Source organism: Megalobrama amblycephala, linkage group LG15, assembly GCF_018812025.1.
Source record: "Megalobrama amblycephala isolate DHTTF-2021 linkage group LG15, ASM1881202v1, whole genome shotgun sequence".
In the NCBI taxonomy this organism is placed as follows: Eukaryota; Metazoa; Chordata; class Actinopteri; order Cypriniformes; family Xenocyprididae; genus Megalobrama; species Megalobrama amblycephala.
The window spans coordinates 21,839,969-21,906,213 of NC_063058.1; the positions used below are offsets into that span (position 1 = coordinate 21,839,969).

The 66,245-nt window shown below is 37.7% G+C and overlaps 6 protein-coding genes, 1 long non-coding RNA gene and 2 pseudogenes across 13 annotated transcripts; 8 read left to right on the top strand and 1 right to left on the bottom strand.

Moving 5' to 3' along the window:
- Positions 1-5,224: 5,224 nt before the first annotated feature.
- LOC125247146 (UDP-glucuronosyltransferase 2C1-like) lies at positions 5,225-15,040 on the top strand. Its single transcript, XM_048158355.1, has 2 exons — positions 5,225-5,353; positions 13,028-15,040. The coding sequence occupies exon 2, from the start codon at positions 13,035-13,037 to the stop codon at positions 14,613-14,615; it is 1,581 nt and encodes a 526-aa protein (XP_048014312.1). The 5' UTR covers positions 5,225-5,353; positions 13,028-13,034; the 3' UTR covers positions 14,616-15,040.
- ugt5a2 (UDP glucuronosyltransferase 5 family, polypeptide A2) lies at positions 5,228-12,681 on the top strand. The gene is given in 4 exon segments (XM_048158354.1): positions 5,228-5,353; positions 10,660-10,793; positions 10,796-11,290; positions 11,293-12,681. Coding segments are annotated over 3 exon segments (1,575 nt in total). The 5' UTR covers positions 5,228-5,353; positions 10,660-10,666; the 3' UTR covers positions 12,246-12,681.
- ugt5a1 (UDP glucuronosyltransferase 5 family, polypeptide A1) lies at positions 5,232-9,066 on the top strand. 2 transcript variants are annotated; one of them, XM_048158346.1, is made up of 2 exons: positions 5,232-5,353; positions 7,299-9,066. In XM_048158346.1, the coding sequence occupies exons 1-2, from the start codon at positions 5,295-5,297 to the stop codon at positions 8,887-8,889; spliced, it is 1,650 nt and encodes a 549-aa protein (XP_048014303.1). In that variant the 5' UTR covers positions 5,232-5,294; the 3' UTR covers positions 8,890-9,066. The 2 variants fall into 2 exon arrangements, with proteins under 2 accessions (XP_048014303.1, XP_048014304.1); XM_048158347.1 differs by lacking the exon at positions 5,232-5,353 and adding an exon at positions 5,398-5,823.
- On the top strand, positions 5,256-45,384 carry LOC125247143 (UDP-glucuronosyltransferase 2C1-like). Of its 5 annotated transcripts, XM_048158352.1 has the most exons (3): positions 42,330-42,446; positions 43,585-44,245; positions 44,342-45,384. In XM_048158352.1, the coding sequence occupies exons 2-3, from the start codon at positions 43,592-43,594 to the stop codon at positions 45,173-45,175; spliced, it is 1,488 nt and encodes a 495-aa protein (XP_048014309.1). In that variant the 5' UTR covers positions 42,330-42,446; positions 43,585-43,591; the 3' UTR covers positions 45,176-45,384. The 5 variants fall into 5 exon arrangements, with proteins under 5 accessions (XP_048014307.1, XP_048014308.1, XP_048014309.1 ...); XM_048158350.1 differs by lacking the exon at positions 42,330-42,446 and adding an exon at positions 5,256-5,353 and having other exon boundaries at positions 43,585-45,384; XM_048158351.1 differs by lacking the exon at positions 42,330-42,446 and adding an exon at positions 39,747-39,842 and having other exon boundaries at positions 43,585-45,384.
- Positions 5,337-18,076, top strand: LOC125247145 (annotated as a pseudogene).
- Positions 27,175-31,564, bottom strand: LOC125247152. The gene is made up of 3 exons (XR_007180022.1): positions 30,613-31,564; positions 29,836-29,968; positions 27,175-27,787 (listed from the first exon to the last, which is right to left on the bottom strand). It is a non-coding gene; the product is annotated as an uncharacterized LOC125247152 (long non-coding RNA).
- Positions 31,701-34,442, top strand: LOC125247148 (UDP-glucuronosyltransferase 2A2-like). Its single transcript, XM_048158356.1, has 2 exons — positions 31,701-31,949; positions 32,048-34,442. The coding sequence occupies exon 2, from the start codon at positions 32,061-32,063 to the stop codon at positions 33,630-33,632; it is 1,572 nt and encodes a 523-aa protein (XP_048014313.1). The 5' UTR covers positions 31,701-31,949; positions 32,048-32,060; the 3' UTR covers positions 33,633-34,442.
- LOC125247150 lies at positions 40,120-41,343 on the top strand (annotated as a pseudogene).
- A 7,642-nt stretch (positions 45,385-53,026) lies between the features above and the next one.
- On the top strand, positions 53,027-57,138 carry LOC125247607 (UDP-glucuronosyltransferase 2C1-like). Of its 2 annotated transcripts, none has more exons than XM_048159003.1 (2): positions 53,027-54,197; positions 55,345-57,138. In XM_048159003.1, exon 2 carries the CDS (start codon positions 55,352-55,354, stop codon positions 56,930-56,932), a length of 1,581 nt encoding a protein of 526 aa, XP_048014960.1. In that variant the 5' UTR covers positions 53,027-54,197; positions 55,345-55,351; the 3' UTR covers positions 56,933-57,138. The 2 variants fall into 2 exon arrangements, with proteins under 2 accessions (XP_048014960.1, XP_048014959.1); XM_048159002.1 differs by having other exon boundaries at positions 53,029-53,239.
- Positions 57,139-66,245: the final 9,107 nt, after the last annotated feature.

Sequence of the window (66,245 nt, forward strand, 5' to 3'; positions counted from 1 at the left end):
ATAATAAAAACAGCAATGTAAAATGTCCCAAGGCTCTAGGCCCCGCCCTGCTTCATACCACAGTAATGTTAATCAAACTAATACATTAGCTCATCCATGAACATGATTTCAGTCCCATCGGATTGCTTTCCATGGGCTGTGGAGGTTAAGATGACACCTCCCATGATTCTACGCTCATTCACGGCGTCATCAAGCTACACCTTTGTTATTGTTCTGGTTGCTTCAGATTTGAAGTGTGTTCGACTTAAAGAGGCGCTGTGAAGACCGATCGGTGTATGACATCAAAGTACAGCAAGAGCGATTCAAAAGCATATAGAGCTTTATTTACGGTAATTACAAAATGGTGTGAATGTAGCATTTGAATAAGTGACCTCTAGTGGAGAAACTTGCATACTGTGCCTTTAAGAAAACATCAGGGATGCCAGAATATAAAAACTAACTCTCTCTGCCTGATTTAAAAGGTTGTTTCAACTCGAAAAATTTGCGTCAACTTAATTTTTAAGTTTTGTTTTCTATTGTCTAAAGCTGTTGGATGTATACTTAACTATTTTAACTCTAGGTTGCTGGTTAAACGTTAACATGAATGACTTTCACTGATGGTTTACCACACAAAATTTCATCATCTGTGGGGTCAGGGCTGTTGCAACATGTTATGATCAGTCATTGTCAGCAGTGTAGCTTAAGACTTGTCAGCTGATTGATATCTTTTGGTATTAAGGATTTAATCAACTTTACAGTTACTGCAAGTCAGACATTTGCTTTAAACACATCACCTACAAGAATTAATACCATATTAATGAGAATTCAGTGACACTAAAAGTTATATAGCTGTGATTTTTGATGCATGCACATATTTGAGAATTGCCTGTAACCACTAAACCTTTTAATGCTTTTGATTACTATAAATCTTATCCAGTCTTTCACAGTGTAAATCTATTAATGGTATTGCTGTTTTTTAAACCATAAAATGCTAGGTATATTTGTAGTAATCTGTGAGCTATGAAAGAAAATGTACAGCAAGTTTAAACTGTGATTAAAAACTAGAGAAGTTGTAAGCGCCTTGTCAAAATGGAAGATTATATGAATTGAACTGCCACATGGTGTAGCTGTTTCCATTTTTGTACGCTTGTGGTTTCTTCTCTACAATTAACAATGAGACCAAAACCTGCTTTCTCTAGGCCTATTATAAGCTGAATTGATAATGAGGTTTGTGTTGTATTTGTATTGCAATTCACTATTTATGTTTGCTTGGGTAAGGTCACCAGAGTTGTAACTAATGCTTGAACTGAAGTCACTGGCAGTGAACTTTAGAACACTGGTACTCATACATCAATAAAACAGTCAATGAATATATCCATTTATTGCATAACTCAGCATTAAGAAAATGTAGTATGAAGGAAAATGAAAATGGGTTATTGTCCAGAAATTATTTTTTTATAAATTGTATCATATTATATACACATAGATGAGGTTTGGTGGCTTTTGAAAAGCTGAAAACTGCATTTGCACTGTTGCCATGCTGTCTTTAGATGGCAGAGTTGTCAGAGCAATCTGATAACTTATCACAAAAAAAGCTTTCAGATCAGGTTTGTAATGTTGCTTACACAGGTTGGGTTTGGTTGAAATTAGAAGTGTTTAAATTACTAAATTACTAAGGCTACATCCACACAAAGCCAGAGCTTTCCCTATCCGATCTTTTTTTTTCCTCATCTCAAGAAATGTCTGCGTACACATGAAACCACTGAAACAATTAAAAAAAAAAAAAAAGTAGTATACATGCCTGATCAGTATGTGGCGCTGTAATTCTGCAATAGAGATAAAAACAAAGAATAAGACCTGGAGCATGCGCATATACCTTGCACACTGTATACAAACTTTAGTAAAGCTTAGAAATAGGCTCTGTAGCTTCTGCAGCACAAACACAAGCATGTCGTACGCTGTTGTTGTTGTTGCTGTTTTGTGCTGTTAGCGGCGTCTGACTAGGGTCGACACATAGGGTGATGACATCATCATTTCACAAAATATATGGATTGGCTGTGCACACGAAAACACAAAGGGCGTTGTTTTCAGATTTATCCACTCTGGGACCCAGTTTCAAAAAATAGCGGTTTCACCTTCTGAAAACACCATATCCGTCTGGACGAAACGCCTATACGATAAAAATTTTTTGCACATACAGCTAAACTCGTCTTTGTGTGGGCGGGGCCTAAATTATATTTTAGGATTTTCGAAGTCGTCATCTGGTTTGTTAAATTCTACAGGGTGTCCGGGAGATGCGTGTGTCACATTCTTTAATGGCCCACCTGGAAACAAATGCTGTGAAGCCAAACCCCCTCATGGAAAAAGAATCCCATCATGTTTACAACTGTGAAAATGAGCGTTTACCAGGATCAACTAAACGCTGGATTTGCCAAAGTATGTCAAGTTCTCGCCTCCATTGTTGCAGTAAACTTGCATAACGTTCTTGAATGAATAGTTTATTAGATATACGGCGGCCTGTTATTATAGGGACATCGACTTTACATTTTCACGCCCTAAAACATGACGCGGAACAAAACAAACTGTGTTTGGTTGCGTTACATGTCAGTCAAACGTCCTCTCGGGCGGTCCTTGGCCAATAAAAGTTGCTATAGAGTCCAGACCTTCTGCCATCAGTCTGAAGATCTGGCTATGTGAGACTACTCAAAATGTATTATACTGGTTCTCTGTAGTGTTACCCCTCAAAACAAATGCATTAGTTATTTGCATAAGTCATTAAATGGTTGAACTAGTCATAATGCGTCAAGTATATTTTCAATACATTTCTATTAGATTTTTTTTTTTTTTTTGTAAATGTGTCTTGAATTGATGAATTGCACAGGTGAATCTTGAACTTCACTAATGAAGGGGAATTTAAAGCATTAGAACCAGTTCTCTAAAATAGCTCAGAGATCCATGCCATGAATCTTCAATTGGAAAGCATATATAGACAAAACATGGCACAGTTTTACAATTTCTTAAAATGGAAGAACAACAAGGAAACAAACATTGTCAACAGCCGAGAAGAAGAAGGATGAGTGGTGAAAGGGTAGGGAGGCGAAACTGTGGAAGAGGTAGATAAGGCAAAGGACGAAGGCATGTTTCTGATGAAATAAGGACCATGTTGTCAATCTTGGTTACAATGGCTGCAACGGGTCGAAAGGTGCAGCCGGATGTTTGGAGAACAACCGTTTCATAAACAGGTATGCTTTTCAACAATGTGCACTGTACTCTAATACTGTATACTTCAGTTTTGGGTAAAGTTACTTTTATAAGAAATGCATTACAATCTTGTGTTACTCCCTAAAAAAGTAACTAATTGCGTTACTTAGTTACTTTTTATTAAAAGGAATCTGTTACATTACTTTTGCATTACTTTTTCTCACCTGGGCTGGGTTTGCTTGTTTGTTTTTTTAATAACTACAAAGAAGTTCTATTTTTGGCAAATGTAAAGGCCCTTTCATACCAAAAGTGAAATGAATAAGCCTCAGGCTGAAGGAAATGCATATTTACACCTGTACAGTAGAGGGTGCAGCTCAAACAAACCTGTGCTGCAATACTGGATTAAAGAAGAATAGGATACAGGAGAAGGAAGTTCAACACTCTTATTTCTAAATCTAATCTAAAGTAATTTTTGCGTGTTAGTATGGTTGAATTAGATAGTTGAAGGTCAGCAGAAGAGACATTGGTTAATAAAGTGAGATTAAATACATAAAGTATATTTGTGTAATTTAATATAGTTAATTATTACAGGTTTGTGTAAAATTCTGAGATTGCATTTCACTGTTTTTATTCATTTTGAAGAATACTGAATGTTTTCATGCAAGTCAGATGAGTAAATGCATGTTCACATTTAGTCTAGAACTACAATAACCATCATGTTCACACAACGCTTCGGCACTTACGATTTCTCTCAACATGGGGACAGGAGACCGATCAGTCAATAAATGTGAAAAAGTAACGCGTTACTTATTTGAAAAGGTAACTTGGATATTTTGTTGTAAATTGAAAAAGTAATGTTACTTTACTAGTTACTTGAAAAAGTAATCCGATTACATAACTCAAGTTACTTGTAATGCATTACCCCCAACACTGGTATGCTTACTGTAATTCACCATATTACGATCCGCTTAAGGTAGCTACAAGTATTAAATGCGGTTAAAATTTCAAAATAACTCCAATATCATACCCTACAGTTGTGTGGGGTGGGGGTAAATTAAGCGCGGTCTGCTGTGACGTCACAATCATGTTGCACTGTGGTCTATGGATCTGCCTGAAATGTACATGTTGAGTAGACTCACTCCCGCGGTCAAAATCAAGGGGTCGAAGCTCTGTCCAAAAAAACGTCCCTCGTCCACTTGATGAAGTTGAACACACTTCAAAATGGTGGTGGGGATTTCCCTGAGGGAAAGTGCTTTGGGAAGTTCAAGAGTGTATGTCTAAAAGTGCAGCCTCTGTACTCTTTCAGAAGATGAGGAATACCGCCCCCTACCAAATAACAATGAAAACGGATTGTTGGAGTATTCCATCAATGGCTGGAAAGCGTTGTCATAAATGATGGAAAATTTCATCAATGGCAGGGAAAGAGTTAAAACATGTTACATCATTGTTACACAATATCCTTGTAAAAATAGAACATTCACTGCCATAAGTCTTGCGAAATTCAGTGTTTTATTGCGCCTTAGGCACTAAAGGACTTTTTGACCATATGTGGACATGAATTACTGTTTAAGTAAAGTGTTAGGGTTTTTTCAACCTGGTGATCTGCTGACATTGCTGAAGTCTCCATAAATAGAGTCTAGTAGGTTTTTTTTTTTTTACGTTGTGTTAAACAAGAATCAGTCTAAGCAATCTCAGATTTCCTTTTATTCTTTCTGCCTGTTACACAACTGATACGAACAATATCACCTGTTTAGTTGGTTTCTTCCTGGAATGTTCTTAATGGTGGGAGTGTAACATGATAAATAGTCTTTACAAAGACATTTAATCTGAAGGATCATGTGGACTTCTAGTGTTTCTAGTGCAAAATCAAAGAATCTTCTTTTCGTTTTTTTATTGAAAGTAACATAAAAACAAATTTCTTTAATTTCCTCACGATGTTTGGCTGGTTAAAAAATTATGGTTTAAAAACAAGGTCCAGAGATCTTTGACCCTTATTATCGTGGCATTATTTAACTGCTCCGCCTCAAGGCTTTTGCTGTGCTCACTCATTCAAAGGAACCTTTCACCTAAATGCACTTGATAAGCTTATAAACGTTGCAGGATAAACGTGTTGAATGTTTTGGACGCTACACTGTGCCGAGGTGAATTTCAAGGCGTATTTGCAGATTGTCAGGTGAGGATTGAAATATTCCCAAAATATAATTCCACAGAGAAGTTCAGTCCATAAATCAGATTTCAGGTTTAAATTCTGTTCTTAGTTCATTATGTAATATCTTGGCATTTTATTGCTTGTATAGTATTTATTTTTTACTGTTAAACCAAATTCAACCACAGAACTTTTCCAGCTTTCCATCATAAGTGAAATTGTAAAAATCTAAGTATCCAGCTATTTTGTCATTTTTTGCCTTATGAAAAAAGTGTACAAAACCAAATTACATATGTTGAAGGTTTCAAAGGTGAATGCACACATTGCAAGGTATTGTTTTAGCATGTACTCTGTTTATGTGCACATGATGATGGAGCTTTTTTCAGATGTGGCAGCATGTGTAGTGAGGAATTACCTAACTTTGAGACATACTTAGGAAGCTCTCAGCAGTCGTAACACTACTAAACAAATAGCCGATTCAGATACTCGTACACAAGGTGAGACACTTTTTTTCCTACATAGACTGTGGCCCATGCCACACTTGTCCTTTACTTCAGTTGACCTGCTTTGCATTTAAGTGTTGTTACAAATGAAGTGTTTTAAGGTACAGGGTTGATGCAATGAGCGCTTCTGAGAATGAAATCATTGGAATTACCAAAGTTTGTTGGTTTGGTGGCATCAAGTATTTTAAAAATATGCAAAATTTCTAAGTGAAAACCACATGAATTTCAAATGTGCAAAAACGTGGTCAACACATGAAACCCAAAACACATGAAACCCATACTTTGCACATGAGAAAAGTGGTTTTGGAACAGTTCACTTGTGAAATCCATGTGATCACGTGGAAAAAACGTGGTTTTTACTAGACAAATATACATTTTACTGCAATATGGACCAGATGTTATTCTGTAAGTCAAAAGTCTAGCTTTACAAGACCATAACAGATACATAACAGCAAATATTAGACTTGTAGATCAGAAAGAATTTGCATCACTAATCATTGACGTCACTGGTATAAAATTGGGTAACACTTTATTTTACAGTGCCGTAGTTATACATTACTACATGTACTTACTATAGTAATACCAGTAAATTATGCATAATTACAAATAACTAACCCTAAACCAAACCCTAACCCTAACCGTAACTCTACAGTAAGTACATGTAGTTAATTAATAGTACTTAGTACTTATTTGAGTAATTACAATGTAACTACGGCACTGTAAAATAAAGTGAAACCAAAAATTTTAATTTTAACTATAAAAGATTAAAAATACAACTGTAAAAACCTGTTAATTGGTCATCAGTAAGTTCCCGTAAAAAAAAAAAACATTTTTGGAAGTAAAAAGAACAACCATAAGCTGATATTCCCACAATTCCCTGTGTGACAGCTCACATTTGATGGTTTTTAAAATTTATAATTGTTTCTTATTAGTTTTTTGTTATCAGTTATGAACATCAGGCTTTTAATTTACATCTTTTGTTGTTAAATGAATGTTTAGTGTTATTTGAGTGCCATGATGGTGTGCATGACGCTGGTGTACCTTCTTTAAATAGTATGTACATCAGCTTGTGGAAAAACTGCTTGTGATGAACTTTGATTCATCATGTGGTGTTCTCTTTACCACCAGTGTTATTATGGTGCATGTCAGTATATGTAAAAAGTACAAAACAGATTTTAGTAGCAGCATGGAAAGGGCTGTTGGATTTATTTTTTGTAAATTAGTTTTAAATTGTAAAATGTACAGGTTGATCTGTAAATATATTTTTATAAGTATTTTTTACTGTGTTTTTAAAATAATTATTCTGGCAATCACAGCTGCCAGTTTTATTTTATAAAAATTGATGGATTTTCGTTTTGTTTTGTTTTTTGTTTTGTTTTTTACAGTGTAAAATAAGCTTGCTTTTGTTTTTCCGGGTCCTTTTCTTTTCTGTTATCCATTCATTGATTTCTTCTCTTTTGTTTTTTAAGGTTGTGTAAGAAGATGCATCATTCAGCACCTCTTGTTTTGTTGTCGCTCTTATGCGTATTATTTGGAGTAGATGGTGGTAAAGTGCTAGTGTTTCCACTCGATGGAAGTCACTGGGTGAACATGAAGGTCCTGATTGAGGAACTGCATAGCCGAGGTCACAACGTGACGGTGCTTAGAGCCTCCAACAGCTGGTATATCAAGGAGGAATCTCCATTGTACAATTCCATCACCATTCCAAACACAGGAGGATTTGATGAGGAATTTTTTGGTTTATTGATCGGCCGTCTCTTGAAGATTAAAAAAGAAGGGAATTCCATTTGGAACCGCATTCAGCTGGAGTATGAAATCATCATGAAGTTTAAAAGCATGTATGAAGAAATGCAGCAAATGATGGATAGAGTATTAGGAGATGAAAAAATTATGAACTCAATCCAAGATGCTAAATATGACGTGGTGCTAGCAGACCCAGGTGCTGGAGGTGGTGCAATCCTAGCTTACAAGTTTAATATTCCTCTGGTTTTTAACGTTCGGTGGACGATTCATGGAGAGGGACATTTCGCCATTGCTCCTTCCCCCCTGTCTTATGTCCCTGTCCCAGGAGCAGAGCTAACAGACAAGATGTCATTCCTTCAACGTGTCAAGAATGTTCTGACTTACTTTTTCACCCAATTCCAAATTGCACTCGTAGCTGAACCAATCTTTTCTTCTTTTTGTCTCAAACATTTTGGCCCCAATGTTAATTATTTTTCCCTTTTCCAGGATGCAGACATCTGGCTCATGAGAAATGACTTTACCTTTGAATTTCCACGACCCACAATGCCCAATATCGTCTATATGGGCGGCTTTCAGTGTAAACCCGCCAAGCCGCTTCCAAAAGATCTTGAGGACTTTGTGCAGAGCTCAGGAGAGCATGGAGTCATTGTCATGTCTTTAGGAACCCTTATTACTCAGCTTCCACAAGACATCACCAACGACATAGCAGCGGCTTTTGCTCAGATTCCTCAAAAAGTGATTTGGAGATATACAGGTCCTCGGCCTGCGACCCTTGGTAACAATACATTACTAGTGGACTGGCTCCCCCAGAATGACCTGCTTGGACATCCCCAGATTAAAGTGTTTGTGGCACATGGAGGCACCAATGGAGTCCAGGAAGCCATCTACCATGGGGTGCCCATTTTGGGTCTACCGTTAGTGTTTGATCAGCCAGACAATCTCTTCAGAATGGAAGCAAAGGGAACAGCAAAGATTTTAGATTTGGCAACTCTGGACAGGAATGTGTTTCTAGAGGCATTAAAGGAGGTTTTGCATAACTCATCTTACAGAGAGAACATGCAGAGACTGTCCAGACTGCACCACGACCAGCCAATGAAACCTCTTGATCGTGCTGTCTTCTGGATTGAGTTTGTCATGAGGAATAGAGGAGCCCCTCATTTGCGAACACAGTCTTTCAGAATGTCCTGGATTGAGTACCACTGTATAGATGTTATTCTGACTCTAACGGCGACACTTTTCATATTTGCATTTTTGATTATATATGTGATTCGATATCTTTTTAGAGTTTTGTTTAAAAAGAAAGTAAAATGTGCATGATATATAATTACTGTATGAGATCATTGTGAAAAAATATTCTTGCTGGATTTGTAAAACATTTCAGTGAGATTCAAATTTAATTCAAAGCAAATTTAGGCATTTTGCACTGACTATTTAGAGCTGCTTTATGGTCATTAGAATCTTGAGCCTCAATAAAGGTAATTTTCATATCTGTGATTAATGCTGTCATGGGTGTGTTGATGGACTGAAGATACGACAGAATAATAAAGATCCAACACAAAGTTTAATAATAATCCACAGTGTAGGGGAATTTTACAGTTAAAGACCCAAAAGACCAGATAGGATAAATAAAGACCCGGAGTCAAAGTTTAAAACATAATAAATTGAAGAAAATTTTACTGAAGAATAGTTTGCAGTTTCATCAGCAGAAGCCAGCTTCAAGTCTCACAAGGAGTTCGTAGGCCGCTCTGAGTACATTCACATTCACAATTATACTCTAAAAGAGTCAACTAACTACGTCATTACTTCAGGTTGAATGATTCTGATTGGCTAAGAAAAATAGACAAATTTGATAATCTTCCACACATGGACAGATAGTCAGAAGCATATCTCCATTTGTCACAATGTTGCAGAGGAGACCCTGGATTTGCGTACTGGATGTCCTTTTGGGTTCATGACATGGCGTCTGCTAGTCTCAAGCAGAGTGCCAGTTGTCCACCAGTACAAAGGACCTGTACAGAACACTTAGCGCACATACACAGATACACATGATTCACAACTTCGTCAAGGCTGAAGTTGATCTGAGCTCTGCTCTGAGCAGGAAACTTTCCCAAAACGTATTGATAACATGTTCTTTTCTCTCAGTGAGAGGTACAGACAATATTCAAAATTATATTCTAGTGTTTGAAAAAGGAAAATAAATGCTTTAACATACATTGAAGAAGTCATTAAAATAATTTAACAGAAAGATAAATGTTGATTAATAACTTAAGAGATATATATATTAAAGCGGCAGTAGATTCCAGAATCCATCCCTTCAACTGAATAATCCAAACAGGTAGCAGCAAACACACATTAAACGCAAACGTAACTGCACAACCTCAAAGGGAAACCACATGAACTTATATACCAAAGACAATAAGATGCACACAGCTGAACAGAATAACTCAATCAAGGTAACCATGACAACTAAATATTGGCCGGAACTTAGAACAACATAAACTAATGAATACAAACTAAGAGTCTGTGAAACTAAAGCTGAACAACTGTGACAAATGCATGGACTAAAAACGCATTCCCTTGCAATATGATGAAGACTCTTTTTTGTGTTCACATGCAGTTTAAAAGTTTGATTTCAGTCAAACTAATTTGTCTATTTAAAATGTCATGTAAAGGCTTTAAACAGACTGAAATTGTACCCGACTGATTTTTGTAAAGTCGCAATAACAACAATGCGATTGTTGATTAGCTTTGTCCAGCATTAACCAGATAACAACTGGCTTCTGCATTGTGCTCTGAAAGAAAGATGTGATTTGCAATGTGTAGAATTATTCAGATCGATTACATGTTAGATCACGCATACTTGAAAAGACAGATGAAGACTAGCTTGACTATGATAAAACCCACTGTAAATCAATTATAACTGTGCATGTAAATGTACTTAATGAAAATGTGAATGACTTCAGTTTATGAGGCCATATAAAACTGAATAACTGTCCAATTGTACAGAATTTCTCTTTATCATTGTATTTTTGAAAAATAATTTACTATATAGCATATTAATTCAGATTATATTCCTTCTTATCAAAGGTAATCGATGAAGATGCATCACTTCAACCTTCTCGGTTTGTTCATCCTGTTATCTGCTCTGTCAAGATCTTATGCTGGTAAAGTTCTGGTCGTCCCTGTGGATGGAAGTCATTGGATCAATATGAAAGTCCTTATTTGGAGTTACATTCAAAAGGTCACAATATCACTGTGGTCCGAGGGTCTAGTACCTGGTACATTGAGGAAAAGTCTCCTCTCTACACTTCCATTACTGTGGACACTGGTGAATTTGACGATGACTTCATGGAGAAGTTTCTCCCTCAATTACTGAAAATGCAGAGACAAGGACAATCATTTTGGAATGAAATGGCACTTCTGGATGAAACTTATAGGAGGTTTACTGAAATTCATCAGCAAATTTGCAATATGACAGCTACAATGTTTGAAAATGAGACCTTGATGAATTCACTGAAAGATGCTGCATATGACATTGTTCTGACGGATCCTGCTTTCGGAGGTGGAGTGTTACTGGCACACCGTCTTGGCCTCCCTCTTGTGTTTAATGTCCGCTGGACCATGTACGGAGAAGCCCATTTTGACATAGCTCCATCTCCTCTCTCATATATACCTGTTCCAGGGTTACAGATGACCGACAAGATGACATTCAGTCAGAAGTCAAGAACGTGATGACATATATAATGGTTCTTTATAAAAGTTCCAAATACTTAGGTTCTCCTTACCAAGAATTCTCCCAGAAATATTTTGGCCCTGATGTTGATTTCTTCTCCCTCCTCCAAAATGCCGACATCTGGCTCATGAGAAACGACTTCACGTTTGAGTTTCCACGACCCACAATGCCAAATGTTGTCTACATGGGCGGCTTCCAGTGCAAACCAGCTAAGCCACTTCCAGATGACCTTGAGGAGTTTGTGCAGAGCTCAGGAGAGCATGGGGTCATCATCATGACTTTAGGAACTGTTTTTGGTCAGCTTCTGAGTGAAATCAATGATGAGATTGCTGCAGCTTTTGCTCAACTGCCTCAAAAGGTTATTTGGAGACACACAGGACCACGACCTGCCAACCTTGGTAATAACACATTGATTGTGGACTGGCTCCCTCAGAATGACCTGCTTGGACATCCTCAAACTAAAGTGTTTGTGGCACACGGAGGCACCAATGGAGTTCAGGAAGCCATCTACCATGGGGTGCCTATTGTGGGCCTTCCTTTAGCTTTTGACCAACCTGACAATCTCTCCAGGATGCAAGCAAAGGGAACAGCAAAAATTGTAGACTTTGCAACTGTGGACAGGAATGTGTTTCTAGAGGCATTAAAGGAGGTTTTGCATAACCCATCTTACAGGGAGAACATGCAGAGACTGTCCAGACTGCACCACGACCAGCCAATGAAACCTCTTGATCGTGCTGTCTTCTGGATTGAGTTTGTCATGAGGAATAGAGGAGCCCCTCATTTACGAACACAGTCTTTCAGAATGTCCTGGATTGAGTACCATTCTGTAGATGTTATTTTGGCTTTAATGGCAACAGTTCTTATATTTGCATTTGTGACTGTTTATACAATTAGATATTTTTGTCTAATTTTATTCAGAAAGAAGGTAAAACATGAATAATATTGGCTGGAAATATCAGTTCATTTGAAATGTTTCCTGATTGTTTTCTGACAGCATGTGCTTTTGTGACTCTTAAATTATTTAAAACATTTTACTAGATTTAAGAAACAATTTTTTAATCCAAAGCTTTGAAACTAAAATAATTATTCAGAACTAATTCAATATTCTCTATGTTGTTTGTTTTAAGATGCATTTTTTGCTTTTAGTGTACAACAATCTATATTATTAGGACTTGCTACAGACAAATATCATTCACATGTATCAATGACAGTACAAGGGCTAAAATTAACCACCTACATTGTAATTAATTTCACATTTTCATTTATGATTGAATCAACAGAATTGTGAATAACTTCTCTGTATAAGCTTTTGCTGAACTCTTAACTGACAAAGTTTTATGAACACAGTACAATAAAGAGGAATCTGATCATGTGTACATGATATGTTATCACTCCCTGACTTTTATATATAGTGAGACTGTGTAAAATCTGTTATTGATGAAAAACTATTGACTATTGACAAATGTAACATCTAACCTTATTACTGAAGCAGCATTACTTGATGGCAAGGAATAAGTTATTATTATTTAATATACCTGAATAACTGTCCAAATGTAGAGATTTTAGCCAGTAAAGTAGTACAGATCGAGCTGCAACATTATATATTTCACACTCAACTCCATTATATTTCTGGACAGTCATGCAGATTCTCTTGATCATTGTAATTAGTGAAGAATCATTTATTCCATAAATAAATTCAGATTTTATTCTTTTTCATTGAAGGTAATCAATGAAGATGCATCACTCAAGCCTTCTCGGTTTGTTCATTCTGTTATCTGGTCTATCAGGATGTTTTGGTGGTAAAGTTCTGGTCGTTCCTGTAGATGGAAGTCATTGGATCAATATGAAGGTCCTCATTGTGGAGTTGCATTCAAAAGGTCACAATATCACTGTGGTCCGAGGTTCAAATAGCTGGTATATTGAAGAAGAGTCTCCTCTCTACACTTCCATTACTGTAGACATTGGTGAATTTGACAGTGACTTTTGGACAATGTTGCTTCCCCGCTTACTTCAGATCAAGAGACACGGAAGATCATTTTGGTCCGAAATCGAAATTGCTCAGGAAATTTACAGCAGGTTCTCAGAAGTCCACCAGCAAGTGTGCAATATGACAGCCATGATATTCGAAAATGAGATCTTGATGAAATCACTGGAGGATGATAAATATAACGTCGTTCTGACGGATCCTGCATTTGGAGGTGGAGTGTTACTGGCACACCGTCTTGGCCTCCCTCTTGTACTAAATGTTCGTTGGACCATGTATGGAGAAGGTCACTTTGTTGTAGCTCCATCTCCTCTCTCATACATACCTATACCAGCATTACAACTAACCGACAAGATGACATTCAGTCAAAGAGTCATGAATGTGATGGTTTATATGATTGGTATTTATCAAAATCCCAAATTCTTTGGTTATCATTACCAAGAATTCTCCCAGAAATATTTTGGCCCCGATGTTGATTTCTTATCCCTCCTCCAGAATGCCGACATCTGGCTCATGAGGAATGATTTCACTTTTGAGTTTCCACGACCCACAATGCCAAATGTTGTCTACATGGGCGGCTTCCAGTGCAAACCAGCTAAGCCACTTCCAGATGACCTTGAGGAGTTTGTGCAGAGCTCAGGAGAGCATGGGGTCATCATCATGACTTTAGGAACTGTTTTTGGTCAGCTTCTGAGTGAAATCAATGATGAGATTGCTGGAGCTTTTGCTCAACTGCCTCAAAAGGTTATTTGGAGACACACAGGACCACGACCTGCCAACCTTGGTAATAACACATTGATTGTGGACTGGCTCCCTCAGAATGACCTGCTTGGACATCCTCAAACTAAAGTGTTTGTGGCACATGGAGGCACCAATGGAGTTCAGGAAGCCATCTACCATGGGGTGCCTATTGTAGGCCTTCCTTTATCTTTTGACCAACCTGACAATCTCTCCAGGATGCAAACAAAGGGAACAGCAAAAATTGTAGACTTTGCAACTCTGGACAGGAATGTGTTTCTAGAGGCATTAAAGGAGGTTTTGCATAACCCATCTTACAGGGAGAACATGCAGAGACTGTCCAGACTGCACCACGACCAGCCAATGAAACCTCTTGATCGTGCTGTCTTCTGGATTGAGTTTGTCATGAGGAATAGAGGAGCCCCTCATTTGAGAACACAGTCTTTCAGAATGTCCTGGATTGAGTACCACTGTATAGATGTTATTCTGACTTTAATGGCAACCATTTTTATATTTGCATTTGTGATGGTTTATATAATTAGATATTTTTATCTGATTTTATTCAGAAAGAAAGTAAAACGTGAATGATGTACTGGCTGGAAATATCAGTTCATTTAAAATGTTTCCCTGATTGTTTCCTGACAGCATGCACTTTTGTGAATCTTAAATAATTTAAAACATTTTACTAGATTTAAGAAGCAATGTTTTGATCAAATGCATGGAACTAAAAGAATAATTCATTATTCTCTCTGTTGTTTGTTTTAAGCTGCATTTTTGCTTTTAGTGTACAACAATCTATTAGGACTTGCTTCAGACAAAATATCATTCATACCTATTAGAGACAGTACAAGGGCTAAAATTCATCCCATATACAATAATTAATTTCATTTTTGTGTTTATGATTGAGTCAACAAAATTGCGAATGACTTCTGTCTAAGCTTATGCTGAACTCTTATCTGACAAAGTTTTATGAACACCATACAATAAAGAGGAATCTGATCATGTGTACATGATATGTTATCACTTCCTGACTCTTATACATAGTGAGACTGTGGAAAATCTGTCATTGATGCAAACTGCAGTGACTTACAGATGTAACATCTAACCTTATTACTGAAGCAGCATTACTTGATGGCAAGGAATAAGTTATTATTATTTAATATACCTGAATAACTGTCCAAATGTAGAGATTTTAGCCAGTAAAGTAGTACAGATCGAGCTGCAACATTATAGATTTCACACTCAACTCCATTATATTTCTGGACAGTCATGCAGATTCTCTTGATCATTGTAATTTGTGAAGAATTATTTATTCCATAAATGAATTCAGATTTTATTCTTTTTCATTGAAGGTAATCAATGAAGATGCATCACTCAAGCCTTCTCGGTTTGTTCATTCTGTTATCTGGTCTATCAGGATGTTATGGTGGTAAAGTTCTGGTCGTTCCTGTAGATGGAAGTCATTGGATCAATATGAAGGTCCTTATTGTGGAGTTACATTCAAAAGGTCACAATATCACTGTGGTCCGAGGTTCAAATAGCTGGTATATTGAAGAGGAGTCTCCTCTCTACACTTCCATTACTGTGGATACTGGTGAATTTGACAGTGACTTTTGGATAATGTTGCTTTCTCGGTTACTGCAGATCAAGAGACAAGGAAGATCATTTTGGTCTGAAATGGAAGTTGCTCAGGAGATTTACAGCAAGTTCTCAGAGGTTCATCAGCAAGTGTGCAATATGACAGCTACAATGTTTGAAAATGAGACCTTGATGAATTCACTGAAAGATGCTGCATATGACATTGTTCTGACGGATCCTGCTTTCGGAGGTGGAGTGTTACTGGCACACCGTCTTGGCCTCCCTCTTGTGTTTAATGTCCGCTGGACAGTGTACGGAGAAGCCCATTTTGACATAGCTCCATCTCCTCTTTCATATATACCCGTTACAGGGTTACAGATGACCGACAAGATGACATTCAGTCAGAAAGTCAAGAATGTGATGACATATATAATGATTCATTATAAAAACTTCCAAATACTTTGGTTATCATTACCAAGAGTTCACCCAGAAATATTTTGGCCCTGATGTTGATTTCTTCTCCCTCCTCCAGAATGCCGACATCTGGCTCATGAGAAACGACTTCACGTTTGAGTTTCCACGACCCACAATGCCAAATGTTGTCTACATGGGCGGCTTCCAGTGCAAACCAGCTAAGCCACTTCCAGATGACCTTGAGGAGTTTGTGCAGAGCTCAGGAGAGCATGGGGTCATCATCATGACTTTAGGAACTGTTTTTGGTCAGCTTCTGAGTGAAATCAATGATGAGATTGCTGCAGCTTTTGCTCAACTGCCTCAAAAGGTTATTTGGAGACACACAGGACCACGACCTGCCAACCTTGGTAATAACACATTGATTGTGGACTGGCTCCCTCAGAATGACCTGCTTGGACATCCTCAAACTAAAGTGTTTGTGGCACACGGAGGCACCAATGGAGTTCAGGAAGCCATCTACCATGGGGTGCCTATTGTGGGCCTTCCTTTAGCTTTTGACCAACCTGACAATCTCTCCAGGATGCAAGCAAAGGGAACAGCAAAAATTGTAGACTTTGCAACTGTGGACAGGAATGTGTTTCTAGAGGCATTAAAGGAGGTTTTGCATAACCCATCTTACAGGGAGAACATGCAGAGACTGTCCAGACTGCACCACGACCAGCCAATGAAACCTCTTGATCGTGCTGTCTTCTGGATTGGGTTTGTCATGAGGAATAGAGGAGCCCCTCATTTGCGAACACAGTCTTTCAGATTGTCCTGGATTGAGTACCACTGTATAGATGTTATTTTGACTTTAATGGCAACAGTTTTTATATTTGCATTTGTGACTGTTTATACAATTAGATACTTTTGTCTAATTTTATTCAGAAGGAAGGTAAAACATGAATAATATTGGCTGGAAATATCAGTTCATTTGAAATGTTTCCTGATTGTTTCCTGACAGCATGTGCTTTGTGAATCTTAAATTATTTAAAACATTTTACTAGATTTACGTAACAATGTTTTAGTCCAATGCATGAGACTAAAATAATTATTCAGAACTAACTGAATATTCTCTATGTTGTTTGTTTTAAACTGCATTTTTTGCTTTTAGTGTACAACAATCTATATTATTAGGACTTGCTACAGACAAATATCATTCACATGTATCAATGACAGTACAAGGGCTAAACTTAATAACCTACATTATAATTAATTTCACATTTGCATTTATGATTGAATTGAGGTTGAACAGAATTGTGTATGACTTCTCTGTATAAGCTTTTTTCTGAACTCTTGTGAACTCTTATGAACACCCTGCAATTAAAGAGGCATCTGATCATGTGTACATGATATGTTATCACTCCCTGACTTTTATACATAGTGAGACTGTGTAAAATCTGTCATTAGCTGTTATGCATTTGCATTACATTCCAAAGATTAAGCAAAGAGAACAGCTTGGCCCGATGGTGGCTAACCCACACAACACTAACCTACACTACAGTGACATACAGATGTAACATCTAACCTTATTACTGAAGTGGCATTACTTCATGGCAAGAAATAAGTTATTATTTAAAAATACCTGAATAACTGTCAAATTGTACAGATTTTAGCCATAAATTAGTACAGATTGAGCTGAAACTGTAACGCCACACCAGCAGAGGGAGTCCTCGCCTGAGTACTGACTGTGTGCCGCTCCCTCTGCTTCACCTGTCATTTCCTGTTTGGTGGACATTTAAGCATGGCTTTAGCCATTGTTACTTTGCGAAGTATTGCCAGCCTGTCTGCCTTATCGAGCATTATTCCCATTCCCATTCCCATTGCCATTGTTTGCCTTCTTGTGTATGATCATTGCCTGTTTACCCTGTTTTCTGCCTTTTGGATTGCCCACTGTTTTATTGCCTGGATTGGACTGCCTATCTGTGTATGTACCCCTGCCTGTTTCACGTTTCTGATTTACTGCCTGCTGTTTTGGATTTGTTTGCTGTGGATTTCATTAAAACACTGCACATGGATTCTAACGCCGCCTCAGCGTCCTTACATAATACTTCGCCACCGAAGAATCCAGCAGAAGTTACGAATCTACAGGCCACGTTTGCTTATCAAAGCGACGTTCTCAATGAGTACCGTGATCAACTGGCTAAAGCTCAAGCGGCTAATGACTACCTCACTCAGTATCTACGATCGCTGCCACTACCTACGCCCACGAAGGTAAACTTTGCACTTCCTGGACAAATTCAACGGTTCTGCTGAGCAATGCCAGGTTCACACCGCAAGCGGCAGCAGAGCGTAAGCAGCGCGTATTTTTTCGGCGCCCATGTTAACAGATGAGAGCATTAACACCGCACGCAGAGGCTGCGTGGCAGCGCGTAGCAGGAGCAGAGCAGAAGCAGCAGTGCCGCGATCGTTTCGGCGCTGGGTCTATTTTTGCTGCGCTGCTAACGCTCAATTAAAGTGAAAGTACACCTTTGATTGACAAAATAAATATGATTTCACACAAAAAGTGCTCAAAATGCACAGAATAAGCATATCTAGTGTGTTTAACCCTCAGGGGTCTGAGGATTTTTGGGACCCTGGAGAAGTTTTGACATGCCCTAACATTTGTGCTTTTTTCAGTTGTTCATAAACATATTAATGGAAAAAGTGTCATTACACTGTATTCAGCACAAACTAGGCTATAATATGTGAGGAACATGTATGTACATGTTTGTGTTTTTGAAGGAATAACGTTTATGCGTGGTTATTGAAAAAACAAAAAACTTAAGTCACTGAAATAAAGCCAAAAAATATATATTAAATCTTTGTTCACAAGACTTCTGGGTATTTGAGGTTTTTGCTTCAAAATGAGGTAAAAATTATGCTGCCTGCTTGTTCATATAAAACAATAGAGAGATTTAAATTTTCTAAAACATCTTTGGTCAAGAAACACAGTATGCGTGGAGGCATGAATAATCATGTATAATGGGTGATTCTCACCTGAGAAGACAAAAGAATCACATAATAATGACCTGAAATGACTTGCATATTAATGAGGCCTTTCAGTCAGGTAGGCTGAGAAAAAACCCTCTGTGATCATGATTCAAATCTCATCATGGTGTAAATCAAACATACAGAAAAAACAGCAATACTGTGAAATATTATTACAATTTAAAATAATGGATATTCTATTATATTCTTTAAAATATAATGTATTTCTGTGATGCAAAGTGTCTGAACAATTATGTTACCTCTATGGCATTTCATATAGGCTTTTAGCTTAAAAGCATGCACATTTGGAGAAATATTAATGGATTCTCATATGTTTGTCAATTTTCTATACAGAAGAGTAATATTTATTCAGGATTTATTGTAATTACTATGAGTGCTGGATACTGTGTTTTTAATTCATACTTGCAGCTGGAGGGCGCTCTGTACACCTTTAGTCCACAAATGCCTGAGCACTAAAGAAGAATAGGCAATCCAGGAACTAACCGAACTAACAGAGGACAGAGATCGCTAACTATGGCTATTCAAAACACTTTTCAAGACAATAAATACACGATTGAGACGATGTATGCATGCATTGCCTCAGAATTTGCGTCTGAATAGCGCTGGCTCCGTGGGCGTGGCCGCATTAGCGGATAATGAGCTGAATCACGGATTTCTGACATGGCTCTCTTTTCATACAGATTACATAAACACAGAATGTTTGTTTTCGATTTGACTTACACGATTGAAAACCTGACATTTCAACGTTTTTTTAGACATAAGTCTAATTTTTTTGTGATTAGTATTCACTAAGTTACAGTTCATTTTCTGAGAACTATCAGATTGGACTTCCTTCAGAGGGAGACGAGAGATCATGCATCATGTTAGTTTTCTTTATTTTACAAAAAGCACAACATTTTGTTTTTACTCTGAGTGTACACAAATAAAAGAAGATATTCCACAGATTAAAATGGTGTATAACTCTTAATTGTATGTGCAACATTAACGGAGTATTTTGAGTCTCTATCACACTGGTAAGAAAAAAACCGCGGTGGTATCGCCGGCGATACCCTCAGACCTCAGAGTGTTAAACAAGAATTGAAGTATGTCAGGAAAGAAAATTAATATTAAAACATATTTATAGAAGATTTACTCATTTAAACTTGTTTTTAATTACTTAATTTAATTAACAGTTTGGGCTAAAGTATGGTATATTATAGAAAACTAAACTAAACTAGCCAGAAAATATGATATATAAACATTATTTTAGTTTTTACACAGACAGCCATATAGGCTCTTGCATACCCAAATCAAACCCGAGTTCACTGTCTTTTTCGCCGAGTTTGCTGTCTTGTAAACATGTTCATGCAGCAGATGATGTAAAACACAAAGCTTACCTCATTCGTGTGCAGCAATGGATGACACAAGGCTTTTATTTATTTTTATTTATTTTATGTTTATATGTGAGTGTTGTACACCTTGCATGTTAACAAACTTTCAAGACTATCAGGTTTAACAATGACCAATTATAAAAACAAATTTAGCTGTCTTTGTAAAGAAATGCTCACTTTATATGTAGCTTCGAGCCGCTGCTGTGACGCTGTACAAACGCTTCCAGTGTGAATACTCGTGCGTCTCTGCAGCTGCAGTTCACGCTCACGCACTGCTGCCGCTCTGCTGCCGCTTGCAGTGTGAACCTGGCCTAAAGGTTTCATTCGCCAAGTTGAGATTTTTTTCATGCATCTTTGACTCTGATGATAAGAAGTGTGCTTTCCTCATGTCATTGCTAACGGGCAAGGCGATCGAGTGGGCCTCAGCAGTTTGGGAAACTGACCCGTCTGTTTCAAACATCCTATCCATATTTCGTAAAACAACTCAGAGATGTGTTTGAATACCCGGCAGGGGGTAAGGATGTTTCCACTCGTTTGATGCAACTAACTCAAGGCCGCAAATCTGCCGCTGAACATGCTATTGAGTTTAGAATGATTGCTGCTCAGAGTGGTTGGAACGACATGTCACTCAAGCCCATGTTTCGTCGCAGTTTAAATATGGAGTTACAGGCAGAGCTTGCTTGTAAGGGTGAGGATCATTCCTTTTCTGATTATGTCACATTAGCCATCAAGATCGATAATCTCATGCGTACTCATCGCCCTCAAAGCAAGTCAACAAGCGTCATGCATATCCCTCAAGTTACCCAGATTTCTGAATCAAGCCACGCCAATGATCATGCCAGTCCCGAGCCCATGCAACTAGGAGTTACAAGGCTGTCATCTGAAGAGAGATTGAGATGAGTCATTCAGAACTTATGTTTTTACTGCGGTAGTGCAGGCCACCGCAACGCAGTGTGTCCACTCAAGGCCCGGAGAGACTTCGCTGACAACAGCCGGGTGAGTGTTGATCACATCTCCATTACCAATGCTAAACCTCTCACTACCATTGTCGAGATTACTACTGAAAATGACTTGTTTGAATTCACAGCGCTGATTGACTCTGGCTCAGCATTAAACCTCATTCATCAAGACCTCGTTACAACATTCAACATTCCCGTGCTACAATGTGATCCTCCTATCAAGGTGAACGCTGTAAACAACAAACCCACTGGAAGTGGCATAACTCAACAAACTCAACCCATGAAGATGCAAGTAGGCCTATTTCACCGAGAAACCATCACATTCCATGTCATTGACTCTCCATGCCATGAAATCATCCTTGGATACCCCTGGTTATCTGTTCACGACCCAGTCATCTCTTGGCAGAGTGGTGAGATCAAACATTGGTCACAATTCTGTTTTTCTAAGTGTCTAAATAACGTCATTTCTAAGCCTTGTCTCACTACCAGCATCGAAAGTCCAGAGTGCAAGCCCATCACCATACCATCCTGTTATCAAGACCTTCAAGAAGTATTCAGCAAAACCAAAGCCACTCAACTGCCACCTCATCGTTCTTGGGATTGCGCCATTGATCTCTTACCAAGCGCCATGCCACCCAAAAGTAAAGTCTATCCACTGTCACGTCCAGAAAGTCAAGCTATGGAAGCATACATCGAGGAAGCTCTCAGCTCTGGTTTCATCCGTCCATCCACTTCCCCTGCTGCAGCAGGATTTTTCTTCGTGGAGAAGAAGGATGAAGGACTACGCCCATGCATCGATTATTGAGGTTTGAACAATGTCACAGTCAAGTTTTGTTATCCACTACCACTAGTTCCTGCAGCACTTGAACAGCTCAGAGAAGCTAAAATTTACACCAAACTAGATTTGAGAAGTGCATATAACCTCATTAGAATCAAGGAAGGTGATGAATGGAAGACTGCATTTCTGACCACTAGGGGGCACTATGAATACCAGGTTATGCCGTATGGGCTGGCCAATGCACCTGCGGTATTCCAATCCTTCATTAACGAGATTTTCAGAGACGTCTTGAACAAATTTGTGGTGGCTTATATAGATGATATCTTGATCTATTCCAAGTCTGAAGAGGAACACAAAGGTCATGTCAGAACTGTACTTACCAGGCTGTTAGAGAATCAACTCTATGTCAAGGCGGAAAAATGTGAATTCCATGTGCAACGAACATCTTTCCTAGGCTACAACGTCAGCCATCAAGGTGTGGAAATGGACAAATCCAAGATCACGGCAGTCACAGAATGACCACAACCCACTACAGTGAAGGAGCTTCAACGCTTTCTGGGATTTGCCAATTTCTACCGACACTTTATACGGAACTACAGCATCACAGCAGCACCTCTGACATCACTACTGAAGGGTAAACTGTCAAAGTTGAAATGGACTGACCAAGCTATACAAGCATTCACTAACCTCAAGCACAGCTTTACCACTGCACCAATCTTAAAACACCCTGATCCCAACTTGCCATTCGTGCTGGAAGTTGATGCCTCCGACTGCGGAATAGGTGCAGTGCTCTCCCAACGCCACGGACAACCAGGCAAGCTTTTTCCCTGTGCTTACTTTTCTAGAAAACTCACGGATGCTGAGCATAATTATGATGTTGGAAACAAGGAGCTACTGGCTATGAAGGCGGCCATTGAAGAATGGAGACACTGGTTGGAGGGTTCCACTCACCCCTTCCAGGTAATCACTGATCATAAGAACCTTGAATACATCAAGAGTGCTAAAAGACTAAATCCTCGCCAGGCTCGCTGGTCCTTGTTTTTTACCAGGTTCCAATTCACCGTGACCTACCATCCTGGCAGTAAAAATAGCAAGGCAGACGCTCTTTCCAGGAGACATGACCATCCACTGACAGATCACCAACCTGAATCCATCCTGCCACCGTCTATCATCATAGCACCAGTCACTTGGGACTTGATGGATGAAATTCAGAGAGAACAACGCAATGAACCCGCACCTCAGGGTTGTCCCGCTAACAAACAATATGTTCCTTCCAGGCTTCGACTACGTGTCATGCAGTGGGTCCATACGTCACTTTGTTCCGGGCAGGTATGTCACGCACACTACATCTCACTCAATTCCTTCTGGTGGCCAGCTATGGTTAAAGATGTAACAAATTACGTCAAGTCATGTTCTGTGTGTGCACAGTCAAAAACCCCCAAAGAACTTCCATCTGGTCTGTTACAACCATTGCCCATACCCCAGAGACCTTGGTCACACCTATCAGTAGACTTTGTCACCGATCTACCCCCATCTGACGGATTTACCACAATCCTAGTAATTATTGACCGCTTCTCTAAGGCTTGTAGACTCATACCTCTGAAAGGTCTTCTCATACAGCTATGGATACTGCTCAAGTGATGTTCCACAACGTCTTCAGGATTTACGGTATCCCCAAAGACATTGTTTCAGACCGAGGAACCCAGTTCACGTCCCAGGTATGGAAAGCATTCTGTAAACAATTGGACATTAATGTCAGTGTAACTTCAGGTTACCACCCGCAATCGAACGGGCAAGTGGAGAGGCTGAATCAGGAGATTGGCAGATACCTCAGGTCATACTGTGGACGTGAACAGCATCAGTGGTCAGAGTTCCTTCCATGGGCAGAGTACGCGCAAAACTCATTGAGGCATTCATCCACTGGTCTTACACCGTTCCAATGCGTGCTAGGATACCAACCCCCCATGTTCCCGTGGTCAGGTGAACCATCACTAGTACCTGCAGTCGACGACTGGATTCGCCGTAGCGAGAGGGTGTGGGACAGCGCTCATGTACGTCTGCAAAGAGCTGTCAGGGATCAGGAGATTCAAGCTAATCAACGACGTCGTCCACATCCTCCCTACCAACCTGAACAAAGGGTCTGGCTCTCCACACGGGACCACAAGTTACGGCTGCCCAGCAGGAAGCTCAGCCCACGGTACGTAGGCCCACTCAAGATCTTAAGACAGATTAATGCGGTCACTTATGAACTTGAGCTTCCTGTTAACTATCGCATCTCTCCCTCCTTCCATGTTTCCCTCCTGAAACCGTTCCACCCGGATGCTGACCCCAACGTCGGGAACCGAGAGCCACCTCCACCGCTGGACATTGATGGAACCCCGGCATATGCGGTAAAGGAGTTGTTGGACTCCAGACGGAGAGGGGGTCAGCTCCAATACTTGGTGGACTGGGAGGGATACGGACCAGAGGAGAGATCATGGGTAGCCGCCCACGACATCCTGGATCCTTCATTGATTGAGGAATTTCATCGAGCCAGACCCGATCGTCCAGCACCGCGATCACGGGGACGTCCTCGCAGAGCGCCAGGAGTCGCTCGTGGGGGGGGGGATTCTGTAACGCTACGCCAGCAGAGGGAGCCCTCGCCTGAGTACTGACTGTGTGCCGCTCCCTCTGCTTCACCTGTCATTTCCTGTTTGGTGGACATTTAAGCATGGCTTTAGCCATTGTTACTTCGCGAAGTATTGCCAGCCTGTCTGCCTTACCGAGTATTATTCCCATTGCCATTGTTTGCCTTCTTGTGTATGATCATTGCCTGTTTACCCTGTTTTCTGCCTTTTGGATTGCCCACTGTTTTATTGCCTGGATTGGACTGCCTATCTGTGTATGTACCCCTGCCTGTTTCACGTTTCTGATTTACTGCCTGCTGTTTTGGATTTGTTTGCTGTGGATTTCATTAAAACACTGCACATGGATTCTAACGCCACCTCAGCGTCCTTACAGAAACATTATAGATTTAACACTCAATTCTATTATATTTCTGAACAGTAATGAAGATTCTCTTGATCATTGTAATTTGCGAAATATCATTTATTCTATAACAAATTAATAAAGATTTTATTCTTTTTCATTTAAGGTAAACAATGGAAATGCATCACTCAAGCCTCCTCAGTGTGTTCGTTCTATTATCTGCTTACCTGTACCTCTGCCTTGTCCTTAAGCAAACTGAAGATGAAATAATTTACTAGTAACATCTGCTTTTAAATACTATTGGACTTTTGAAATATATAGCACCAATCAGGGGTCAGTTCCTCAGCACAGACCTTTAAGAGAAAGGCTGAAATACCATCAGGGCCAGTGCCCGGTTGCATGAAACTCCTTAAGTGAGGGTTTCCCTGAGGGAGAAAAAATCCCTGAGGTAAGGGATTTCACTAAGAGCGTTGCAACAAACTTCTTAACTTTCACCCTTACCTAAGTGTTTACACTAAAGCCGGGGACACACCTAACAATTAGCTGAAACATTCTAAGACTGAACTGAACACACATACCGATTGTTTCCTTTGACTGGAGCCAATTTATATACTTACACATGGAATTTGAACACCGACTGTAATCGCAGACTGAACGCAACTGGCTCTGACTGGACGCGTTTGAGCGCGATCAGTCATAAGTATCAATTTACATTCGTAATCGGCCTTACAATCGTTAAGTGTGTGCGCGGCTTAAGCGTTTCACGGTAGTTTCTGACAACATACGGCAATGATCGCAGTGGTTGCTATAGTTACTACCTCTAACAGTAAACAGAACATAACGAACCACAAAGCCAAATCCTCACTAAAACCACATTTGTATGAATATATTTGTGCTATGGAGAGTATAAACATAACAGAAATCAAAAAACATAAACCAAACTGGACAGAGGACGAAAAGGCAATTCTTTTAGAAGAATTCACAAAAAGAAAAAACATTCTTCAAAGCCGCTATAACCCATCAGTCACTCATTCACACAAATCGAAAGCCTGGCAGGAGATAACAGAAAAAATAAATTCAAGAAATCTTGCTGTCAAGCGAACAATAGAAGAAGTTATGAAAAAGTATGAAAACATAGTGGTGAGTTCAAGAAAAGAAATAACAAACCGTAAAAAAGAATCTGGAAAGACCGGCGGTGAGTAACATTCATGCTCGTGCCTGATAAATTGTATCAAAATGGTATCGCGCTTGGTTTGGAACAATGTTACAATTGTTTTGTTATGTAAAGGAGGAGGGCCACCGCCACAAGACCTATCCGACACAGCGAAATTGGTACAAGACATTTTAGGGAAGGATTCTCCTACTCTAGTTGGTATTCCAGGCATTCCTCAAAGCAGTTCGGGAAGCAGGTAAAATTATGCAGATGAACGCTATAACCTAAATTACTTATACGTATAAACTGCATTTTGGCGTGACAAAGTTTCAAGTCTCTAGGCTTTACGGTTTGGGCTGCACGATCAGTTTTTGGGGAGAATAATAATAATGAAAATCCTTACAATTACAATATGTTTTCAGCACTTCATGCTTGAACCCCTAATAATAATACTTTTCAGCCTACCTACTCCAAACTGGGAAGATGTTCGAGTGACAAGCCCCACTCCCAGCCATACAGCCCCAAGGTAGTGATATCTATTAGATTATTATTCAGTTGTACAATTATGTGTAGCCATGTGTACACGCACGCACGCACGCAAATATATATTGCGTGTGTGTGCATGTGTGTAAGTGTGTGTGTGTGTGTGTGTGTGGTAGTAGTAGTGGTAGTGGCAACTGGTTTGTTTTGTTTTCAGACGTTCGTCTGAGGAGAAAGGATTTGAAACCACCAAGGCTACATCAGGGCTGGCTGAGCTTCAACGAGAAGTTCTTTTGCTGCAAAAGAGGAAAGCAGAGTTGGAGATTTCTAAAATAGAAATGGAGAAGGAAAACTTGAATATGCGGAATATAGTTCTGCAATACAAAATTAACAAACTTGCTCAAGATGGATTAATAACTTTACAACCAGTAGGGGAAGAGTAACACAAACGTTGATCTGTTGGTATATAGGGTGTTTATTGTTCAAATGGTTTGTAATATAAAATTATTTAATAACTATATAACAATACTGTCCTATAACAATACATAACTAATGCGATTTCCTTACTGTAAATGTGCTGTTTTTTTCAATGTATAATTAAAAATGTATATATTACAGCCTTGAATAAAGAAAAGTATATAGAATAAAGTTTTGATTTTACTTATTTTTAATTATTAATTATACTGCTTTATAGAGTATCTAAACACTATTATAGCCTACAGTTTAACATATTCTAGCTCACATTAGGAAAAAAATTTTTGCACAAGCACATCTCAGATAGCATGTCCCTCTGTCACATCCTCCACGTTATGATTCGGCTGCACTACGCCTTCAGGTTCAGTGTAGTCATCCATGAGCACACCTAAGTCTTTGGATATGTTAAAGAGGATGACGCATGCAATGATGAATCTTCCTGCTCTTGCTGGTTCTAGACGCAGCTCCCCGTGAAGACAGTGAAATCTCCTTTTAAGCTGCCCAATCGTTCTTTCAATGATTACTCTAGTTTTTGTTAGAGCAGTGTTGTATCTTTCCTGCAATAGGAAAAAGATTTAGTTTTACTTTTACTAATTGTAGGCTTATTTATCCATAAACAACTTAACTGAAGTAAATTATTTTTGCCTGTGCATCTCCTGCTGGATTCCTGAAAGGTGTCATCAGCCATGAACGACATGGATAACCACTGTCCCCTAAAAGTAAGCCCCTGTGTGATCCATTCTCAAAACTGCGATAAATGTTACTCTCTGATAACACGCGTGCGTCATGGGTACTCCCAGGCCACTCGGTGGTAACATTTGTTATTTTGCAGTCTGGATCACATATTAGCTGGACATTTAGGGAATGGAAGTTTTGGAGGTTAACAAATTGATCTTCATATTGGTGAGGGGCTTGAATTCGCACGTGTGTTCCATCTATTACTCCGCAGATGCGTGGGAATCCAGCGACTGCAAAAAAAACGCTCTGCTATTGCGTCCTCTCGTCTTTGGATGGAAATTTTACGTATTTGTCAATTTGGCGACACAGAGCTAAGGCCACTCGATGTACAGTTCTGCAGACAGTAGATTTGTGCACTTTAAAGACGTCGGCAATGACAGACTGAAAAGTACCGCAAGCAAAAAACCCCAAGGCAATTAAAACTTGAAGCAGTGCTGGAACTGCGTAACTCCGCCGGGTTTGGTGCTCAATGTCATGTTCTAGAGTCGCGGTGAGACAAAGGATTGACTGGCGGTCAAACCGATATTCTCTCAATAACTGTATATCATTCATCGTCTCCAAGGGATTATTGCGATCATTAAAAACATGCCTTGGTATTTCCTCCTCTTCAATTAACACTAAATCAGCCATCGTATTTTGAGTGTCAGTTGATTTAAGGGAGCTGTTTTGGTCCCTTAAAATTATTAAGGTGAAATGGTCGCTAAGGACTTTGTAGCAACGCTTAAGGAAACACTTAGATAATTAAGGGGAAAAATGTAATAACAGCCTTAAGTTCCTTAAGAAAACCCTTAGGGTTTTTTTCTTGCAACCCAAGTTTCACTAAGGGTACCCTTAACCTTATATTTAAGGGATTTCTTAGCTTAAGGAGTTTCATGCAACCGGGCACAGAAGACTTCATAGGGCACATAGGTTTGAAAAACAACTGAATGTAGTCAGGGTCAATCATCAACCTGTTCTTCCCAAGGTCAGAAGTAATCAGAGTTCAATTCTATTTTACATTCATTATCAAAGTTATGATTATCATACCTTAGGAAAAAAACAGTTCAAGTCATTTGCCTTTTGTAAATCATCATTTGCTGGTTGCATATGTGTTATATTTTTTTTATTCAATTCCACATCCTTTGGGTCTTAGACTTGTAAAAGTTCTCTTCTAGAATTTGTTTTTGTTGTTTTTTTCTTTTAAGCAACTGATTCAGTTCTTTCTGAACAGATTTTAGTGCTATATGGTTGTGGTTTTTAAAAGCATTTTTCCCCCCTGTAAATGCAGTGCTTTATCTCCTTTGTGATATAAAGTTTGTTATTTGGGTAAATAGTTACCTATTTTTCAGTAACCATACTATCTGTACAGAAATTTACAAAGTTATTGCTTTTGTGATTTCATCAATGTCAGCACTGTAAACATATTTCACTCAGTGCATAAGAAACAGCCTTTCAGAGACTCAATGCTGTTTTCCGACCACACTGACACATCTTTAGTCATAGGTTTAGAACTCTTCAAGACTGGTGGAATAATAATTTGGGCCTTGATTTTGCGTTATATGCCTTCTTTACATTCTAATAGCATTTGTCTATAATTCTATAGTCTTTTATGGCGCAATCAACATTTTGCTTAATGACAGTTCCAGTGTGCAGCGGTTGAAGTCTCCCAGTATAAAAACAGTATAATTAATTTGCTCCGCAGCTCTTACTGTATTTCCAAAGGGTGGAACACAAACTCCACAGGTGATGATATTCCCAAACTCCCTCTGTAAATTAAAAAGGTCTTGAACTTAAGCAAAGCAGTTCAACATCAGTATTACATACCGTGGCTCTCACTGTGAACTGGGAACACCAGCCTTCATTCCCAAACACACACACACTCACCCACCTCGGTTCTTGCCTGATGCTGCAGAACGACTGGCCCAAACCAGAGAGCCATCTATCCACCTCAAACTGTGAACTGGCCATGTCTGGATGAAGCCAGGTTTCCGTGAACACCATTTCCATGAACGCCTGCTTCTCTGTATTCAAAACAGACCCTAGCTTTAATGCGAAGTTCCTCAATTTTATTTTGCAGAGATCTGACATTGCTTAATACAGGCAAAATAGGTCTGTTTTATTGTGAATGTGGGTTTAAATATATAAAGAAGGAAAATTGTAAAGTACTTTTGTTTTTTCGTTTTTTTGTTTGTTTTGCAGTTATGTTTTTATTTTATGAAAATAGACTATGTAGCTATATATATATATATATATATATATATAGAGAGAGAGAGAGAGAGAGAGAGAGAGAGAGAGAGAGAGAGAGAGAGACCTAATTTGTTACCTGAAATAACTTTCAATAACAATAACAGGTTAGCCTATAGCGTTTGGTTCATGTAACTTAGCCTGTGTAAGGTGGAGGAAAGCCAAAGAACCAAACTATTGTGTTACTCATGTTAACCTAAAACACTAAGAAATTTATTGAAGTAACAACACAAAAATATTCAAGTTTTAAAAAATCCAGAAAATTATCTAAACAATGTAGGCTAATCTAAATTATCTATCACTTACGTTATTCATCTGAGGATCCAGAAACAAGCTCTAGTAATCCAAAACCCCCATGCTCCCGTTTATAACTTTATAATTTGATACGTTCAAAAACTAATGTCGTGCAATTATACCTCACCTCAGAAATTCGCGCCGTTCTGGCCAGGTTCGTGCCCGCGCTCTGCAGTGAAGCACGTGATCAGCCGAGCAAAAACGTGGAAATTCACTATATAAAACTTTGCTATATAATTTGCACATATAATTGCTCTAAAGTGAATAACGTCTGGGTCTTTGGGTCTGACCCAAATTGGTAAGTAGGCCTGCCTATGCAACTCCTAATCGCCATCTAGAGTTGGAAAGAAATACAGCAACTAAATGAGGAATATAGCAAGTAAATTTCACATTTTCTTATACATATTGTGATTCGTGAGATAAACAGATTAAATATAAGAATGTTTTACAACCATGGACACATTTAGCCCATATTATATATTATATCTATAGTCAACATGCTTTAGTTTATATTAGTTTGCTTCATTTATTTCCATCCAAATGTTTGACACACATACAAAAAAAAAAAAAAGAGGAAAAGAAAAATACTACAATTGACAAGGAAACCTACAAATATGCAGTTAAAACTTGTGTTTTTATTGACAGCTATCCTATCTAATTTCTTTAATCTAATTTCCTAATCTTTTTATGCAAGACCCTACAGGTGTTATCTGGTGGAATGACTGGTATGCAACACTAGGGGTAGGTTTTCAGCTCAAAGAAATGACAAAAAAAAAAAAAAAAATCAAATCTCAATAATCAGACACATATTCTACTCTAATTCAAATAAATGTAAGATGGCTCTAACAGGATGTTTAAAGCACACTTTCACTCTTCATTCTCTCACTAGTTTACTTTGTGTACTAATAATGTTCAGTGTATGCGTTACAATAATTTGTTTTTGTCATTTTTTTCCCGAAAGTTCAGTGTAATTCCCATCACATTTCAATTATGTTGTTTTATAGAATTCTGTTGTGTTAAATATTATTTTTTCTTCATTTTTTAATATTGTTCACATGTAATATCTTAATTTTCTTGACATATCACATGACTCATTTCATCTCAAGCTTTTCACTGTCGCTGTTGTCTCTTTCTTAACAAGTACATCAAGATTTGGAAAAACTGTATCGGGGTGAATTTTTCTGTTGTAGTTGATTAATAGACTATTTTATTTGGATGGTAGAGGACTTAGAAGCTACTAAATCTATGCATGCAGTTCTCATAAAATATCATGTACAAGCTTTGACATGTTTTGTGTGCACAAGGAAGTATGTGATGTTATCCTTTTTTGTGCACTCCCAATGTGTTGCACGTACTAGCTGGGCAGGACTTGTTTCACATCATTTTAGTAGTGGAAAGCAGTCAGAAATTTACTCACTCAGTTGCATGCTTGGATTTTCCTGCACAGCTAACAAACTTTGTGTGGTAAGTGAAGCAGATTACCTTTATTTTACTCAAACAATTAAAATAAGTGTTGTCATATTTTGTGTAACTGAAATATAATAAACTTTCTTTCATCAAAGGTTCAAAACGAAGATGTATTTCCTCCCTGTCACTTTGTTAGCATTCTTGAGCATATTATCTCAAGTGTTAGGAGGTAAAGTGTTAGTATTTCCACTGGATGGAAGTCACTGGGTGAACATGAAAGTCCTGATTGAGGAATTACATTCACGAGGTCACAACGTGACGGTGCTTAGAGCCTCCAACAGCTGGTATATCAAAGAGGAATCTCCTTTCTACACCTCTATCAATGTTTTTAATAGCGGTGGCATTGAAAAGGAGCTGCTTGATGCATTCACAAGACAAATTCTGGTCTTTAGAAGAGAAAAATGGTCCATCTGGAGTCAACTCACACTGGTTTCAGAGACTGGAACATTATTTGAAGAAATGCATTGCAATCAACTTTCTTTAATGGGGAAAATATTTGAAAATAAAAACTTAATGGATTCACTTCATAACGCAAAGTATGACCTAGTTCTGACAGATCCGGCTTTTGGAGTTGGAGTTTTCCTGGCCCATCGTCTTGCCCTCCCTCTTGTGTTAAATGTCCGTTGGACGATGCATGGAGAGGCACATTATGAAATAGCTCCTTCACCTCTGTCGTATGTTCCTGTACCAGGAATGGAGCTGACTGATAAGATGACGTTTGGTCAGCGTGTGCAGAATGTAATGGGATACATGTTTTCGCTTTATCACAAAACCAGGTATACCTCACACTACCATTCCTTCTGCAATAAATACTTTGGATCAGAAATCAATTACAAATCCCTTCTTCGGGATGCAGATATCTGGCTCATGAGAAATGACTTTACGTTTGAGTTTCCACGACCCACAATGCCAAATATCGTCTACATGGGAGGCTTCCAGTGCAAACCAGCTAAGCCACTTCCAGATGACCTTGAGGAGTTTGTACAGAGCTCAGGAGAGCATGGACTCATTGTTATGTGCCTAGGGACGCTTTTTAGTCATCTTCCACAAGACATCACAGAGGAAATTGCTGCCGCTTTTGCCAGACTGCCTCAAAAAATTATTTGGAGACACACTGGACCTCGACCTGTCAACACTGGTGAAAATACATTACTCATTGACTGGTTACCCCAGAATGACCTTCTTGGACATCCTCAAACTAAAGTGTTTATAACACACGGAGGCACCAATGGCATCCAAGAGGCCATCTATCATGGGGTTCCCATTTTGGGTCTACCTTTAGTATTTGATCAAGGTGACAATCTTTCTAGAATGAAAGCTAGAGGCACAGCTAAACTTGTGGACATTGCAGAGTTGGACAGGACAATGTTTCTAGAGGCATTAAAGGAAGTTTTGCATAACTCATCTTACAGGGAGAACATGCAGAGACTGTCCAGACTGCACCACGACCAGCCAATGAAACCTCTTGATCGTGCCGTCTTCTGGATTGAGTTTGTCATGAGGAATAAAGGAGCCCCTCATTTACGAACACAGTCTTTCAGAATGTCCTGGATTGAGTACCACTGTATAGATGTTATTTTGACCGTAATGGCGACACTTTTCATATTTGCATTTTTGATTATATATGTGATTCGATATCTTTTTAGAGTTTTGTTCAAAAAGAAGGTAAAATGTGCATGATATATAATTACTGTATGAGTTCATTGTGAAAAAGTATTCTTGCTGGATTTGTAAAACAACATTTTAGTAAGATTACAATTTGAATTCACAGCAAATGCAGGCATTTACAGATAATTTTGCACTGACTATTTAGAGCTGCTTTTATTGTCAGTAGAATCTTGAGCCTCAATAGAGGTAAATTTCATATTGGTTATAAATGAAAGAAAAAGTTTTCCCTTGTATTATGATGAAGTCTCTCTTTTTTTGTGTTCACATGCAGAAAGTTTGACTTCAGTCAAACTAATTTGTCTTTTAAAAATGTCATGTAAAAAGACTTTAAACAGACTGCAACTGTGCCAGTCTGATTTTTACAAAGCCGCAGTAGCAATAATGTTGTTTAGCTTTGTCCAACATTAATTAGAACAAGTGGCCTCTGCATTGTGCTTATGCTCTGAAAGAAAGAGGTGACTTGCAATGTGTATTTGATCATTCAGATCGATTACATGTTAGATGACGCATACTTACAGACAGATGAAGACTGTTGCTTGACTATGATAAAACCCACTGTAAATCAATATAACTGTGCATGTAGGCTACTTATTAAAAATATGAATGACTTCAGTTTATGAAGCAATATATAACTGAATAACTGTCCAATTGTACAGAACTGAAATATTAAAGACTGAATGTTCAATTCCATCCGATGTTGATTTCTTCTCTCTCTTCCAGAATGCACTTTTTTTCCCGCTTATTTTAAAGGTTTCGTTCACCCCAATATTATATTTCTTTCATCATTTTCTTAACCTCATGTTGTTCCAGATTTGTATAACTTTATATCTTCTTTCCTACTGCCTTGCAGTTTTACAGATTATTCAAAAACACTTACAATATCACTGTGTCCAAATCTCAAATGTCTGGTTGTAGCCAACTGAAGAGGAGTCTACTCTCTACACTTCCATGGACACTGGTGAATTTGACTAACTTCATGGAGGCGTTTCTCCCTCAACTACTGAAAATGCAGAGACAAGGACGATACGAGGCTGAATCCAGCTTCTTATTCGCAGCTTCTTATTGACGCTATCCGGTCCACCTTAAAAGACGCGACGCTTCCGCGTTTGTAGCTTCTTATTCACGCTCAATTTAGGGACAGTGCGGTTTTTCTCTTTTTCGCGCTTTTTTGAGGTATTGTGTTGCTTTTTGTGTCTATTTTCAGAAACTATTTTGAAATGCAAATAACACTGATATATCAGCGAAAATAGGCTGTAAAAATACAAAGGCACATAAAATATAATTAGTATTCTTTGTTTATTGAGCGTGTCATCAGCTCAACTTGAAGGACCGTGTAGTTTTTCTCTTATTCACGCATTTTATGCTATTATTGTCTATTTTCAGAAAAAAATAATAATAACACCGAGATATCTGTGAAAAATCCTGTATAATTACAAAGGTATATAAAAAAAACAATTACATCATTCTTTTTGCACGTCATCATTTAAAAGCATTAATGAATCAATTGAACAAAAAATAATTCAAGCAAATATTACAGATTTCAATATCACAAGGTAGAGACTATACCAGCTCCAGCTCCAGCTTGGATCCAGCCTGTTATGAAGACTTCAGATGAAGGACTCCAGAACATCAAACATGGATGATTATACAAAATTATCATGTTATCATTGCTTTGCATGCACACTACTTTTGCTTAAAAGAAGTAAATACTACAATTTGTATATCTTACAACTGTACGTTCTGATATCATCTCATAAAAAAAGACTGTTGTGTTTTGTCACATAGAAACATGAATTTGCTGTAAAGCTTCTTTTGAAATATGTATAGTGAAAAGTGCTATACAAGTTAATGTGAATTAAATTACCTTTGAGGGTGCGTTAAAAGTTGCACTAGAGCCTTATTCCCAATGTACTTGTCTGTCACAATGCACATTTTCAGACATTTTTACTGTAGCATTTTAAAGTTATGGACCCATGAATTTGACAAATGTGACAATACAGTCACAGGAGAAATTGCATTATTGGCCCAATTGGAGGCGCTATATCTCAGCTGCCTTTGAGGGTGCGTTAAAAGTTGCACTAGAGCCTTATTCCGACTGTACTCGACTGTCACCATGCATATTTTCAAACATTTTTACTGTAGCATTTTAAAGTTATGGACCCATGAATTTGACAAATGTGACAATACAGTCATGGGAGAAATTGCATTATTGGCCCAATTGGAGGCACTATATCTCAGCTGCCTTTGAGGGTGCGTTAACAGTTGCACTGGGGACTTATTCCCAATGCACTTGACTGTCACCATGCACATTTTCAACATTTTTACTGTAGCATTTTAAAGTTATGGATCCATGAATTTGAGAAAAGCAACTTAACACCAAAAGAGAGCTGAGATATAGTGAATCTAAATGGGCTAATAATGCAATTTCTCCTGTGAAAGAATTGTCACATTTGTCAAATTTATGGGTCCATAACTTAAAAATTCTACAGTAAAAATGTCTGAAAATGTGCATGGTGACACTCAAGTACATTAGAAATAAGGCCCCAGTGCAACTTTTAACGCACCCTCAAAAACAGCTGAGATATAGCGCCTCCAATTGGGCCAAAAGTGCAATTTCTCATGAAACTTTTGTCACATTTGTCAAATTCATGGGTCCATTACTTTAAAATGCTACAGTAAAATTGCTCATAATGTTGCATGGTGACAGTCAGGTGCACTTGGAATCAGGCCCCAGTGCAACTTTTAACGCACCCTCAAAGGCAGCTGAGATATAGCGCCTCCAATTGGGCTAATAGTGCAATTTCTCCTGTAAGTGTATTGTCACATCTGTCAAATTCATGGGTCCATAACTTTTAAATGCTACAGTAAAAATGTCTCATAATGTGCATGGTGACAGTCAAGTACATTGGGAATAAGGCTCTAGTGCAACTTTTAACGCACCCTCAAAGGCAGCTGAGATATAGCGCCTCCAATTGGGCTAATAATGCAATTTCTCCTGTAACTGTATTGTTACATTTGTCAAATTCATGGGTCCATAACTTTAAAATGCTACAGTAAAAATGTCTGAAAATGTGTATGGTGACACTCAAGTACATTAGGAATAAGGCCCCAGTACAACTTTTAACGCACCCTCAAAAACAGCTGAGATATAGTGCCTCCAATTGGGCTAATACTGCAATTTCTCCTGTAACTGTATTGTTACATTTGTCAAATTCATGGGTCCATAACTTTAAAATGCTACAGTAAAAATGTCTTAAAATGTGTATGGTGACACTCAAGTACATTAGGAATAAGGCCCCAGTACAACTTTTAACGCACCCTCAAAGACAGCTGAGATATAGCGCCTCCAATTGGGCTAATAGTGCAATTTCTCCTGTAACTGTATTGTCACATTTGTCAAATTCATGGGTCCATAACTTTAAAATGCTACAGTAAAAATGTCAGAAAATGTGCATGGTGACAGTCAAGTACATTGGGAATGAGGCCCCCATGGAACTTTTAACGCACCCTCAAAGGTAATTTATTTCACATTCACTTGTAGCAAAAACAGAATAGTCATCTTTTATGAGATGATATCAGAACGTACAGTTATAAGATATTACTTCTTTTAAGCAAAAGTAGTGTGCATGCAAAACAATGATAACATGATCATTTTGTTTAATCATCCATGTTTGATGTTCTGGAGTCCGTCATCTGAAGTCTTCATAACAGGCTGGATCCAATCTGGAGCTGGAGCTGGAGCTGATAGTCTCTAGTTACCTTGTGACATTGAAATCTGTAATATTTGCTTGAATTAATTTTTTTATTCAGATAATTCATTAATACGTTCAAATGATGACGTGCAAAAATAATGATGTAATTGTTTTTTATATAGCCTACCTTTGTAATTTTACAGTAATTTTCACTGATATTTCGGTGTTATTTACATTTCAGAATAGTTTATTATTTTTTTCTAAAAATAGATAATATAGAAAAAGCGTGAAAAGAGAAAAACCACACGGTCCTTCAAGTTGAGCTGATGACACGTTCAATAAACAAAGAATACTATATTTTAAGTGCCTTATATTTTTGCAGCCTCTTTTCGCTGATATATCAGTGTTATTTGGATTTCAAAATAGTTTATTTTCCTTTAATTCTGAAAATAGACCCTAAAAGCAACACAATACCTTAAAAAGCGCGAAAAAGAGAAAAACCGCACTGTCCCTAAGTTGAGCGTGAATAAGAAGCTACAAACGCGGAAGCGTCGCGTCTTTTAAGGTGGACCGGATAGCGTCAATAAGAAGCTGCGAATAAGAAGCTGGATTCAGCCTCCTCATTCAAAAACTCATACTTTACCTCACCTCAGAAATTCGCGCCGTTCCGGTCAGTTTCATGCCTGCACGCTGCAGTGAAGCACGTGATCGGCGATAACCTCAGGGTCTTTTTCGGTAAATCATGAATTGAAAAAGTTTAAATGACAAACGACCCAAATTAGTAAGGATGCTACTTTTAATCGCCATCTAGTGTTGATAAGAAATACAGCAAGTAAATACAGGAATTCAGCAAGTAGGCCTAAATTTCTCAGTGTCTTATCCATAATGTGATTAGAATCATGAGATAGATTAAATATAAGAATGTTTTACAACTATGGACACATTTAGTCCATATTAACCAGTATCCAGTCAACACGCTTTTGATAAGTTTGCTTCATTTATTTCCATCCAAGTGTTTGACAAAAAAAAGGAGAAAAGAAAAATAATAAAACTGACAAGGAAACCTACAAATATGCAGTTAAAACTTGTGTTTTTATTGACAGCTATCCTAGGCAGACTACTAAATGACCGGTATGCAATACTAGGGGTAGGTTTTCAGATCAAAGGGCCAGTTGTTCAAAAGTAATCTGATCGGACTCCGGCTTTCGGATTGGATCAAATCTTGAAAATGGGTTGTTCAAAAGGAAAAAAGGATTCTGAAATAAGATTAGATCGCAAAATCCAATCCTAGTTTTAATCTGGATCAAACCTTCAGTTTGTGTTGTTCAAAACTTGTCAGTAGGATTTGGATAACTTTGATCCAAAAAAACAGGATTATCCTGATCCCAACAGGGGATAGGATTTCAAGGTGGATTCCAGGAGGAAAATGTAGTAAAACTTAAAACTGGTCAAAAAATACAACATTTATATCATGTAATATACATACACATTTTTTTTAATTTTGCTCTTGATTAGTTTAACTGTTAAATAAATTAGAAGTAGACATTAACATACATATTTAGCCTTTCGGTAACCTACTGTAAAGTAAAAAGATTTTGGTGCCATAAAACAATCCCCAAACAGCTGTAAATATCCAACAAAAATATTATATTTAATTCAAAACCCATATTCTTTCTATCAACATGTCCCTTTAGGGGCGCCGTAGAGCACTGGTAATCCAGATTTGGTAAAAGTGTGTATCTGGATCAGGGTGATCCAATCCAATTTTTCTTTGAAAAACCAGCACAAAAGTAAGATGGATTACCTGATCCTGGATAGCAAAACATAGGATTTCCAAATCCAGATCAATCTGATCCAGATTAAACTTTTTGAACAACTGGCCCAAAGAAATGACAAAAAAAGAAATCTCAATAATCAGACACATATTCTACTCTAATTCAAATAAAAGTAAGATGGCTCTAACAGGATGTTTAAAGCACACTTTTCATTCCCTCAATAGTTTACTTTGTGTACTAATAATGTTCAATTGTTTTGTGTTTTATAGCATTCTGTGTCAGAAATGACTGTTGTCTTAAATATTATTTATGTTTTAAAATATATATTTTAAAATATATATTTATATATATAGCCCATTACTGGATGTATATATTGTTCACAGATAATACTTCTTTATTTTCTTGACATATCACATGACTCATATACATTTCATCTCAAGCATTTCAATGACGCCTTTGTCTCCTTGCTAAACAACTAGTGGTAAAACAGTATGGGGTAAACATTTGTTGTAGTGGATTAATAGGCTATTTTATTTGGTCATTCTACTAAATCTATGCAGTTCTCATAACAATATCATGTACAAGCTTTGACATGTTTTGTGTGGTGTCAACTTTTCCATGTGCACTCCCAATGTGTTGCACGTACTAGCTGGGCAGGACTTGTTTCACATCATTTTAGTAGTGGAAAGCAGTCAGAAATTTACTCGCTCAGTCACATGCTTGGATTTTCATGCACAGCTAGCAAACTTTGTGTGGTAAGTGAAGCAGATTACCTTTATTTTACCCAAACAATTAAAATAAGTGTTGTCATATTTTGTGTAACTGAAATATAATCAACTTTCTTTCATCAAAGGTTAAAAATGAAGATGTATATTCCTCCCTGTCACTTTGTTAGCATTCTTGAGCATATTATCTCAAGTGTTAGGAGGTAAAGTGTTAGTATTTCCACTGGATGGAAGTCACTGGGTGTACATCTGGTCCATCTGGAGTCAACTCACACTGGTTTCAGAGGTTGGAACGATATTTGAAGAGATGCATTGCAATCAACTTGCCTTAATGGGGAAAATATTTGAAAATAAAAACTTAATGGATTCACTTCATACCGCTAAGTATGACCTAGTTCTGACAGATCCGGCTTTTGGAGGCGGATTTTTCCTGGCCCATCGTCTTGCCCTCCCTCTTGTGTTAAATGTCCGTTGGACGATGCATGGAGAGGCACATTATGAAATAGCTCCTTCACCTCTGTCATATGTTCCCCTACAAGGAATGGAGCTGACTGATAAGATGACGTTTGGTCAGCGTGTGCAGAATGTAATGGGATACATGTTTGCGCTTTATTACCAAACCAGGTTTATTTCCTCACACTACCATTCCTTCTGCAATAAATACTTTGGTTCAGAAATCAATTAGAAATCCCTTCTTCGGGATGCAGATATTTGGCTCATGAGAAATGACTTTACGTTTGAGTTTCCACGACCCACAATGCCAAATATCGTCTACATGGGAGGCTTCCAGTGCAAACCAGCTAAGCCACTTCCAGATGACCTTGAGGAGTTTGTACAGAGCTCAGGAGAGCATGGACTCATTGTTATGTGCCTAGGGACGCTTTTTAGTCATCTTCCACAAGACATCACAGAGGAAATTGCTGCCGCTTTTGCCAGACTGCCTCAAAAAATTATTTGGAGACACACTGGACCTCGACCTGTCAACATTGGTGATAATACATTACTCATTGACTGGTTACCCCAGAATGACCTGCTTGGACATCCTCAAACTAAAGTGTTTATAACACACGGAGGCACCAATGGCATCTTAGAGGCCATCTATCATGGGGTTCCCATTTTGGGTCTACCTTTAGTATTTGATCAAGGTGACAATCTTTCTAGAATGAAAGTTAGAGGCACAGCTAAACTTGTGGACATTGCGGAGTTGGACAGGACGATGTTTCTAGAGGCATTAAAGGAGGTTTTGCATAACTCATCTTACAGGGAGAACATGCAGAGACTGTCCAGACTGCACCACGACCAGCCAATGAAACCTCTTGATCGTGCTGTCTTCTGGATTGAGTTTGTCATGAGGAATAGAGGAGCCCCTCATTTATGAACACAGTCTTTCAGAATGTCCTGGATTGAGTACCACTGTATAGATGTTATTTTGACCGTAATGGCAACAGTTCTTATATTTGCATTTGTGACTGTTTATACAATTAGATATTTTTGTCTAGTTTTATTCAGAAAGAAGGTAAAACGTGAATAATATTGGAAATATCAGTTCATTTGAAATGTTTTGGATTGTTTCCTGACAGCATGTGCTTTTCTGCATCTTAAATTATTTAAAACATTTTACTGGATTTAAGAAACACTGTTTTAGTCCAATGCATGAAACTGAATATATTCTCTATACTGTTTGTTTTTAAGTGGCATTTTTGCTTTTCGCATACAACAATTTATTAGGATTTGCTACAAATATCATTCACATCTATCAATAACAGTACAAGGGCTAAAATGAATCTCATACATTATAATTAATTTAGTTAACACTGTACAATAAAGAGGAATCTGATCATGTGTACATGATATATTATTACTCCCTGACTCTTATACATAGTGAGACTGATCTGTCACTGCTGAAAAACTACAGTGACTTACAATGTAACATCTTTAAAAACAAAACAAGAAAAGAAAAAAAGAAAAATTAAACTGACAAGGCAACCTACAACTATGCAGTTAAAAAAACTGTTTTTGTTTTTACTGACAGGCATCCTAGGCTACTAAATCTCTTTATGCAGGACCCTACAGGTGTGACACTAGGGGTAGGTTTTCAGCTCAAAGAAATGACAAAAAAAAAAAAAAAAAAAAATCAAAACTCAATAACCAGACACATATTCTACTCTAATTCAAATAAATGTAAGATGGCTCTAACAGGATGTTTAAAGCACACTTTTCATTCTCTCACTAGTTTACTTTGTGTACCAATAATGTCCCACAGTTTATGCAGTACAGTAAATTGTTTTTGTCATTTCTGAAAGTTCAGAGTGTCATTTCCATCACATTTCAGTTATATTTTGTGTTTTATAGCATTCTGTGCCAGAAACAACCGTTGTGTTTAATGTTATTTATAGAGGACATAATCTAATAAATCTATGCAGTTCTCATAACAATATCACCTACAAGCTTTGACATGTTTTGTGCGCACAAGGAAGTATGTGGTGTCAATCTTCCCAAGTGGATTCCCAATGCATTGAACATATTAGCTGGGCAGGACTTGTTTCACATCATTTCAGTAGTGTAACGCAGTCAGAAATTTACTCACTCAGTCACATGCTTGGATTTTCATGCACAGCTAGCAAACTTTGTGTGGTAAGTGAAGCAGATTACCTTTATTTTACCCAAACAATTAAAATAAGTGTTGTCATATTTTGTGTAACTGAAATGTAATCAACTTTCTTTCATCAAAGGTCAAAAATTAAGATGTATTTCCTCCCTGTCACTTTGTTAGTATTCTTGAGCATATTATCTCAAGTGTTAGGAGGTAAAGTGTTAGTATTTCCACTGGATGGAAGTCACTGGGTGAACATGAAAGTCCTGATTGAGGAATTACATTCACGAGGTCACAACATGACCGTGCTTAGAGACTCGTTTTCACAACGGAGGAACCTTTTCATAGTTCCTACTTTCTAGAACTATTGGCATTCCCAACTTTCCCAAAATGGGGAAAATATTTGAAAATAAAGACTTAATGGATACACTCCATAGTGCAAAGTATGACCTGGCTCTGACAGATCCGGCTTTTGGGGTTGGGAGTTTCCTGGCCCGTTGTCTTGTCCTCCCTTTTGTGTTAAATGTTCGTTGGATGATGCATGTAGAGGCACATTACGAAAAAGCTCTGTCGTATAAAATGACGTTTGATCAATGTGTGCAGAACGTAATGGGATACATGTTTTCGCTTTATCACAAAACCAGGTTTATCTTCTCACACTACCATTCCTTCTGCAATAAACACTTTGGATCAAAAATCAATTACAAATCCCTTCTTCAGGATGCAGATATCTGGCTCATGAGAAACGACTTTACGTTCGAGTTTCCACGACCCACAATGCCAAATGTCGAATGTAATATTAAAGACTCAATGTTCAATTCCATCCGATGTTGATTTCTTCTCTCTCTTCCAGAATGCAGACATGAGTTCATGATTTTTTGACCCTCTTCCATGATGCCAACAAATCTGTCATCATTGTTTCTAACAGCATTTTTGTAACACTTACAACCTTGTTGAAGCAGTATGAGACTTTTTTGATTGTTTTAAAGGATTAGTTCACCCCAAAATTAAATTTGTTTCATCATTTAATAATCCTCATGTTGTTCCAAATCTGTATGACTTTATATCTTCTGTCCTACTACCTTACAGATTATTTCAGGACAATAATATGTATTTATCATTGTATTTGTGAAATGTTCTTATGTTCTCTTTTAATTGTTATATTCCTTCTTATCAAAGGTAATCGATGAAGATGCATCACTTCAACCTTCTTGGATTGTTCATCCTGTTATCTGCTCTGTCAAGATCTTATGCTGGTAAAGTTCTGGTCTTCCCTGCGGAGGCAAGTCATTGGATAAATATGAAGGTCCTTATTGTGGAGTTACATTCAAAAGGTCACAATATCACTGTGGTCCGAGGGTCTTTTAGCTGGTACATTGAGGAAAAGTCTCCTCTCTACACTTCCATTACTGTGGACACTGGTGAATTTGACAATGACTTCACTGAGAGGTTTCTCCCTCAATTACTGAAAATGCAGAGACAAGGACGATCATTTTGGAATGAAATGGCACTTCTGGATGAAACTTATAGGACGTTTTCAAGAATTCATCAGCAAATTTGCAATATGACAGCTACAATGTTTGAAAATGAGACCTTGATGAATTCACTGAAAGATGCTGCATATGACATTGTTCTGACGGATCCAGTTTTCGGAGGTGGAGTGTTACTGGCACACCGTCTTGGCCTCCCTCTTGTGTTTAATGTCCGCTGGACCATGTACGGAGAAGCCCATTTTGACATAGCTCCATCTCCACTCTCATATATACCTGTTCCAGGGTTACAGATGACCGACAAGATGACATTCAGTCAGAGAGTCATGAATATGATGCTATATATAATGGTTCATTATAAAACTTCCAAATACTTTGGTTATCATTACCAAGAGTTCACCCAGAAATATTTTGGCCCTGATGTTGATTTCTTCTCCCTCCTCCAGAATGCCGACATCTGGCTCATGAGAAATGACTTCACGTTTGAGTTTCCACGACCCACAATGCCAAATGTTGTCTACATGGGCGGCTTCCAGTGCAAACCAGCTAAGCCACTTCCAGATGACCTTGAGGAGTTTGTGCAGAGCTCAGGAGAGCATGGGGTCATCATCATGACTTTAGGAACTGTTTTTGGTCAGCTTCTGAGTGAAATCAATGATGAGATTGCTGCAGCTTTTGCTCAACTGCCTCAAAAGGTTATTTGGAGACACACAGGACCACGACCTGCCAACCTTGGTAATAACACATTGATTGTGGACTGGCTCCCTCAGAATGACCTGCTTGGACATCCTCAAACTAAAGTGTTTGTGGCACACGGAGGCACCAATGGAGTTCAGGAAGCCATCTACCATGGGGTGCCTATTGTGGGCCTTCCTTTATCTTTTGACCAACCTGACAATCTCTCCAGGATGCAAGCAAAGGGAACAGCAAAAATTGTAGATTTTGCAACTGTGGACAGGAATGTGTTTCTAGAGGCATTAAAGGAGGTTTTGCATAACCCATCTTACAGGGAGAACATGCAGAGACTGTCCAGACTGCACCACGACCAGCCAATGAAACCTCTTGATCGTGCTGTCTTCTGGATTGAGTTTGTCATGAGGAATAGAGGAGCCCCTCATTTACGAACACAGTCTTTCAGAATGTCCTGGATTGAGTACTACTGTATAGATGTTATTTTCACTCTTTTGATGATATTTGTGTTGTCTTGTTTTGTGATTTTCTCTATCATAAAATATCTTTGTTTTAAAGTAGTATTTAAAAAGAAAATGAAATCTGAGTGACTGAATATTTGGCTCAAATCTCAGGACATAATAACCAATATTTCTATTTCTTTTTCAAATTAAATGTCTCAATAATTTTTTTTTTTTTTTTGGAAAGTTGTAAAATGACACGACACATATGTAAATCCTTAAAATCCAATCTTTTAAAACAAAACTTGACTGATGCGACAATATGTGGTTTGAAATAAACTGTTCTTTGTGCTTTACAATTTTTTCTTGTACTTCCATTTCCTGGTGTAATTACAAGACAGCAAATTTTAAATCTTAAATCTAATATTTCTAAGTCATTTGATACTCATAGATACTTATGACTGATCGCGCTCAAATGCGTCCAGTCAGAGCCAATCTGCGATTACAGTCGGTGTTTCAAATTCCATGTGTGAGTATATAAATCGGCTCCAGTCGAAGGAAACAATCGGTATGTGTGTTCAGTTCAGTCTTAAAATGTTTCAGCTAATTGTTAGGTGTGTCCCCGGCTTAATGTGTTGGCATTTCTAATGGGAGATGTTTCCAACACTTGTTTACCATCGCCTGCATGGTGTCAAGAGAAATGGAGTGTTCTCTTCCAAACAATTTGATAAAGATTTTAAAAAAATATAATAAAAAGCAGAAAATTGCTAAACTTGAAGAATCTCTGGAGTCTATGAAGTTTTCATAAATGAGACAAAAACACATGCTGTGAGCTCGAGTGAAATGTATACCACATCCTGTAAAGGTGACAACTGTTGCATTATGTGTGTAGGTGAACATGGGTTCTGGGGGATAGAGGCATTGTTGTGTGTAACCGATAAGAATGAAGACATTTAGGAAATAAATATCTAGTAAGGTATAAATCTGATAAAAATTGTAGGGAAAACACCCTAGGAAGTAAAATTAGCTCAAATGAAATAATTTATTAGGGAATTATAAAGAGTTGTTTAGATTACGACCGAGCAACTGATTCGTCCAGCGTTCATTTGCTCGAGCCGTAATAACTCTGGTAACGGATATAAATATCCAACAATCGTGAAAACACCGATTAGAGCACGGTAACTTAAAATCGACAGTTTAAGACATTAAATTTTAGAATCACATAATACAAGACACTTTCTTTTTAAAATCTACAGGAGATTTTATTTATTCTAACACAAACTAATCTAACACCAACACACGCACATACACACACACATACATTCATACACGTTGCAGTAAGAAGGAAATGAGAGAGAAAAGAATTTTGAGAGAGAGAGAGAGGCTTAACAATATCTTTATTATGCCATTTTTCTTTCTACTTCAATATCATACAATCATTTTACAAAAATGACATTTTATAAAATACACTTCTACAGATTTAAAATTAACATTTCATTTTCTCCAATCTGACAAAGAACTCCCCCCACTGACCAAATTTCAGAAAACATTTCAATATCACATACCAACTTATAATATGCATACTCTATCTTAATTCTGGCAGCTATCATTCCTTTCAGAACAATCTCTGCATTAATTGATTCCATACCCAACATTTTATTTTTTCTCGTTTTCCATATAGCCATCTTAGCTGACCCCAACAAAAAATTCAATAAACATTTTTTCCTCCTTTCATGAAAATTGTACATTGGACCACTTATAAAATTCTGATAAGACAAATTTTCTCCGAATTTTATGAAACACTGTGTTAAAAAATTAAACAGTCCCTTCAACCTAAAACAATCAATAAATAAGTGATTAACCGTTTCTTCATTCCCACAAAATAAACACTCTTTTCCTACTGCCTGATTTAGGTGTGCCACGTGTCTGTTCGTAGCTATAGCCCCGAACATTAATCTCCACTGTAAGTCTGCAGTACGCTTTTCAATTGGGAATTTATACACAGACTTCCAGCAAGGCTTAAAGTTTGTCCCAAAAACTTCTGACCACCTCCAAGTCTTCACTCCTCTTAACTCATTCTGATGCGTAACTTTCACACAAGTCATATAAAGATCCTTCTTCTTAATTTCTTGAAAACTTCCCAACTCAGGGTACTCAAAAGATAAAACTGAAGATCCAGGAATCTCATTCTCCTCTTGTACAGTAGCTGATAATTTTATGGGTGGAAAAGTATATTTTGCCCACACTTCCTCTATTATTTTTCTCAGAAGGCGAAGAGATCTCAGTCCAGTAGCATTCTGCAATGACTCAGCTGTTTTCCAGCCATCACCACTTCTCAAATCACCCAACTTGACATACCCCGCCTTCACAAAACAGCTTTCCACCGATTTAGAGGACAAAATCTTCATTCTTATTAATGGATTATGGAACAACGGTTCTCCCAATATCCAGTCCTCAGGGTTTAAAATGTCTCTGTGTATAAAAAATTTCTTTTTCCAAGCTGTTATCATTGACTTATAAAAAGGTGTTAACTCCTTCAAATCCACTTCATCAATTTGTAGTAAAAAAAGCTGTTTATCATACAAAAGGCCAGATGTTTTTCGTAGAAGAGCACAAGCAACATTAATCCACCCAACATTCTCTTCATACAACAGTCTCTGTGCTGCTTGTAACCGAAAGGCATTTATACGACTTCGTACATCTATTAGGCTTTGCCCTCCTTCATTCACTGGTAAGTAAAGTGCAGGCCCAGGAATCAATTTTTGACCAGACCAGAAGAAGTCCACCAGTTTCCTCTGAATATCCTTTATGCTTTCATCTGTTGGCTCAAGTACATTCAGTCTGTGCCATAACATAGAGGCAGTCAAGTTATTTATAATTAAAACTCTGCCTCTATAAGATAATTCGGGTAATAGCCAATTCCATTTAGACAACTTGGCAACAACCTTTTCAAGCAGACCCTCCCAATTCTTTTCTTTATACTTCTCAGAGCCCAGATACACCCCCAACACTTTCATACCTTCCCTCCCCCATTTCAATCCTTCAGGAAGTTTAGGTATCCCCTTTTCAACCCAGGAACCCACAATAAACCCTTCACACTTTGCCCAGTTTACTTTAGCTGAAGAACATTTCTCATACAGGTTTAAATTTTTACAAAGTACCTGAACATCATTTGGATTAGTGATAAAAATGGTTACATCATCAGCATAAGCAGAGACGGAAAACCTTTGTCTTAAAATATCACCAGGTATCAATAAACCTTTTAATTCAGTTCTCAGCTTACATAGAAAAGGTTCTATAGCTAAACTATAAAGCTGCCCTGATAGAGGACATCCCTGACGTATTCCTCTTTTAACAGGGATCGTACAACTCAGCCCCCCCCCCTATCTTAAGCATAACTGAAGCATCTTCATAAAGTATTTTTATCCAAGAAATCACATTCTTCCCAAATCCAAAAGCTTTTAAAACATTAAAAAGATATTCATGACCTACCCGGTCAAAAGCTTTCTTGGTCAATAGATAAAAAACCCACATCAAGATTATTTCTAATAGACATATCCATCATATCTCTCATAAGAAACAAATTGTCCATTATTGTACGCCCAGGAATACAGTAAGTTTGTTCTCTTTCTACCACAACATGCAAAAATTTCTTTAATCTGTTGGCTAAACACTTAGACAGTATTTTATAGTCTAAACACATTAATGACACTGCGCGCCAATTTTTTAACAACCCTAGGTCTCCATTTTTTGGCAAAAGTGACAACACAGCTCTCTGGCAGGTTTTTGGTAAACATCCTCTTTCAAAACACTCACAAAACACATCATACAAATCTTTTCCTAAAACACCCCTAAAGGCTTTATAAAATTCTGATGGTAACCCATCAACTCCTGGTGACTTTCCTGTAAAAAGCTGTTGCACGGCATTTGAAAGTTCATCAAAAGAGATCGTTTTGTCCAGTTCCTCTTTTTCCTCAGGCCTTAATTTAGGAAGGTCCCTTAAGAACTGGTCCATAGATCCAAAATCACAATCTATATTTCCAAACAGATCTTTATAAAATTCAATCCCAATCATTCTCATTTCTATTGGATCTGAAGTAATTGATCCATCATTTCTTTTAAGATGCAGCATACATTTCTTTTGTGCTTCTTTCCGTTCAAGTCCAAAAAAATAAGCAGTTGGAGCATCCATTTCCTTAATTGAAGACATTCTAGCTCTAACTAGTGCACCTTTAACTCTTTGTTCCAACAATGACTTCAGCTCCATTTTTTTCTTTTTTACAACATTCATTGACCCATTATTATCAACATCAATCATTTTTTTTTTTCCATTTCATTAATCTCAATCTCCAAATTTTTCACCGTTCTCTTCACTGCAACAGTCACATTATAAGAAAATTGTTGACAAAAAACTTTGATCTGTGCTTTTCCCACTTCCCACCACTGAGTCATATTTTCAAAATAATTTTTTCTCTGTCTCCAAATTTCCCAAAAAATACAAAATTTCTCAAAAAAATCCTTGTCTTGCAACAATTTTACATTAAAATGCCAATAAAATGTAGATCTTGACACTTTTACAATATTATAGTCTAAAGTCACCATATGATGGTCTGAAAAGCCATTCGGTAAAATTTTAGTATTAATAACTCTATTCATTTCTGATTTACTTATATACAACCTGTCCAATCTAGCTCCTGTCATAACAGAATCTAATATCTTTATCCAGGGATATTGCTTTACAATCTTATTCCTACTTCTCCACACATCCTCTAAATTAAAATTCTTTGTGACATCAAATAATACCTTACTGGATTTTGAGTGAGGCTCCTCCCCATTCCTATCCAGTAAAAAATTAGTTGTGCAATTCCAGTCACCTCCTACTACAACACAATAATTACCATCATCATATTGCTTTATTGCATCATTTAACTTCTGAAATGTTATTTCACGATGCAATCCTATATTCGGAGCGTATACATTAATGAAAAGAAATTTAACACTTTTAATTTCTGCTATAACTAATAAAACTCTACCTTTTTCTATCTCTATTGTTGTCACAATTTTTAAAGCCAAAGATTTCGAGAAGAGAATTGCAACACCCATACTAAAATTTGTCCCATGGCTTAATTTACACTCCCCTTCCCACCATCTATACCACTCCACTTCATTATTTCTATCAGAATGTGTTTCTTGTAAGAAAATTACTTTAACATCATTTAATTTAATAAATTCAGAAATCATTGCTCTTTTAACCCTATCTCTTCCCCCATTTATGTTTAAAGATCCTACTCTTACAACCTCCATAAAAATGTTCCAAAAGAGGGAAAAGAGAGACAGAAAAAGAAGAAATAAAGACACCCTTAGTGAATTACACATCATTATCCAATTTAGTTAAATTTCCCTTTCCTTGGGTTTTTCCCCTTCCTTATTTTCGTGACAAACTTTTTCAAACGGAACCTCTTCCTCTTACTTAGTTTATCTTCTCCAACTCGTTTCATCCAATATAAAACAGAACATTCAAATTTCTTAGTATCAACGAAGTAATCCTTCACTTCTGCTACTTTCCCAAAAGTCTCATCCAAGAAAGCATCTATTTCTTCCAAAGAATAAACCTGTTCACATCCCACCTGAGATAAATTTGACACATCTGATATGTCTGACAATGCATCATCCTCACTTTCCTCCCTTATCAACCATTTCTCCAGATTGATTTTCCTCCAAAATCACCATCCCTGCAACACTTGACTGATCCCCATCAACTAACATCACTTCTTCAGCACCTTCCACCTTTCCTCTCTTCTCTTTCCTTTTAGTTTCTGTCCTCACCTTCTCTTCAAACACCTGTATCTCACTATTAATATCCTCTACTACCCTCGACACAGAACCATTAGTTTCACCCTCAATACCAACACTACCTTGATCCTTTTCATTCTCCTTATTTTGATCCTCAGTTTCCACTCCTTCTTTCACGATAATTTCCTCCACACTACCATTCAAATCCTTACTCTGACCTGTCTCATTTACCACTTCTTCCCTTTGTGGGCAAGACAATCTTACATGTCCTACAGAACCGCATTCAAAACATCGCAATTCTCCAGTATTTGCATACAACATGTACGACTTTCCTTCGTACACGCAACGAAAGGACACGTTTAAAGTCGGAGCATTCAAAAACATAAACACCTGCCGTCTGAAGGACAACACGTGCTTCAAGGATTCATGTTTACAACCAAGCGGCACCATCTTAATTCCACTCGCAAACTTTCCATACCTAGATAGCTCACGCTGTATATCCTCATCCGGAATAAATGGCGGCACATTTGAAATTATTACCTTTACAGTTGGAGATACTAAAGGTTGAACAATAACAAAAGCTCCACTTACCACAATGCCGCTCTCTACCAACCGATTCACCATTTGTTCCTCCTTCAAAAAAAACACCACGGCCTTATTCATCCGGGATGCTGAAATTATGTTTTCATGTCCCACTTGCTCAGCAACATCCAGCAACACGTCCTCAACTGTTACTCCAACTTGAGTGATGCATCTAATTCCGTGACGGAGCGACAGTGACGGCGTTCGCACATCCAGGTGCGACGCCATCCCTGCACTCGCCACGTGAACTCCTCACACACCGTCAATGAAACCTCAAACTAAAATTTTATCTTTAGATTTTATGATAGCTTTTAGATATCAATTTTGTTCAAAAATAAGTAAGAAAGAAAAAAAGAAAAGTCCATAAACTTCCCCCCTCACCGTGACTCCTCTCCCACTTCAAACCGGAAGGAAGGAAAGAAAGAGAGAGAGAGAGAGAGAGAGAGAGAGAGAGAGAGAGTGATATGATTAACAGAATTCCTATCAATGCATTTCAAAGACCCGAACGAACCATGAATCATTAATTTAAATGCACCAGTTCAGTTTTCATCTGGAGGTACTTGCTTGCGTTGACTTAAAGGTGAATTTCCCTCGTCGTGCAGAGAAGGGTTTCCCAAGTCGATGATTGGTCCAGGTCAGGTCCGTGTGGAACAATGAAAGGAAGTCTCTTTGTCGCTGGAGTTGAAGCGGCAAAAGTCATTGGTTGAACTTTGCGGTGAAACTTAGGACACAAGACTTTCAGCGGTAAAGGAAAATTAAGTAAAAGAAAAGAAAAGTGAGTGAAGGTTGGATAGCTTGAATGAACGGCTTGTCTGTTCTTCTTGTTACTCCATTGTTCTTGGTACTTGTCTTGGCTTCTTTTTCCAGAACAGAACAGAACCAACTCCTAGTTCACTATCTTGCAATATGATCATTTAAACTTAGTTGTTTGTCACACCTCTGAGGAGTCTTGGCCAATCAGACATTGTCCTGTTTCAAGAGGGCCTTCCTCTGCCCCCAATAAAACATAAGTGTTACATCCCGGTCTGTCTCTGCTTTAGCAGAGTGCCATTTTAACATAATTTCTATTAACTGGAATATGATACATTTTAAACAGATTTCATTCAAGCCATGATTTAAGAAAGATGAAAAGAAATAAATAAAGTCCAAATAAGGCATACTTTCAGTCATTCAGTCAGGAGTTAACATATTTACATGAATTGTGAGTGTTCTAAAGCATAACTGGTTACAGGTAGTACTTGTGGACACATAATGCAAAATGTATGTAGTTAAAAGATGTTTGATAAGTCCATTAAAATTGTTGGAACAATTTTGAAGCAGTTTTATTTGTAGAACAGTCTCTTTGGCTTTCCTCTGAAGTAAGGAAACAAAAGGGGTCTGCATTGTCTCTCTGTTTCTTGCTCTGGTGATCAAAGGATCTATCTTCTTGGGTGACATTGGTTCTCTCTGTAGACGAGCCAGATTTTGAAAGAATCATCTGAATGATTCATTTGTCTGGTTCGTCCACAGTTCCTACAAAATGTATAATAAAAAAATGTGTGTATTGCTTAAGCCATTGACGCAAATAGGAAATGCATTGACGCAATAACCTAGCAATTGATGCAAGAAGAAACCACATGTGTGTAAATGAAAAGTGCGTCAAAAGAGAATATAAATACAGGGGCCTTTACAGCTCTCTGAGTAGTTGGAGTAGTAGTAGTAGTTGTGTAATTTTGCTGAAGAAAGAAAGAGCATACAAGCAAGCAGCAAGAGGAAGTCTTCGCCAGACCACAACCCTCAGAAGATCAAAGAAGACACCTGATTTTCTTAGAGAAGAACATATACTGAATAGAGAAGAGGGTAAGCTTTAAAAATGTAATTATTTATCTGGCCCATGGATCTTCCAGCTTAGCTGGCATAGAGTGGTGTATTTAGCTTTTGCCTTTGCAAGAAATAATAAAATGAGAATGAGGACTGCCCTCAAACTCTGATAGTATTGTCTCAGTCTGTTTATTGTTGTAGAGTGAGAATCCATTTGGGGTATCAGAAGTTGACTGTCTGAAAAAGACAGATTTTTATAAAGATATCCCGACGGACTTTACAAAGTCAGTCAAGGTTGCCAACCAGTCGCAACAGAGTGGGCCATGGGAGTGCATTATAGCAGGCATAGCTGTCCTCTGAGGGCGAAGAGCCAGCTGTGGTGCACTGAACGGGAGGCTAACCCACCCCACCCAGGTAGGCTTGGTTGATATCTGAACCGTAGGCCTAGGAGGAACGGTAGTGATCAGAAGTAGACCCTGAGATAACATAATCTAAGAAGAAAATATTATATGCCTACCTGACTCCTCCTGAATCTATAAAGGTAAACCTTTTACAGGAGTTGAGTAATACGAATAGAGGAAGTGGCTCGTGACCAAGATAGTGTTACGTGGTCGCGGCAGTAACCACCCAGGGGGTGACGCGGCACATTTTGGCGCCCAACGTGTAGGGCACGAGCGAACTCTAGTGTTGAATTTAGGTGGCTAAGGGAAACGGCCTACCTTTTGTGTGTGGATAGTTGTTTCAAATAGGATTGCTAAGGAAACGAAGTAGAGGTCCCCTCGGACAGAGCGCAACCAGAACTCATCGAGTCTACTTAGGGCGTTTGACGCAAGTCTATTATTTGAAAGCCCCATTAGTGCGACAATGGCAGGTAAAACTATCGTGCTGGTGAGACCTGGGACTTGTTTCACATCATTTTAGTAGTGTAACGCAGTCAGAAATTTACTCGCTCAGTCACATGCTTGGATTTTCCTGCACAGCTAGCAAACTTTGTGTGGTAAGTGAAGCAGATTATCTTTATTTTACCCAAACAATTAAAATAAGTGTTGTCATATTTTGTGTAACTGAAATGTAATCAACTTTCTTTCATCAAAGGTTAAAAATGAAGATGTATTTCCTCCCTGTCACTTTGTTAGTATTCTTGAGCATATTATCTCAAGTGTTAGGAGGTAAAGTGTTAGTATTTCCACTGGATGGAAGTCACTGAGTGAACATGAAAGTCCTGATTGAGGAACTACATTCACGAGGTCACAACATGACCGTGCTTAGAGACTCGTTTTCACAACGGAGGAACCTTTTCATAGTTCCTACTTCCTAGAACTATTGGCATTCCCAACTTTCCCAAAATGGGGAAAATATTTGAAAATAAAGACTTAATGGATACACTCCATACTGCAAAGTATGACCTGGTTCTGACAGATCCGGCTTTTGGGGTTGGGAGTTTCCTGGCCCGTCGTCTTGTCCTCCCTTTTGTGCTAAATGTTCGTTGGATGATGCATGTAGAGGCACATTACGAAAAAGCTCTTTCGTATAAAATGACGTTTGATCAACGTGTGCAGAACGTAATGGGATACATGTTTCCGCTTTATCACAAAATCAGGTTTATCTTCTCACACTACCATTCCTTCTGCAATAAACACTTTGGATCAAAAATCAATTACAAATCCCTTCTTCAGGATGCAGATATCTGGCTCATGAGAAACGACTTTACGTTCGAGTTTCCATGACCCACAATGCCAAATATCGAATGTAATATTAGACTCAATATAGACTCAATGTTCAATTCCATCCGATGTTGATTTCTTCTCTCTCTTCCAGAATGCAGACATGAGTTCATGATTTTTTGACCCTCTTCCATGATGCCAACAAATCTGTCATCATTGTTTCTAACAGCATTTTTGTAACACATACAACCTTGTTGAAGCAGTATGAGACTTTTTTGATTGTTGTAAAGGATTAGTTCACCCCAAAATTAAATTTGTTTCATCATTTAATAATCCTCATGTCGTTCCAAATCTGTATGACTTTATATCTTCTGTCCTACTACCTTACAGATTATTTCAGGACAATAATAGGTATTTATCATTGTATTTGTGAAATGTTCTTATGTTCTCTTTTAATTGTTATATTCCTTCTTATCAAAGGTAATCGATGAAGATGCATCACTTCAACCTTCTTGGATTGTTCATCCTGTTATCTGCTCTGTCAAGATCTTATGCTGGTAAAGTTCTGGTCGTCCCTGTGGATGGAAGTCATTGGATAAATATGAAGGTCCTTATTGTGGAGTTACATTCAAAAGGTCACAATATCACTGTGGTCCGAGGGTCTAGTAGCTGGTACATTGAGGAAAAGTCTCCTCTCTACACTTCCATTACTGTGGACACTGGTGAATTGTACAATGACTTCATTGAGAGGTTTCTCCCTCAATTACTGAAAATGCAGAGACAAGGACGATCATTTTGGAATGAAATGGCACTTGTGGATGAAACTTGTAGGACGTTTTCAAGAATTCATCAGCAAATTTGCAACATGACAGCTACAATGTTTGAAAATGAGACCTTGATGAATTCACTGAAAGATGCTGCATATGACATTGTTCTGACGGATCCAGTTTTCGGAGGTGGAGTGTTACTGGCACACCGTCTTGGCCTCCCTCTTGTGTTCAATGTCCGCTGGACCATGTACGGAGAAGCCCATTTTGACATAGCTCCATCTCCACTCTCATATATACCTGTTCCATGGATACAGCTGACCGACAAGATGACATTCAGTCAGAGAGTCATGAATATGATGATATATATAATGATTCATTATAAAAATTCCAAATACATCGGTTCTTACCAAGAGTTTACCCAGAAATATTTTGGCCCTGATGTTGATTTCTTCTCCCTCCTCCAGAATGCCGACATCTGGCTCATGAGAAACGACTTCACGTTTGAGTTTCCACGACCCACAATGCCAAATGTTGTCTACATGGGCGGCTTCCAGTGCAAACCAGCTAAGCCACTTCCAGATGACCTTGAGGAGTTTGTGCAGAGCTCAGGAGAGCATGGGGTCATCATCATGACTTTAGGAACTGTTTTTGGTCAGCTTCTGAGTGAAATCAATGATGAGATTGCTGCAGCTTTTGCTCAACTGCCTCAAAAGGTTATTTGGAGACACACAGGACCACGACCTGCCAACCTTGGTAATAACACATTGATTGTGGACTGGCTCCCTCAGAATGACCTGCTTGGACATCCTCAAACTAAAGTGTTTGTGGCACATGGAGGCACCAATGGAGTTCAGGAAGCCATCTACCATGGGGTGCCTATTGTGGGCCTTCCTTTAGCTTTTGACCAACCTGACAATCTCTCCAGGATGCAAGCAAAGGGAACAGCAAAAATTGTAGACTTTGCAACTGTGGACAGGAATGTGTTTCTAGAGGCAATAAAGGAGGTTTTGCATAACTCATCTTACAGGGAGAACATGCAGAGACTGTCCAGACTGCACCACGACCAGCCAATGAAACCTCTTGATCGTGCTGTCTTCTGGATTGAGTTTGTCATGAGGAATAGAGGAGCCCCTCATTTACGAACACAGTCTTTCAGAATGTCCCGGATTGAGTACTACTGTATAGATGTTATTTTCACTCTTTTGATGATATTTGTGTTGTCTTGTTTTGTGATTTTCTCTATCATAAAATATCTTTGTTTTAAAGTAGTATTTAAAAAGAAAATGAAATCTGAGTGACTGAATATTTGGCTCAAATCTCAGGACATAATAACCAATATTTCTATTTCTTTTTCAAATTAAATGTCTCAATAATTTTTTTTTTTTTTTTTTGGAAAGTTGTAAAATGACACGACACATGTAAATCCTTAAAATCCAATCTTCTAAAACAAAACTTGACTGATGCGACAATATGTGGTTTGAAATAAACTGTTCTTTGTGCTTTACAATTTTTTCTTGTACTTCCATTTCCTGGTGTAATTACAAGACAGCAAATTTTAAGTCTTAAATCTAATATTTCTAAGTCTAAATTTTAATGAGGACTAAATATATATTCAAGGCTATTTTTATAATAATTATAGGCTGAAATGATATAAAAAGCAATATTTAAATCTGTACGGCCTGTGCATAAAGCATATAGAAATATGTGAAATTTTTTTTGGGGAAATTCCCATTTGGGAAAAACACATTTGCCTTGCAGTCATTGTATTATTTATTTAGTCATTTATTAATTTATTCATTCATTTAATAAATAATTAAGTATTATTATTTTGTCAAACTATGTTTTTGGTGGTTGTGAGTCATTTAAAAAAATATAGCGAACATGCTTCCTGTTGCTCAACCTTGTCTGAAGGACATGTGTTCATACTCTGAGAGTGCAAATGATATGCAAATGACACATTGCTGTTTCAATTAGCATCAGGAATAACACATATGTTCGAATATTACTGAAAACAGACATTAAGTTGATCAGATTAAAGTCCCCCTGTGGTGAAAATAAAATCAAATTTTTAATGTTGTTTATATCTATGGTGTTTTTAAAGGCAGGGTAGGTAAAAAATGTATAAAAAAAACTTTTTTTCAAAATTTGTTTAAACTTTATTTATATATCAATACATAATTAAAATGTAAGTACTCTGAAAAAGAAAGTATAAAAATTGAGTGTCTGTAGACCTCTCACGACTGTTTTAAAGACAGCTCATTATTTCCATTCACTCCACCCCCTCCCTTCTGGGCTCCTTCCAAAGCCACGCCCCCAAAACGCATGAACGTGCGACTCCGACCACTGAGCTGGAAGACGCATTATTTACCTGAGACGAGCGGAGAGGAAGGAGCACAGTGCATGTAGTGACATCATGTCAGAATCACATGTAATAAAAATTAACTTTATAATTATGAAGATAAACAAACAAGATGTATTTTAGTACTCACTATCAAGTTAGCATATTGATATTGGTAAAGTTTAAAATATATATTTTTTGATTCGCTAACGAGCTAGTTATCTATAAGGCAAAGCTAAAAACAGGTTGCATGATACACGTTTTTCCATTACCATCATTTACACTGTGATGAAGATGAATTTCGTGTAAGATTCATAACATATACGTTGTTCTACAGATAAACAGAGTAACATACACTCAAATATCAACTCACAACTGCATTGCAGACACAAAATAATAACACACACATACAACAAAGTGTGTAGGACACACACAGATACAAGATAAAGACATCAGAAAACATAGGTAGAGAATATAAAAACAAAACAAAGGCGGAAAAAAAAGTGCAGGTAAACTTACAGGTGAACATGGTAAAAGAGTTAGACAGAGGGTAAATATAGTTCTAAGAAAAGTTCCTAGATGTGGAGTAACGTTAGGCCTACTATCTGTTAAACATGTATTTAGATATCTAAAGCAAAATTATGCACAATTCAACACTATAGCTATCATCTTGAGCTAGGCCTATAGATTATTTATCGTCTCTACTACGGCTCGCTAAGTAATGTTATGTTAGCTATATTACGCAGCTACGTGTGCTAATGACACATGCTTCATGAAAAAATAAACAAAAAAATATGTATGATCAAAATACAAAAAGAAAGATTTACCTGTCCAGCAGAAATAAAGCCATCAAGGAGTCACTTTTCAGCCCCTTGAGTTCCCTCAGTTCTCGCCATCGCTGGAGAGCCACGCCGATATTAACTCGCGTTTTATTTCTTTGTTTATCCAAAGACTTTTTGTTCATTGCCTTTTCTTGTACTGTTACTGTCTTCCTTTTTTTGCCTGGTTTGCCTTCACTAACTGCATAGGCCGGTACTGTGAATTTTGCTTGCTGTTTCTCTGCCATTGTTTTGGTATTCCTAGGATCCATGCCTCTTGAATTCCCCAAATCAAACGTGCGCGCGCAAGTGGGCAGGTCATGTGTGGCAAAAGGGTGGTTGCCATGGTTGCGAGAGAGTGACAGCCGCCTAAGCCAATCCTATGTTTCGTCCCGGATGGAAATAATGAGCTGTGTTTAATACAGATTAAACGGTCTAGAGTCACTCGATTTTTATACTCTTTTTATCAGAGTTCTTACATTTTAATTATGCATGGATATATATAGAAAGTTTAAACAAATTTGGAACAAAATTTTTTACCTACCCTGCCTTTAATATGCTTCAAGACTAACTGTGTGTAAATTCATAAGTCAACACAATTGCTGAGTATTTTCTCTTTAAAACTACAGTGATCTAATGACAGTTTCAAAATCACGGTTTGAAATCACTGGTGTTTCTTACATCACAAACTACCTTATAACCAATCATGTCAATGTGCCGGCAGGCTTTAGCATTATATTAAAAGATTAGTTCACTTCAAAATTAAAATTTCCTGATAATTTACTCACTCCCATGTCATCCAAGATGTTTATGTCTTTCTTTCTTCAGTCGAAAAGAAATTCCAGGATTTTTCTTCATATAGTAAACTTCAGTGGGGTACAATGGGGTCCAAATTGCAGTTTCAGTGCAGCTTTCAAGGGCTCTTTTTACGATCCCAGCCGAGAAATAAGGGTCTTGTCTAGTGAAATGATCGTTCATTTTCTAAAAAAATAAAAAAAATAAAAATGTATATACTTTTTAACCACAAATGCCATTTTGGTGATCAAAGATAAAATGATAAAATGATTGACTACAGGGGGACTTTAAATGAAATCAAGCCCCATAATGCCCATTAAAATATAATGAATACATGAATGAATGAATAAAGGATATAGATTGCATGTAAGCGTAAGCTTAAAACATTATTTGCAACATTTCATTTCCTTAGTGTGTATTTCTCTGGAACACAACTTGCCTTTACTTAGTCTGAGCACATGCAAATTTCGTCTGCTGTGGGACAGATGAAAAAAGAAAAACAGAAGAATGTAAGAGACAGATGCAGCCGCAGGCAATAGAATGCGGAAGTTGAAACCTCATTGGCAAGGTGAACTGAAACTAATGTGTTGACATTTCTAATGGGAGATGTTTCCAACACTTGTTTACCATCGCCTGCATGGAATGTGTCAGTTTTAGAAAACAATTTTCATGCATCCATATATAAACTGGTAAAAACTTGATGTTTATGTATACAGAGATATCACAGTTAGCATCTATTCTGGTCAGAGCCGGTGTGAACAGCTTGTGACATGAAGTGCCATGTTTGCCCACTCAGTAGGGTACAAGTGCAAACAATCACAAACTAGAGTGCAATGTGAGAGACACGTGAATTGCTGTACTGGAATCAAAATGATAGAATGCTGATGTTTATTTAAGTATTGAAGAACAGGCTAGTTGTTTCTTTGTGCTTTTGCTTATAATGTAGCTGGATTGGTTCAAAGAGCACAACAATTGTCTTTTTTATGCCATAGTTTACAAAATACTTTCTGCAAAATTCATGTTTGGTTAATATAAATAAAATAAATTAGAATGTAGCTAATATTTTTTGCTTCAAAAACACATTATTAACATTAACATAAGTTAAAGCTTACAGTTAACCAAAAAACATATTTTTGCTATAGCATTTAGATTCATATTCTGTTAACATTAACATTAATCTCCAGGGAATCAAGGAAATGCGCTGTCTATTGACTAGTGTGATGCATGCATTGTGCAGTAGATGGCAGTAGACTGTCAACATGAGATCTGTTTGTTTTAGTCAGGGAATATCAATGTTGGCACATTATGAGTGTGGCAGTGATAGACTAGTGTTTAATCTGCTGATTTAAAAAAATAATAATAATAAACTCTTGCTGTTATAATAAAGTTTTTTTTGTCTAGGTTTCCTATACAGAATAAGTGTAGGCCTATAGAAATAATAAAATTCATGTTTTCCTAAAAGATGGTTTGGTGCAGCAAGGCTGTTGTGAAATTCAGTTTCTATTGCCAGCAAGATAATTAACACTTTCAATGCCCAGAAAGGTAGTAAAGACATATTTAAAACAGTTCATGTGACTACAGTGGTTCAACCTTAATATTATAAAGAAACGAAAATACTTTTTGTGCCAAAAAACAAAATAACGACTTTTCAACAATATCTAGTGATGGACGATTTCAAAACACTGCTTCATTAAGCTTCAAAGCTTTTGTTTAGAATCAGTAGTTCAGAGAGCCAAAGTCACGTGATTTCAGTAAACAAGGCTTCGTTACGTCATAAGTGTTTTTTGAAATTTCAGTAGTTCACGTGACTTTGGCAGTTTGATAGTACTCTGAAGCACTGATTCAAAACAAAAGATTCGTAAAGCTTCAAAGCTTCATGAAGCAGTGTTTTGAAATCGACCATCACTAGATATTGTTGAAAAGTTGTTATTTTGTTTTTTGGTGCACAAAAAGTCTCGTTGCTTTATAATATTAAGGTTGAACCACTGTAGTCACAACTGTTTTAAATATGTTTTTAGTAGCTTTCTGGGCATCTGAAAGTAATGCAGCCATCAGATTTCATCAAAAATATCTTAATTTGTGTTCTGAAGATGAACGAAAGACTTACGGGTGTGGAACGACATGAGGGTGAGTAATCAATGACAGAATTTTTGGGTGAACTAACCCTTTAACACTTCTAATTTCTCCAATCAGGAACAAGTTACAAATCACCTGATTCACTTCACACATGCTCGGTTTAGTCCTTAATCCACATGAGGGAAAGTAGAGCCCTGTGGCAGGCACAGCAGATTTTAAAACTAATTTTGATGTAAGAAAGTAACTTTTTTTTTACTTCATTTATTTTTGTTATGGCAATTCCTGCTTTGTAGTTAAACTCATCAAAGTTAAATTATGTTTATATTGTGTCTGTGTAGATTTGGCTACAGGACTCTGGGTTAGTTGTAACATCAATGAAGCATGTTAACTGCCTACCCCAAGTAAATTTTTAGTTGTATTTATGCTTTCTTTTATTATTATTTCAGTATTCCTAGTTCAGGGGTTTTCAGGAGGGACACTGTCCTGCAAATTTTAGCTTCAACTTGCCTCAACACACCTGACTGGAAGTTTCTAGCATGCCTACTAGACCTTGATTAGCTGGTTCAGGTGAGTTTAATTGGGGTTGTTGCTGAATTCTGCAGGATGGTGGTTCTCCAGGATTGACACCCCTTGCCTAAGTCTTGGAAGAGAAAGACAAACTAAAGGATGTAAAATGAGCATTTACTCATTTTATTCATTTGTGTTACACACACGCACACACCAATTATGTTAAAAAGTCTGAGTTGAATAAAAAGCTTTCAAAACTGTTTTTTTTTTATTTTTATAATCCTTATTTCATAATGTTACATCTCACCCCACGGTCTGTTACAACTAACCCGGACTATGGGGTGAATTGTAACATTTCACTCCCTGTGTTTGAAACTAAATGACGCATTTTCAGTTAGTGCAGCAAAGATAACAGCTATGTCATTTAATAGCTGACACTTGTGACTAGTTTTAATCACATTTTGAACGTACTGGCTTAATGCCAGGCACACATTTAACAACTAGCTGAAACATTCTAAGACTGTGCTCAACATACAGCGATTGTTTCCTGCGACTGAAGCAGATTTATATAGTTACACATGGAATTTGAACACCGACTGTAATCGCAGACTGAACGCAATTGGCTCTGACTGGACGCGTTTGAGCGCGATCAGTCATAAGTATCAATTTACATTCATAATCGGCTTTACAATCGTTAAGTGTGTGCGCGGCTTAAGAGAACTCCAAGATACAGACAGAAACATCAAAAATGTTACAACCATCCCCGGTCTCCCCTATATTATATTTTAAAATACATGTAATTTTCCTGTATAGAATATTGTCAAAAAAAAAGAATTTTTTTTTTAAGAAAGAATTACTTCACAATTTAAGGACAAAACATTTATATTATATTTATGTACACTTTTACTGTAAAATACTGTTGAAATTGTTTTTTTACAAAAGTAAAATGCATGAAAAGTTATATTATTTATGGATAAGAGACCATTGCTGCTGTTTCCTCCATGAACCATCACATTTAGCATACTTATTTTTGTTGTCGGTTACATTTGAATGTTTTATGTTTCATTTAAAGGGTTAGTTCACCCCAAAATGAAAATTCTGTCATTTATTACTCACCCTCATGTCGTTCCAAACCTGTAAGACCTTCGTTCACCTTCAGAACACAAATTAAGATATTTTTGATAAAATCTGATGGCTCAGTGAGGCCTCCATTGACAGCAAGATAATTAACACTTTCAGATGCCCAGAAAGCTACTAAAAACATATTTAAAACAGTTCATGTGACTGCAGTGGTTCAACCTTAATGTTATAAAGTGACGAGAATACTTTTTGTGCGCCAAAAAAACTAAATAACGACTTTATTCAACAATATATAGTGATAGGCGATTTCAAAACACTGCTTCATGAAGCTTTGAAGCTTTACAAATCTTTTGTTTCGAATCAGTGGTTCAGATTGCGTATCAAACTGCCAAAGTCACATGAACCATTGAAATTTCGAAACACTTACGTAACAAAGCCTCGTTTACTGAAATCACGTGACTTTGGCGCTCCGAACCACTGATTCGAAACAAACGATCCGTAAAGCTTCGAAGCTTCATGAAGCAGTGTTTTGAAATCGTCCACCAATAGATATTGTTGAAATGTCGTTATTTTGTTTTCATTTTGTTTAACCCTTGTTTTTATTTTGTCCACTCCAAACCGTACAAACATGGCGGATATCACCCACTACCACAGGTACGAGACCCCTCCCACTGCAGCACGAGTACAGTCTATGGTGAAGATGAGAATCACCTGAGCGCGCAGTGAAGCGTGTTTAAAATACATAAAAGCGTATAAAAGAATGAATTGCTGTATTACTTATAAATAGATTTGATATTATACATATTAGAGAATGTTCTGTCTTATACGGCACTTTTATTATTTTAAGTTTTACCGCAAATATGATGTTTTTGACAAATTCGCTAGTTAAAACATGTAGTTAACACATATCAGGAACTACCAAGACATTTTAGTCAATTTTAAGACAATTTTATGTTAATTATTGCTTATGTAACTATCTGTGAATGAACATGTTGGGCCAGTTACTGTGAACAGGAATCGGCTTAGTGCAATACAGCCGTAATGTGCCAGAGCGAGCTGCGGGCCACAATCGGCCAGTTAACATGTGCTGATGCCGAGTCTGAGCCGCAGGCGGCGCGGGGCAGCCGAGCTCGGGCCGATTACTACATGCTATCTGGGGAGCCATCGGATTTCATCAACAATATCTTAAAGGTGCCGTAGAACATCTTTTCAAAAGATGTAATATAAGTCTAAGGTGTCCCCTGAAAGTTTCAGCTCAAAATACTCCATAGATTTTTTTTAATTAATTTTTTTAACTGCCTATTTTGGGGCATCATTAACTATGCACCGATTCAGGCTGCGCGGCCCCTTTAAATCTCTCGCTCTCTGCCCTCCCGAGCTCTCGAATATAAGTGCAGTTATACAGTGCATTTACAAAGTTCACACAGCTAATATAACCCTCAAATGGATCTTTACAAGATGTCCGTCATTCATGCTGCATGCATGCATCAGATCATGTGAGTATAGTATTTATTTGGATGTTTACATTTGATTCTGAATGAGTTTGAGACTATGCTCTGTGGCTAACGGCTAATGCTACACTGTTGGAGAGATTTATAAAGAATGAAGTTGTTTATGAATTATACAGACTGCAAGTGTTTAAAAATGAAAATAGCGACGGCTCTTGTCTCCGCAAATACAGTAATAAACGATGGTAACTTTAACCACATTTAACAGTACATTAGCAACATGCTAACGAAACATTTAGAAAGACAATTTACAAATATCACTAAAAATATCATGATATCATGGATCATGTCAGTTATTATCACTCCATCTGCCATTTTTCGCTATTGTCCTTGCTTGCTTACCTAGTCTGATGATTCAGCTGTGCACAGATCCAGACATTAATACTGGCTTGTGTAATGCATTGAACATGACCTGGCATATGCAATATTGGGGGCGTACATATTAATGATCCCGACTATTACGTAACAGTCGGTGTTATGTTGAGATTCACCTGTTCTTCGGAGGTCTTTTAAACAAATGAGATTTATATAAGAAGGAGGAAACAATGGAGTTTGAGACTCAACGTATGTCTTTTCCATGTACTGAACTCTTGTTATTCAACTATGCCGAGGTAAATTCAATTTTTGATTCTAGGGCACCTTTAATTTGTGTTCCGAAGATTAACGAAGGTCTTACGGGTGTAGAATGGCATTAGAGTGAGTAATAAATGACATTATTTTCATTTTTGGGTGAACTAACCCTTTAATGTTATGAAGTGATGAGAATACTTTTTGTGTGCCAAAAAATATAAAATAACGACTTTATTCAATCTAGTAATGGGCGATTTCAAAACACTGCTTCAAGAAGCTTCGAAGCTTTACGAATCATTTGTTTCGAATCAGTGGTTCAGATTGCGCCAAAGTCACGTGAACCATTGAAATTTCAAAACACTTATGACGTAACGAAGCCTCATTTACTGAAAACACGTGACTTTGGCAGTTTGATACGCGCTCCGAACCACTGATTCGAAACAAAAAATTCGTAAAGTTTCATGAAGCAGTGATTTAAAATCGCCTATCACTAGATATTGTTGAAAAGTCTTTATTTTGTTTTTATTTTGTCTAGCCCTTTAATAGAGGCCTATTTTGAACTGATTCGCCTTCCACACTTGTGTTATTCTCAAAACATTTTACAGTTTCAGACAGATTTTAATAACTCATTTTAAAACTCAGGTTGGTATATTTATATAGTTAGAAACTGTAGTCACCAAAATGGCTGCATTGCCAACACTGTATTTTACGGTAAAGCTCAGACAACAACAGTTGCCAGTTGTTACCATAAATTAAACTATGTTCTTACTAATTGAGCAAATTAAGCTTTAAAACCAAAGTAATGAACAAACAAGTCAATTATCTCCACAAACCCCATGAAGACCACCAAGTTTTCACCGTGCACGCCATAGAAGAACCATTCTGGGTTCCCCAAAGAATCTTTCACTGAACCGTTCTT

Excerpts from the sequence above, each read along its gene's own strand:
- ugt5a1 (XM_048158346.1), top strand. The coding sequence starts at position 5,295 with ATGTTTTGGACGCTACACTGTGCCGAGGTGAATTTCAAGGCGTATTTG. Across the intron at positions 5,354-7,298 it reads GCGTATTTGCAGATTGTCAG|GTTGTGTAAGAAGATGCATC; the intron begins GTGAGGATTGAA and ends TTGTTTTTTAAG.
- LOC125247143 (XM_048158350.1), top strand. The coding sequence starts at position 43,592 with ATGAAGATGCATCACTTCAACCTTCTTGGATTGTTCATCCTGTTATCT.
- LOC125247146 (XM_048158355.1), top strand. The coding sequence starts at position 13,035 with ATGAAGATGCATCACTCAAGCCTTCTCGGTTTGTTCATTCTGTTATCT.
- LOC125247148 (XM_048158356.1), top strand. The coding sequence starts at position 32,061 with ATGTATTTCCTCCCTGTCACTTTGTTAGCATTCTTGAGCATATTATCT.
- LOC125247607 (XM_048159003.1), top strand. The coding sequence starts at position 55,352 with ATGAAGATGCATCACTTCAACCTTCTTGGATTGTTCATCCTGTTATCT.